This window comes from Oncorhynchus nerka, linkage group LG6 (genome assembly GCF_034236695.1).
Source record: "Oncorhynchus nerka isolate Pitt River linkage group LG6, Oner_Uvic_2.0, whole genome shotgun sequence".
Lineage (NCBI taxonomy): Eukaryota > Metazoa > Chordata > Actinopteri > Salmoniformes > Salmonidae > Oncorhynchus > Oncorhynchus nerka.
This window is the reverse complement of record NC_088401.1, coordinates 45,978,294-46,039,241: the sequence shown is the minus strand read 5'-3', so window position 1 is coordinate 46,039,241 and position 60,948 is coordinate 45,978,294. Positions and strand designations below refer to the sequence as shown.

General features: G+C 42.1%; 2 protein-coding genes and 2 long non-coding RNA genes across 11 annotated transcripts; 1 reads left to right on the top strand and 3 right to left on the bottom strand.

The window, feature by feature from the left end:
- Window positions 1–841: 841 nt before the first annotated feature.
- LOC115130478 (cell surface glycoprotein 1-like) lies at window positions 842–39,066 on the bottom strand. 5 transcript variants are annotated; one of them, XM_029661664.2, is made up of 13 exons: window positions 35,411–35,572; window positions 35,017–35,082; window positions 14,633–14,712; window positions 12,626–12,797; window positions 10,845–10,977; window positions 9,930–10,082; window positions 9,570–9,617; window positions 6,985–7,146; window positions 5,317–5,407; window positions 3,446–5,173; window positions 2,128–2,273; window positions 1,787–1,874; window positions 842–1,456 (listed from the first exon to the last, which is right to left on the bottom strand). In XM_029661664.2, exons 3-13 carry the CDS (start codon window positions 14,694–14,696, stop codon window positions 1,290–1,292), a joined length of 2,952 nt encoding a protein of 983 aa, XP_029517524.1. In that variant the 5' UTR covers window positions 14,697–14,712; window positions 35,017–35,082; window positions 35,411–35,572; the 3' UTR covers window positions 842–1,289. The 5 variants fall into 5 exon arrangements, with proteins under 5 accessions (XP_029517524.1, XP_064875648.1, XP_029517525.1 ...); XM_065019576.1 differs by lacking the exons at window positions 35,017–35,082; window positions 35,411–35,572 and adding exons at window positions 29,450–29,506; window positions 33,607–33,827; XM_029661665.2 differs by lacking the exons at window positions 35,017–35,082; window positions 35,411–35,572 and adding an exon at window positions 38,934–39,066.
- A 3,110-nt stretch (window positions 39,067–42,176) lies between these two features.
- On the bottom strand, window positions 42,177–43,638 carry LOC115130477 (lysozyme g-like). Its single transcript, XM_029661659.2, has 5 exons — window positions 43,533–43,638; window positions 43,281–43,409; window positions 42,943–43,139; window positions 42,594–42,732; window positions 42,177–42,473 (listed from the first exon to the last, which is right to left on the bottom strand). The coding sequence occupies exons 1-5, from the start codon at window positions 43,534–43,536 to the stop codon at window positions 42,340–42,342; spliced, it is 603 nt and encodes a 200-aa protein (XP_029517519.2). The 5' UTR covers window positions 43,537–43,638; the 3' UTR covers window positions 42,177–42,339.
- A 5,891-nt stretch (window positions 43,639–49,529) lies between these two features.
- LOC135572189 (uncharacterized) lies at window positions 49,530–54,824 on the bottom strand. The gene is made up of 2 exons (XR_010464096.1): window positions 54,340–54,824; window positions 49,530–50,506 (listed from the first exon to the last, which is right to left on the bottom strand). It is a non-coding gene; the product is annotated as an uncharacterized LOC135572189 (long non-coding RNA).
- LOC115130021 (uncharacterized) lies at window positions 51,526–58,937 on the top strand. Of its 4 annotated transcripts, XR_010464093.1 has the most exons (7): window positions 51,526–51,732; window positions 52,755–52,888; window positions 53,022–53,199; window positions 55,484–55,681; window positions 56,030–56,179; window positions 57,592–57,758; window positions 57,997–58,937. It is a non-coding gene; the product is annotated as an uncharacterized LOC115130021 (long non-coding RNA). The 4 variants fall into 4 exon arrangements; XR_010464094.1 differs by having other exon boundaries at window positions 52,782–52,888; window positions 56,030–57,758; XR_010464092.1 differs by having other exon boundaries at window positions 56,030–57,758.
- Window positions 58,938–60,948: the final 2,011 nt, after the last annotated feature.

Here is a 60,948-nt window from a genome sequence, read left to right as displayed (position 1 = left end):
TTGGCCTGGAAGGCAGGAACACCTTCTCAAACCCCCCTGTAGTTGTTCTGCACTAAAATCTGGCCAGCCAAACACTTCTGATGCTAAAAAAAAAAAGATCCACAGAATTTATGGACTAGGCCTTTATTACTCTGAGAAAAATACTCCTTGGTAAGGGTTTGACTGCTGCAGGAATCTTTGCATGGGAGTTTCCTGCCATCTCTCACTGGCTAGCCGCAGGGCTGTCCCTGGCCAAAACGCAACAAGCCGTCGCTGCTAGGTGCCTCCCCCCCAAAACTACTAGCTAACTATTAGCAACCTGCAGATAATTGGTTCAAAAGTTGTTTCAAGTATGCCAACGTTACCATTATTCAGCTGGTTTTCAGAGAACCCCAGATTATCTACAGAGTAAGGTTAGCTAATGTTTAACAGTTGTCCCCACTAGGGCAATGCACATTTAATTAACTGTTCAATTAAAGATTTAATTGTTTGAAAAGTGAGCAAATAAAAAAATATTTGAACCCCTTGTTAAAATATTACGTGTACTGTTCACATTCCACAAATGCTTATTTAGATTCCCATGATTTGATTCACTGGGATTGAACTGAATCCCATCTACTAAAATAAAAGTGAATCGTTCACATGAATCAGATACAAAATATTTTTGGGGGTAGAAGTGTGAAGCGGGGCATCCGTTTAACAGAAAAAATATATTCTACTGCCTAAGTATGCCTATACCTTTCATATTAAATTGATGGCTATGACCATCTTTGATGCACTATTGGCAGTAGGTACAAAGAAGAGTAACAGTTTTTATCTTAATGTTCTTAAAGAGAGATGAAAAAAAAAAAATGGAATCCCATTTGTTATTTACTACATATTTAATGTACACATGTTCAAAAGGCAATACAAAAATAAAACAAATACATGAAAGAGATTTAATAAATACAAAGAAAACTCTCCATCCATGATTATTCATCCTCCAAATCAAAGCTCAAGGCTAGGTTCAAAGTTGATACACTGGACCCTCACTCATACAAGGAATACTGTCAATAACAGTTAAGAAATTAAAACAAATATCATTCAATAATTGGTTGGTTGTACATAGATATATCATGTCAACTGAATTCAAACTTTTACTAATTTGGCCTAATTCCCAACTGACTTTCACCACAGCACGTGACTGGAGGGTTTCAGCATCTGTCCAATAAGAAACCCGAAGGTATTAGAAGTCAAAAGATATACTCTGGTTGTGCAAGTGCATTCTGATCCATCAGTGGACGGATGATTCGGTTTGAGACGGCCCGTCTTTACTGAACTATCTGGGGCATCTCGCTCCAGGCTTTGGCCTTCTTTTTGGCCAGGGCCATCCATGGCGGCTCATCCTGGGCTAGGGCTGTAGGTGCGGGGTGAGCCGGGGCTCTCTTCCCCTCCTTCTCAACCACGGCAGGCTTAGAAATCTCAAGAGAACACAACACTATGGACAACGAGCAGAGAACAACATCTTTAGTGACACAATCACTCTGTATTGTCCTAAAGACACTGTAGGTGTGATAAAAGTCCTACAACCAACAAAATGTTATCAAAACGGACTGAAATATTTTTTAAGTCTTACGTCATTGAAGATTAGGCATTCTCAGATACAGAACATTTTCAAACAGGAACATTTTATTTGCATGTTTCTTCCACATGGGGGCAGCAGTGTATCAATCACACTCAAGTCTTTTGTGAGAACAATGAAAACACTTTATAAGAAAGTGATGTGTGTGTGTGTGTGGTAGCAGAGTGGGATACTGAGGAGTCAAACCTTTTACAGGAGGTCCCGGAGGCTTGGCTTGGTCTTTGTTGACAGGACTCGTCAATGTAGGAATGGAACCTTTTCTGTTCGTCTCCCCCTGGAAATAGATGGAATTAACTGCTTCATTCATTCCAACATGTATAACAAAGTAAATGGCACTTACACAACTTCAGTCTCATATAAACTCTAGATATTGCATCAAAAGGTGGACCCTGTCGTGATAGCAGAAGAAAAGCTAACAAGAGCTAAGGACTGGATGGATGGGTTGATTGACAAGTCAACGGTTTCTCTCTGAAACAGTGGGCTTCTCGTTAAACAAAATAACACAAAACAACATGCACCATCCCTACCTTCTCGGCAGGGACCTTCTTCTCAGTAGTTTCCTCCAATGAGTTCTTTTTGAAGATTCTTTGCTTTTGTCTGGCCACTGAGATCCAGCTTGGTGATTCAGATCCCCCGCTAGATCCAACACTAGGCACTCGACCCACAGACAGATCTGAAACAGAAGAACACAGGAGAATGTCTTCAAATGGTGCGAAATATGGTAGGAGTGGCCTGGTCATTTCATTTGGCATAATCTTTTTGTTTAGAGTGGAAATGTAAGAGAGGTACGAACCAATGAAAGACAAATGCCGAAAACCAATAGCATTCAAATACAGCCAATTTGTTGATAGAAATAGTCAGTGAAGAGGGCACAACAAAGCCTATTCCCCCTCAGGAGCCTAAAAAGATTTGGCATGGGTCCTCAGATCCTCAAAATGTTCTACAGCTGCACCATCTGGTTGCATCACTGCCTGATATGGCAACTGCTCAGCCTCTGACCGAAAGGCACTACAAAGTGTAGTGCGTACGGCCCAGTACAACAATGGGGCCAAGCTTCCTGCCATCCAGGACCTCTATACCAAGCGGTGTCAGAGGGAGGCCTTAACAATTGTCAACGTCTCCAGCCACCCTAGTCAGACTGTTCTCTCGGCTACCGAACAGCAAGCGGTACCGGCGCGACCAAATCTAGGTTCAAGAGGCTTCTCAACATCTTCTACCCCCAAGCCATAAGACTCCTGAACACCTAATCAAACAGCTACCCAGACTATTTGCGCACCCCCCTCTCTTTTACACCACTGCTATTCTCCGTTGTTATCATCTATGCATAGTCACTTTAATAACTCAACCTATATGTACATATTACCTCAACTGACCGGTACCCCCCCCCGTATATAGTCTTGCTATTGTTATTTTACTGCTGCTCTTTAATTACTTGCTACTTTTATTTCTTATCCATATTTTTTTTAACTGCATTGTTGGCCAGGGGCTCATAAGTAAGCATTTCAATGTAAGGACTACACCGGTTGTATTCGGCGCATGTGACTAATAACATTTGATTTAGAGGAATCTCTCCTTGGTGTTTATAGGTCTCTTTTTAGATATCTCAATAAGTCTGTTCTCAACAGTACTCATGGACCCGTTTCATTGTGAATTGTTAGTCCAGCAGGAGTCCAAATCCCTAAAACATACATAGACTAAATGTTTTGTCATTTGAAGACTATTGAGCTCAACATTGTGAAATATATATATAAACAAGAGGTGGCATTGTGAGTGAAGGATAGGCCATATATATCACACGTCTGTAAACACTGACTGGTGTGATGGTGACTAAGACTGTTTTAGTACCTGGTGTTCTCTTGGGCTTGACGACACCGTCCAGCTCGGAGGGCTTTCTGAGCAGGGCAGATTTGCTTTGTGGCTGTGGTTCAGTGAGCGAGGACCTCTGTGGTTCTATGGGAAGTGAGTGTGCTGGGGATGAGGCGGGAGTTTCACTCTCTGATCCTAAGCGCAACATACCCACAGAGGTCTTCCTCAGCCTAACACCAAACGGATTCTCAGGGGTCCCTTCCTCCTGGGCTGCAGGAACGGCAGGTGGAGTGTCTTTTGAAGAATGTGTGGGTGCTGTGGTGCTCTGTGTTCTGCTGGGACAAGCAGGGACTTCGGCCACCACAGGGCTAAGTGGCTCCACTCTACTTGGGGGATCTGTTTTTGCTGTAACCCCCGCTTCCACAGCCCCAGGCACAGTGCCAGAGGGGGAGGTAGCAGGGGAGGGAGATGTAGAAGGGGAGGTTGGCTCGTTGGTGTCCAACTTTTGCCAGGTGGGGGAAATTGTGAACCTTGGTCTACTCTGTTCAGAGCCACAAGATGGCTTCCCATGATCCTCCGTGGCAGTTGGTCCACTACAGGGCTCCTGGGGGCTCTGCTCTGGGCCAGAAGCTGCACTGGGACTGGTTATACTGTACTGGTCAGTCGTTACTCTGGGCTCTTCCTGGTCCTGTGTGGCATGTGTAGGGGACTCAGGCTGGTCTGGGGAATCTGGAGGAAGTGTACTGCTATTTGGCAGCTGGGAGACACAGACTGGTTCCCTAACTGTTTGGTCAGGCAGCTCAGTGGGGCACTCAGGGCTCTCACAAGCTCTCTCAGTGTCTGTGTCATTGTCTGGAACCTGCTGTGCATCATCCTCCACAGAGGTTGGCGTTACATCCTCTGGCTCCAATAAGGCTGTTTGCACTGGCACCTCTGAGATTGGCTCTGTTTTTTCCACCTCCCTCCACACATCTTTCTTTTTTTCCTCTGCCTCGTCTTGGACAACCTCCTCTGCTTCCTCTATTACCGCTTTTTCCTCTAACCCTGCTGCCTCCTCCCCATCTTCTTTTTCCTCGTTTTCCATATAAACTGAAGGAATGTCCTGATCTTCTTTTGTTAAGTATTCAGGGTTGATTTCATCTTGATCCTCCTCTTCCTCCTTTGGTTTGAAATGTTCTACCACATACTCCTCCTCAGACACATAAGGCTCACCCTCCTCCTCTTGGGACTCTGCTGGGCAGTCAGGTCCATCACTGGGGAGACAGGCTCCTTCCTGTTGGGTTGGATCTGAAGGAAGGGACAGAGGCTCAGGCTCATCAGCCAGCTCATCCATCCAGCTCTCAGGGTCTAAAGCCTTCACATTCACCTCCTCGAGGGGCTCAGCCTCCAGCCCCAGGACAGACGCCAGGGGACACTTGAGGGAGCGCAGCACCTCCTGGAGTAGAGAGCCACCCTCCTCAGCCACCTCACACCCATTATGGGCCAGGAGGAAGTCATCGTAGTCTCTAGTAGTCGGCTCCAGAGAGTCCAGGGAGCCAGGCAGGGGTGCAGTCTGGGTCAGAGCCTTAGCCTGGCCTGAGAGACATTCCTCAGAATCAGACTCATTCTGTATGGAAGGGGATGAGGAAGAGACATCCAGAGCCACTTCTGGTTGGTCCCCCTGCTCATCCTCCTCCTTATCTGGGGCTGATCGCTCGGCCTGCTGGGAAACCACAGCCCCATCGGTCTGCTCCTTCTCGGCAGCAACAGCCTGCTCACATTTCACATCTAGAACACACAACTACGTCTGAGCAGAGCCACTATAGCATTATTATGACAACCATGCTTACTCAATACCATGAAACATAATCTTTCCGATATTGCATCAATATTTTGTGTAATGCTACTGTAATAAGGATAATTTATATTACCTTCCTCCTGGTCCTCCTCCACAGATTCTGGAATGACAACACTCAGTCTTTCCTCTTGGAATGACTCTCCCTCAGCCCTGCCATCAACCCTCTGAGCAACAGAAATATGGCAGAGATGAGTCATAATGTAATCTTAATGATACAGTTCATTTAAAGACAAATGATCTGTCAAGCTTCAGTCATATCGGACACATGTTTTACAAAGATCTGGTAGACTCATGAGCCATGCAAGTTGACGGCAGGCTAGCGCGTTGTGGTTGGGCTAGATGGGCTGGACACTTGGCTCATGGGATGGATTTTGATGGGGTTCTGCTCTGGTGATCAAAGGGGACTTGGGCTGGGTATGGAATAGAAGGGGGTGGGTTTGGTGTGTGTTGGCCAGGGGAGTCAGGGAGAGGGGTTGGTTGTGCTAGAAGGGGATGGGTATGTACGGTTGATGTCGGAAGTTTACATACACTTAGGTTGGAGTCATTAAAACTCATTTTTCAACCACTCCACAAAACTTGTTAACAAACTACAGTTTTGGCAAGTAGGTTAGGGAATCTACTCTGTGCATGCCAAGGCCGCAGGGGAAAAAAAAGTAGACCTCCACAAGTCTGGTTCATCCTTGGGAGCAATTTCCAAAACGCCTGAAGGTACCACGTTCATCTGTACAAACAATAGTACGCAAGTATAAACACCATGGGACCACGCAGCCGTCTTACCGCTCAGGAAGGAGACACATTGTGTAAAAGTATCTATGTCCACAGTAAAACAAGTCCTATATCGACATAATCTGAATGGCCACTCAGCAAGGAAGAAGCCACTGCTTCAAATCCGTCGTAATAAAAAGCCACGGTTTGCAAATGCTATGGGGACAAAGATCGTAGTTTTTGGAGAAATGTCCTCTGGTCTGATGAAACAAAAATATAACTTTTGGCCATAATGACCATCGTTATGTTTCGAGGAAAAATGGGGAGGGTTGCAAGCCGAAGAACACCATCCCAACCATGAAGCACGGGGGTGGCAGCATCATGTTGTTGGGGTGCTTTGCTGCAGGAGGGCCTTGTGCACTTCACAAAAATAGATGGCATCATGAGGTGCAACATCTTAAGACATCAGTCTTAAGTTAAAGCTTAGTCGCAAATGAGTCTTCCAAATGGACAATGACCACAAGCATACTCCATAAGTTGTGGCAAAATGGCTTAAGGACAACAAAGTCAAGGTATTGGAGTGGCCATCACAAAGCACAGACCTCAACCTTACAGAAAATTTGTGGGCAGAACTGAAAAAGTGTGTGAGCAAAGAGGCCTACAAATCTGACTCCATTACACCAGCTCTGCCAGGAGGAAAGGGACAAAATTCACCCAACTTATTGTGGGAAGCTTGTGGAAGGCTACCTGAAACATTTGACCCAAGTTTAAATTGTTTAAAGGCAATGTCACCAAATACTAATTGAATGCATGTAAACTTCTGAACCACTGGGAATGTGATGAAATAAATAAAAGCTAAAATAAATAATTCTCTAGTATTATTCTGACATTTCACATTCTTTAAATAGTGGTAATCCTAACTGACCTAAAACAGGGAACTTTTACTAGGATTAAATGTCAGGAATTGTGAAAAACTGAGTTCACATGTATTTGGCTAAGGTGCATGTAAACTTCTGCCTTCAACTGTACATCTTACAGTGGTGGGTTTCCTCATCTTGGAGCAGGCCTTGTGTCGGACAGCCAGGCGGTGGCGAGCTGCGGTGTTGTCCAGGCAGCCCATGGGACTGGCAGGCTGGCTGAAGTCTACAGGCAGGGGGATCAGGGGACTGACCGATCTTGAGCCCACCTCACAGGACATCTACACATGAGGGGGGAGAGAAAGAGAGAGGCCATTTTAACACAGTAAATAATATAATGATTACAACCTCTTACAATCTCTATGGTCTTCAGACATCTGTTCACATGTCACATTACTCTCTGCTGAAGCCAGGTACCAGCTAAACAGATTCAAGAATGCTGAATCAAATATAGTTTCTCCTGACACAGATTAACCATATCCTAAGATATGGGGGTGAGTTTCCTACTCAAGACAAAAGGAAAAGCTATAAGAAAATGGAGAAGAGAGAGGACTGACTGTCTGTTCAGCTGGATAAACAATGTCAGGGACGCCATTATAAAGACCTCCTAGCAGCGTTGAGCGTCAGTAATAAATGTCCCAGGCCGACCAATGTCCTGGCATTTTTCTGCCTGGCTCCCACTGACATTAGCTGAACAAATACAGGCCTCCACTCAGTGCTCTGGAATGTAGGTAGGTTTCCTCTACAGTTTCTGACAGCAATTCCACCTCAAATGGTCCACCTCGGACTTAACAGCTTGCTTTCATACTAGAAATGGATTCTTATGATAAATAGCCATTTGTCATATACAATACAGATTTTACACAAACATGGACATTTTAGCAAATAGGATTGCTGCTATTATGGGTATCAAAATGTATTTGCCCTGTGTAACCAGAGACAGGTTGTCATAAGTGAAACTACCTCTGTTTGTATTGTATCCAGCAGAGTGGATTATATATATATATACACACACAAATTTACTGAATATATACAGTAAATTAATGTATTGCGTTTGTTCTAATGCCAGAGCTCGTCTTGGCAGGGCCTCCTGACTGAGTGGTGTAATATCCCCATTTGCAGAGAAAACCAATGGAATGCATTCAGACCACACGGGAGGACCCCCACCCACCTTCCTCTCTGAGTCAAACAATACATCCTGCAGAAACAGACCAGCAGAATGAAATGCAACTTTATTACTGTCAGGTCATCATCTTCAGCTGAAGATTTGTGGTGGGATTCTCAGTGGTGCTTGCAGCTGGGAGACAAAGCAAGTGTACTGCCACCCTTTCCCATTTCAAAAGAGGTCAAACCAAAATCACGCTGCCATTTATGGCTCGAAAAACAATCTCTAGCTTGTTACAGCTCCGGGCCCAGCTGAAGGCATGACAAGCGAGGCAAAACACAAGCGCGTGACAACTATTTGGAATTTTGAGAATAAACAAGTGCATCTGTGTGTGTGCCTGCGTTATGTTTGTCATTCAGGACGAACAGTCAGAAACTATTGAAAATCACACATGGTAAGATGGTACACCAGTTCCTATGGGAACCCCCACCCCCACCCCCACCCATATCTTCCTGTCATCCCACTAGGCAGCAGTTGGAATGCTGAGTGGAGTGATTTACTCTCTGCAGGTTTTCCATTTTATTCTGACCCTTTTTTAAACTCCTGGCTAAGTGGAAAAGATAGCTCAAGAGAAAGAAAAAAAAAACAGTATACTATCATATATACAAAAACAATAGAAGCTACTATTGAACGTGCTATCAGAGGGCTGTGTAAGCCTTTTTAAGTCAATCAAATGCCAATTGTGGTTTTCCTTTTTTAGGACATTCCTTTCACAACTTCAGACGATTATTTGGGAGTCCCTTGGCAGATTCCTTTCAAATTCAATTGAGAAAAGCTTAAAAGATTCAATCAGCATTCATAGAAACTAGCCAAGTCTCTATTCATTCCACTGGTCCCATTATGTCGAGTGTGAGCGTGCCAGCTGCGATAATAACACCAACATACGTGCTGAGGCAGATACACTTCACACAGCATTATTCCACTGACTGTCTTGTTTACGTTAATGCATGAATAAGTTGCAGTAATTACATTTGATCATGAGACTTTTGCCAAATTATTCACAGACATAGAGAGGCAGAAAAGTGAAGTATCTAAGGATCCTAAATTGTGATGTGTATAACAAACCGCTGTGTACATGTATGGTGTAAATATGGCCAACAACGCATGTAGCTGCTCTGAGCCTCAGTCGCATATGGTATACATATCATTGACGTATGAAGCTCAACAATGCCTCCATCCTGACTCACTCCTATTGCTTAACACTGCATCCGACACAGAAGCTTTCATTTCTTGAAGAGTACAAGCTTCATCGGAAGACACACAGCTTTATACATCATCAAGGCAGATGTACTCCAAGACGTCAACACGTGTAATACATCTGGGGAACATTTATCCTTAAAATCAAATGACAATACAACCCAGTCATCTTGATGCATTTCTTCCACATCATACGATAGAGCCTCCTCTCTGCCGCTTTGGGCTAATGGCGCATTCCGATTGGTCACGATGGTCAAATGACAAGGAGGATCATTCAATGTGTCCACTGAATAGGAAGCACATGACTAGATTAACAAAATAGCATGGAAAGCGGGATATTACCTGGTCTTCGTCGCTGTCTGTTGCCTCCAGACTCAGGGAGCTGTTCCTCTGTACCAGTTTGGGAGGAGAGAGACAGGATGAGTGACAGCGCAGTTATAAAAGGGTGATAGACAGCAATAGATCTGTAGACATAAGCACGAGTCATCCTCACGGTAGCTTTCATGAAACATGAATGTGTGGTATGTGCAGGTATTGGATGTGACAGGTATCATGCGACTGCAGTCACATATTATAATTGTGTGGCATGTACTAGGTACTGAAGACCAGAACTAGCTATGTAGCTAATCTGGTCCAATGATTGCAAACATGAAGTTGACCCCATGAACACGATGCCAGTCCTCACTGCATAATGATGCGTACCCTGTGGGACACCCCAGCCAGGACGGCGTGCAGGGTGGAGTACTCTGGTGGGCTGCAGGGAAGGCCGTCATCCTCAGACAGAGTCCCTGCGTCATCCCCCTTCACACACAGAGACGGAGGAGAGCCTAGCCGGATGGCCTGTTTCAGCTGGAGCTGCAGGACAACATACTTATCAACCTTGATTCTGCAATGTATTAATGTAAAACTTTTACAAATATGACTCGTGTGCAGCAATAGTGTACTAAAGATTGGTTTTTCGCTTTCAGACCACATATTCAGAGAGCATGCTACCCTACCTAGTGGTTGAGAACTCGTCAAAGTAGAATGATAAGTGAAAGTGAGTTAAGCAACAATCGGTCCATTCTAGCTGAAAAACAGACTTTGCGTAGTGAAAGAACGCAGTATCACAGATAGTGTCCATTCGGTGTGTGTATCTGAATGAGCTCAGCTGCTCTCAAGGACAGTCTCAAGTCTGTCTCCTTCCAACAAAAGGTATTAGAAACCCTATCCTTCTCCAAATGGACTTATTATAGACTGAACACCACCAGCCAAACATCTGTCATCTCCTCCATTTTAGCATGTTGTTGTGCCTAGTCAACACTGTTGTGCATCAGACCGCTGTATGTATTAGCCTGCGCGTACACGCCGGCCCGTTGTGGCAGTCTGCCCAGAACACTCCAGGTAGTAAGACCTAAGGATGAGCCTTAGCTAGCTAGTCTACCCGGCTTATGAAAAGACTGGCTAATTTTATACGGACAGAGTGCCAAAGCTAATACCGATTTAAGAGAGCTGAATATCAGATACTAACACGAGCCACATTGTTTTCACTTGTTGTGGGTGTATGATATTAGACTATAGGTACAAAATCCAGAATTACAGCCAGTCCAAGTATGGAACACAGGCTTAACTACCCACCTGTAGAGACTTGACTTTTCCATGGATGTTGTCCTGAAAGGCTCCAAGATCCTCGTTTACCTCTGACAGGGGCAAATTGGAGACAAAGACACTGTCATGTGACAGAGCCTTATTTCCCATGTAGATTTTTGACCTTGCAAAAAAACAAAAAACAATTGAGTGTGAAATTTCATGTTAAAATGAAAATCAGATCATTTGGGGCCTCATTTACAAACACTACCACAAAACGTGCAGCACCTGTTCACACACAAGTTGGAATATATAAAAGAAATGTACTTGATGTGAGAACATGCTTAACTTCCCACACACCTTAGACCATATATGCACACAATTTCTGACGGTTGAAGCACTGCCTTGCCAGCAGGCAAGAAGTATTTTGTGCAAATGGGGGAAATTACATGCTTATTCATAAAATCCAAAAGACATGATGCAGTTATTTGCCGTTAGTGAGAAGAGAAAAAAAATCTATTTGATCTTTGCAATAAAAACATTTTTCCTGATTATCTTTTTCCATGATCAATGCAGAATAAGTTCCTCACATTTCTGACTGAAATGGTTTCATACTCCCGAAGTAGCTAATACAACAAATGAAGATCCAATTTAAATGAGAGTTGGGATGAATTGTAACTACTTCACAGTAGTAAATAGATAAGCTATTTTGGTTATGTTGGCTACAATAGAACGTAAAATTTAAAAAATTAAAGTTACCTACTGTAAGAACAGACAGTTCACCATACAATTTAAAATGCCTCGAGTAGGCCTAGATAATGTTGCAGAATTTGCGGGCAGTGCCGCATAGTTAGGTTGGGGGAAACAGTCAATGCAAAACATTGTTAAATAAAATGTTCAGCAAACAAATTTGCCATAAAAAAAAATTCCCCTTCAGAAATAGTCAGACCTTTGCTGAATACTACAGCGATAGTATTCTGGCAACACACCTTAAATGCTATGGCCCATTTCCAAAAGTTTCAACTCACAAATAAGGCCGTTATTGTCACCATAGAAAAAGATCACATGAGCGTTTTCCAGGTGGCAATATAATGCTTGTTCACAATGCACAATGTTTACGACAGGTCTGATTTATAACAGGAAACACACGGATGTATGGCGTGATCAATATTTTTTGATGTATGCAGTCTTTTCAGAAATGGCACACAGACATTTAGTGTGAAACTTAGAGGTTATAAATGAGGCCCCAGAGCTCTCCCCTAAGTAGCAGTCAGGCAGTGGCTGGGTCATCCATCCAATCATGTAGGAATAGATCTAATAATATTTGTAGAAAAACCCAAAGGAGCAGTAATGACAAGTCACTAGCTCTGGTAATGTCCCAAATGGAACCCTACTACCTATATGGTGCACTACTTTTGAAACGGAACACCATGGATCCTGATCAAAAGTAGTGCACTGAATGGGGAGCCATTTAGGACTCGATCCATGTCTCTGGGGAAGTTGTCTGCAGCAGGTAGCCTATGAGGCTGCATGTTTAATGAAGTAACATTCGCTAAACTCTAAAATTAGCAGACAAGACTTGATTTATTATTCAGGTGACTAAGTGGTAGGCAGAACGTTAATTCCCAGCGGTCCACTCTATTAGGACAAATATGTGCCTTTAATGTTGTAAACATACAGAGGAGAAATTGACACATTTGTTCTTTGTTAAGGATGAAATTGCTTGTATTTTCTCATTTAACTGTAAGATGTAAATATTGTGTTTATTGTTCCTGAAGGCTGTTGCCATAGTGATGACCAAAAGATACCTGTGAGAAAAATATAAATCTTACCCAGAGCCCTCGTCTTTCTCAGACCGGATGAGGAATGCTGGTTCAGGGGCATTGACATTGTCACTGGACTGGCTTGACTTCAACCCATTGTCCCCGGCAGGAGTTGCAGCCTCTTTTCTCTTCTTCTTAGCAAAAAAGTTCTTGAAGGTCTGGAACTTGGACTTCTTCTTGCCTACAATGAAGATAGATATCATGGTTAAACATCTCCAGTTTACAATGAGAGCTATTCCCTAACCATTTGTCTTTTCACTAGCAAACAAATAAGACTACCTAGCTTTTAAACGAACAACTACTCCCAAATGTGAGCTCAAGTAAAGTGAGAGTAATTTACCATGTGTTGGTCAAAAATCCACGTACCTTTGCATTACCAAGTGAGAGGGGTAGTAAAACACTTCAACAGTTATCACCCGTTTAAAATCTCAACACCTTTTTAACTAAAAACTGTCCCCAACCCCAAATCTTGAGAATAATACAAGGCAGAGATCTTAACTGTTTGTTGAGGTGCAAAATCATAATACAGCAGACACTATTTTAGATACAATATGACATTACGCCAAAATAGCAGAAGAAGATGAAACGGTGCAGCAGAAAGGCCAATTATCAAAGAGAAGGTCAAGTTAGTTGGATCCATACAAAATGTTGCCAATATTTGAGAGGGGATGACTACAACATGAACAATCCTAGGATGGAGACCTTTAGCAGCTAGGAATACAATTAAATACAATTTGATTAAAGAGCAAGCACTGCCTTGGAGAAGTGAAGGTTGGTAGTAGTGACTATATTTATATATAAAGCCACACAATCCTGTGGCTCACATGCTCTGGAAAACACTTGAGATCCAATTACAGACAAGGCCTTGAGCTGGCATCATCACACACACTTTGAATTGGGCCATTCAGTATGGCTGAAGTCAACAAATCAAGGGAAAACTCAAGTCCAGTAGGAGAGGGATTTATTACTACAGATTTATGAATGTATATACTGTAGTAGCTGAACATGTAAGCGGAGACCAAGATATTTTGTGCAGAGTTTTTTTTTTTTGACCAACAGGCCAAATTTGGGCTTAGATGGGAAGATGGGACACAAACAGTCAGACACAAGAAACTCTCCCACTAAATATTCTCATTGACCTAGTGAGCACTGCCGTACCTAACAACGAATTACCCTCCTTGAGTTGATGCTAATTCTATTACAAACTGTAACCCTTTGGAAGAGGCATGGCCAAGACCCCTCTAATTCCACGGACATATTCCACACGGGGCTTCTATCTTGACTGCAGCTTAACCCCCTCCCCCTGACTCTCAGGGTACACCACATTATCCCCTGGCACACCGCCTGGCCGGCACACCTCCAGCCATTGACAAATTATTTACTTTAATGGACTTCGCCCTCCGCTTTAGAAGTTCAATCCAATAGAGGAGATTGTCAGTGTGACCTATTGCTGAAGGGAAGGGCTAATCCACATCCCGGCTAGCCCTCCAGAGATGGGGCCGAGCCTGACCTTGCAGTCCCTGACTTCCTCGTTCCCAGAGCACACACATCACAGTAGGGTTGAAGGGTTGGCGAATGGACATTTTTACAATGTTCTTTAGGGGTGGTGAGATGCATTATATTTTACTTAATTTCCTGCCAATAAAACTGTAATAATATCGCTTTCTTAAGCTTGGCCTGATCCTCCCTGAAGGCCAATGCCTTCTGAGAGAGCTAACAGCACACAGGTCTAGAAGAAACACGAATACCTTTGCATGGATCATGTGGAGGGACTCACAATGATAATTGTATTCACTTACAATGAACCCCAAGGCTTCTCAGACATGGATCTATGCCTCTGAGGATATATGTAAACTGTGTGGACAAGGAGTCATTTTGCCATTCCCTCCCTACAGACTAGATACTGTAAATCTGATCAGATAGGAAACTGTCTGTGGTAGTGCTATTTACCAATGACAATATAATAGTGAAGATCCCCTTTAAAAGGGCTATCAAAGCCAGTTAGTGTGGGTTTACCTGTGCACTCTGTGGGGTCTGCATGATCCTGGTTGGTCATCACATCTGATGGTCCAGAGGCCATGATGCTGCAGTCACTGCTGTGAGGGAGAGACAGGCATTTACTATGGAGACAGAGGGAAAGACTTAACTATATTACAGAGGGAAGCCTTCCAGGGATTTGGGATACTAATAAATAAGACCATTGTCTATATGGACTGACTACAATAACACAGATTCAAATCAGGCACTGCATTTTATTCATCCCCATTTACTGTAACTCAGCTGTGTGAATCTCCTGCGATGGTAAGAAACATTTTCATAACCCTGCTCTCTATTTGAGAAGAGATCAGGGAGGGGCTACCAGTCTCTCTCTACCACAACGCCCTACACGTCACCGCCCTGCCGTGGCACAGGAAGAGGCTGAGATAAGCAGCCTGTGCCTGGCTGGGGCAGATTACTGGAGGGGCCTGTCTGGAGGCTGGAGATCGCTCTGGTCTGGAGCACCCAGCAGGATCGCCTCAGACGCACCACAAGGAAGTCAGAGGGTCAGTGACAGCCAGTCCCAGGCCCTGGCCCCACAGAATGACTAAACAGGATGTTGAGGCAATTTGGAATTCGACCACACGTGCAAACCTAGTTACTCCATTAATAAAGATGATTCAAATGCAATTACCTCCTCGGCATGTATGATTTCCTGCCAATTTTATTAAGGGCATGATGAGGGGTTAGAGCTTATGAGAATGGCTATGCTTTGTGCAAGTCAATATCCCTGGTTCGGGGGCAGTCTTAATAAAGGTCTTCAAATGCAATTACTTAGGAGTAACTTGTTAATTTCCACATGAACTTAAGTCTGCATGCGATGATTATAAAAACAAGGAATATCAACAGAGAGTGAACGAAAGGGAGAGAAGTTACAATACTAACACTTTCAATCACACTTAGCCGCATAGTACAAATACCCGAGGAGGTCTGAGAATAAATGGGTGGTTGACGTGCCACTGCTTTTTTTTCACTTCAATGTGCCAAAAACTTCAATAACTTAGTTTAATTTGTGAAAACTCAATTTTATGGTTATGAAGACACTGCGTTGTTTGGGTCATCTAGACTCATACCATTAATAAAAAATTTAGAATGTTCTTTAACTAAATGTGACGCGTTTTTGTGTGTGATAAAATTCAAATATAAAAATAAGCGAAACCCTTCTCTCCAATATGTAGCATGTTAACACAGATGTCTATTCGTGAGAATATTTCCCAAGTCCATCCATACTAAATTTTCTCTGAACAAATGTAGTTGATTATAAAAACCTTTATTTATTTATGTCCACCGGTGTGGCGTAATATTGTGATATTAAAACAAGCTATTATCTGGAAGCAATTGCGGTTGAAGGATCCTTGCCCAAACAGGAAGTGCAGAAGACATGACTGGAGCACATGGCATGATCTGAGGGTGAGTTTTTGATTATGAATGTATCAATATATAGGCCTTTTTCATCCTCCCACATTAGTGTCCATTTTATTTTCATTTGCTGCAACACCTTTTACATGAAAATGCTTGAAATCATTCATCTGTATGACATAATGTGAACATATTTTAGTGGGTACAGTAGTGGAATGCTAGCTAAACTCCAAGGCCCCAGATTGCATGAAACATCCTTTGGTGTGATGTTATGTCCGCTGGTGTGACACAAAAATGACACGGTCAAAAAAAAATATGAACCCAGTATGGAACAATTTCAAAGATTTTACTGAGTTACAGTTCATAAGGAAATCAGACAATTGAAATAAATTAATTAGGCCCTAATCTATGGATTTCACATGACTGGGAATACAGATATGCATTTGTTGGTCACAGATACCTTAAGAAAAAAGGTAGTGGAATGGATCAGAAAACCAGTCAGTATCTGGCATGACCACCATTTGCCTCACACAGTGCAAAAAATAAATAAAACCCAACATAATCTTGTAATAAATAATGTGGAAATTGAGCAAATTGAGATGACTAAACTGCTTGGAGTAACCCTAGATTGTAAACGGTCATGGTCAAAACATGTTGATACAACAGTATTATTATTTTTAAACAGAATTAAAAAAGGTTAACGAGTCAAGTCGGTTTAGAACAAATTCGTATTTACAATGATGGCCTACCCCGGCCAAACCCAGACAACACTGGGCCAATTGTGTGCCACCCAATCACGGCTGGATGTGATACAGCCTGGATTCAAACCAGGGCCTGTAGTAGTGACACCTCTTGCACTGAGATGCAGTGCCTTAGACCGCTGTGCCACTCGGGAGCCCAGTAGCTAAGATGGGGAGCAGTACGTCCATAATAAAGCACTACTTTGCCTTAACACCATCAACACCTTGACTACTGTCGCACCTTAACTACTGTTCAGTTGTGTGGTCAAAAAAAAAAAAAAAAATATCTAGTTAACAGAAGAAAGGAAGACAGAAGAAAAAGGAAAAGAAAAAGGACAACAAAGTGAAACCTCTAAAGAAACAAGAGACCATAATACAAGAAACAGCACTATAGAGAGATAGAACAACAACAACGCAGCCACTGCCAGCTAGCCTACTTCAGCAGTACTGTATCATTTGAATTATTTTAGTCAATAAGATTCCTGCTACGTAAGCTTAACTTTCTGAACATTCGAGACGTGTAGTCCATTTGTCATTCCAATCTCCTTTGCATTAGCGTAGCCTCTTCTGTAGCCTGTCAACTATGTGTCTGTCTATCCCTGTTCTCTCCTCTCTGCACAGACCATACAAACGCTCCACACCGCGTGGCCGCGGCCACTCTAATCTGGTGGTCCCAGCGCGCACGACCCACGTGGAGTTCCAGGTCTCCGGTAGCCTCTGGAACTGCCGATCTGCGGCCAACAAGGCAGAGTTCATCTCAGCCTATGCCTCCCTCCAGTCCCTCGACTTCTTGGCACTGACGGAAACATGGATCACCACAGATAACACTGCTACTCCTACTGCTCTCTCTTCGTCCGCCCACGTGTTCTCGCACACCCCGAGAGCTTCTGGTCAGCGGGGTGGTGGCACCGGGATCCTCATCTCTCCCAAGTGGTCATTCTCTCTTTCTCCCCTTACCCATCTGTCTATCGCCTCCTTTGAATTCCATGCTGTCACAGTTACCAGCCCTTTCAAGCTTAACATCCTTATCATTTATCGCCCTCCAGGTTCCCTCGGAGAGTTCATCAATGAGCTTGATGCCTTGATAAGCTCCTTTCCTGAGGACGGCTCACCTCTCACAGTTCTGGGCGACTTTAACCTCCCCACGTCTACCTTTGACTCATTCCTCTCTGCCTCCTTCTTTCCACTCCTCTCCTCTTTTGACCTCACCCTCTCACCTTCCCCCTCTACTCACAAGGCAGGCAATACGCTCGACCTCATCTTTACTAGATGCTGTTCTTCCACTAACCTCACTGCAACTCCCCTCCAAGTCTCCGACCACTACCTTGTATCCTTTTCCCTCTTGCTCTCATCCAACACTTCCCACACTGCCCCTACTCGGATGGTATCGCGCCGTCCCAATCTTCGCTCTCTCTCCCCGCTACTCTCTCCTCTTCCATCCTATCATCTCTTCCCTCTGCTCAAACCTTCTCCAACCTATCTCCTGATTCTGCCTCCTCAACCCTCCTCTCCTCCCTTTCTGCATCCCTTGATTCTCTATGTCCCCTATCCTCCAGGCCGGCTCGGTCCTCCCCTCCTGCTCCGTGGCTCGACGACTCATTGCGAGCTCACAGAACAGGGCTCCGGGCAGCCGAGCGGAAATGGAGGAAAACTCGCCTCCCTGCGGACCTGGCATCCTTTCACTCCCTCCTCTCTACATTTTCCTCTTCTGTCTCTGCTGCTAAAGCCACTTTCTACCACTCTAAAGTCCAAGCATCTGCCTCTAACCCTAGGAAGCTCTTTGCCACCTTCTCCTCCCTCCTGAATCCTCCTCCCCCTCCCCCTCCTCCCTCTCTGCAGATGACTTCGTCAACCATTTTGAAAAGAAGGTCGACGACATCCGATCCTCGTTTGCTAAGTCAAACGACACCGCTGGTTCTGCTCACACTGCCCTACCCTGTGCTCTGACCTCTTTCTCCCCTCTCTCTCCAGATGAAATCTCGCGTCTTGTGACGGCCGGCCGCCCAACAACCTGCCCGCTTGACCCTATTCCCTCCTCTCTTCTCCAGACCATTTCCGGAGACCTTCTCCATTACCTCACCTTGCTCATCAACTCATCCATGACCACTGGCTACGTCCCTTCTGTCTTCAAGAGAGCGAGAGTTGCACCCCTTCTGAAAAAACCTACACTCGATCCCTCCGATGTCAACAACTACAGACCAGTATCCCTTCTTTCTTTTCTCTCCAAAACTCTTGAACGTGCCGTCCTTGGCCAGCTCTCCCGCTATCTCTCTCAGAATGACCTTCTTGATCCAAATCAGTCAGGTTTCAAGACTAGTCATTCAACTGAGACTGCTCTTCTCTGTATCACGGAGGCCCTCCGCACTGCTAAAGCTAACTCTCTCTCCTCTGCTCTCATCCTTCTAGACCTATCGGCTGCCTTCGATACTGTGAACCATCAGATCCTCCTCTCCACCCTCTCCGAGTTGGGCATCTCCGGCGCGGCCCACGCTTGGATTGCGTCCTACCTGACAGGTCGCTCCTACCAGGTGGCGTGGCGAGAATCTGTCTCCTCACCACGCGCTCTCACCACTGGCGTCCCCCAGGGCTCTGTTCTAGGCCCTCTCCTATTCTCGCTATACACCAAGTCACTTGGCTCTGTCATAACCTCACATGGTCTCTCCTATCATTGCTATGCAGACGATACACAATTAATCTTCTCCTTTCCCCCTTCTGATGACCAGGTGGCGAATCGCATCTCTGCATGTCTGGCAGACATATCAGTGTGGATGACGGATCACCACCTCAAGCTGAACCTCGGCAAGACGGAGCTGCTCTTCCTCCCGGGGAAGGACTGCCCGTTCCATGATCTCGCCATCACGGTTGACAACTCCATTGTGTCCTCCTCCCAGAGCGCTAAGAACCTTGGCGTGATCCTGGACAACACCCTGTCGTTCTCAACTAACATCAAGGCGGTGGCCCGTTCTTGTAGGTTCATGCTCTACAACATCCGCAGAGTACGACCCTGCCTCACACAGGAAGCGGCGCAGGTCCTAATCCAGGCACTTGTCATCTCCCGTCTGGATTACTGCAACTCGCTGTTGGCTGGGCTCCCTGCCTGTGCCATTAAACCCCTACAACTCATCCAGAACGCCGCAGCCCGTCTGGTGTTCAACCTTCCCAAGTTCTCTCACGTCACCCCGCTCCTCCGCTCTCTCCACTGGCTTCCAGTTGAAGCTCGCATCCGCTACAAGACTATGGTGCTTGCCTACGGAGCTGTGAGGGGAACGGCACCTCAGTACCTCCAGGCTCTGATCAGGCCCTACACCCAAACAAGGGCTCTGCGTTCATCCACCTCTGGCCTGCTCGCCTCCCTACCACTGAGGAAGTACAGTTCCCGCGCAGCCCAGTCAAAACTGTTCGCTGCTCTGGCCCCCCAATGGTGGAACAAACTCCCTCACGACGCCAGGACAGCGGAGTCAATCACCACCTTCCGGAGACACCTGAAACCCCACCTCTTTCAGGAATACCTAGGATAGGATAAAGTAATCCTTCTCACCCCCCCCCTTAAAAGATTTAGATGCACTATTGTAAAGTGGCTGTTCCACTGGATGTCTTAAGGTGAACGCACCAATTTGTAAGTCGCTCTGGATAAGAGCGTCTGCTAAATGACTTAAATGTAAATGTAAATGTGGTCAGGTGCCACAAAAAAAGGACTTAGGAAAATTGCAATTGGCTCAGAACAGGGCAGCACAGCCAGCCCTTTGATGTAAACAGAGAGCTAGTATTAATAATATCCATGTCAATCCATCCTGGCTCAAAGTGGAGGAGAGATGAACTTCATCACTACTTGTATTTATGAGAGGTATTGACATGAATGCACCAAGCTGTCCGTTTGAACTACTGGCACACAGATTGAACACCCATGCATACCCTACAAGACATGTCACAAGAGGTCTCTTCACAGTCCAAGTCCAGAACAGACTATGGGAGGCACACAGTACTACATAGAGCCATAACTACATGGAACTCTATTTCACATCAAGTAACTGATGCAAGCAGTAAACTTAGATTTTAAAAAACAGAAAAAAAAACAACAAAAAAAAACAGTAGGGACTGTGAAGCAAGAAACATAGGCACATGCACACACACATATTTAGTACTGTAGATGTGTGGTAGTAGGGGCCTAAAGGGCACACAGTGTGCTGTGACATCTGTGAATCTATTGTAAATGTAAAAAAAATAGATACAAAAAAAATCGAATAAAAAGTTGTATAAACTGCCTTAATTTTGCCGGACCCGAGGAAGAGTAATGGGGATCCATAATAAATACATCTCCTTCGCATAGAGTTGAGCAGGCTGCTAATTGTGGCCTGTGGAATGTTGTCCCACTTCTCTTCAATGGCGGTGCGAAGTTGCTGGATATTGGCAGGAACTGGAACACGCTGCTGTACCCGTAGAGCCAGAGCATCCCAAACATGTCTGGTGAGTATGGAAGAACTGGGACATTTTCAGTTTCCAAGAATTGTGTACAGATCCTTGCGTGAATTATCATGCTGAAACGTGAGGTGATGGTGGGAGATGAAATGGGCCTCAGGATCGTCACGGTATCTCTGTGCATTCAAATTGCCATCGTTAGTTTCCCCAGTTTCTGTGTTGTGGGTTTGTAAGTATATGCATTTCAGGAAATGGCTTCCTGGATTCCAAAGCAGCTGATTGGTCAGCCCATCACTAATTGGAGCTCTGACCCCACCCTCTTGTCAGGGGATACAGCTGTCCTCAATTACCAACTCCTTCTGCAGCTTGAAAAGCCAGTGTTTATTAGGGGCGCCAGGTGGTGCTAAGAAAAGTAACCAGTGGGTAAGCAGGTAAGGTAGGAGAGGGGGAACTTTCTTTGCTTCTGTCCAGCGCCTTTTCCTTCACAAGGTGGAAGAATAAATTCCCTGTAAATGGTACATATTCTCTGCCTCGGTCATCCTTACCCGCACACCTTTTTTCACTCCACGGAGAGTTGTAGCAGGGTGTTGCGTTCCCTCCAAGAGGCATACGTAACAGCCATCAATAAAATGCATGTGTTGTCCGTAGCCTATGCCTACCCATACCATAACCCCACCACCATGGGGCACTTCGGTCACAACATTGACAAACCGCTCACCCACACGATGCCATACACGTGGTCTGTGGCTGTGAGGCCGGTGGGAGGTACTGTCCACACTCAACTTGAGAAATCTGTGGCAAAATAAATAGCATCTTTTAGGGTGGCCTTTTGCACCCAGCACAAGGTGCACCTGTGTAATTACCATGCTATGTTTAAATCAGCTTTTTAATATGCCACACCTGTCAGGTGGGCAGATTATTTTGGCAAAGGAGAAACGCTCACTAACGGGGATGCAAACAAATTTGTGCATAAAATTGGAGAGAAGCTTTGTACATATGGAAAGTTTCTGGGATCTTTAATTTCAGTTCATGCAACATGGGCCCAACATTTTACATGTTGCGTCAATATTTTTGTTCAGTACAAATCAAGATCCTGGGTACTTTGTTAGATAAGAGGCAAAAAGAAAACAAGTCTGTCTGCTTAAGACAAGATGTGGAGTGCAGAAAAAACAGGATACAGGGAGAGAAACGCTGAGAAAAGAGGATGTCCAGAGACGCAGAAAGTAAACAGAAAATATGAAAAAAAGCTTGATATTAACATAGTCCTAATCAGCGGTGAAAGTAAGTCGGGAACGGTCCGGTAGGAACGCTATCATTCCCGCATGTCAGTCAGATGAAAATTGACTGAACAAACTCATGTGGTGTGGTTCAATGATAAAACAAATTGCCATTGCAGAGATGAGTGGCCGAGACCGAAACGCGCACGGACAGCAGTATATGCATCAATTCAGGTTACAAGACTTGGGTAGGCCTAATGAATGATAAATCAACAAATGTCATTCATAACACTTTTTGGTGTTTTGTAAGTAATGTCTTTTTGCATTTATCAAATGGCACTGTATGGATGCCGTAATTATTTTAGAATTGAGTAGCCTAATAGTTGGAATAGTAACTGAAGTCTGGACACTGAATGTAGGCCTTACATGTAGGCTATTATGCCATTAACCGCTGCAGAATTAAGTGTTCCTCACAGTACAATTATAGACCAAATGTTAGTCTCAAACAGGTGTGGAGAAATTTTTTCTTTCAGCATCTTGAGAGAATGCGAATGTGCGCATAAGGACCTTTTGTGTAGAATAAACATGTAATTTCATTTTCAACCACAAATTAATTTATATATATATATATATCACACACTAGACAAACTGAAATACTATCAGAAACATGTTGGATCTATTTCCACAGCTTTTAATTTCCTTAAAACCGGTCAAACTCATTTGGAAATCTCCCTGGTCACCAAATGTCCTTGCTCTGTGAAAGAAGCAGAAATACAGACAACTTTACCGATGTCCACTAGATTGTTGATGATGCATTGATCAATCTATCGATTTCTGACATTCTGGTGAGCAAGGCTTTATTTAGTATTCTAGACAAGCATCAAGTAATGACAGAAGAGAACATATAATTATAGCCAAGTTGATTAGCCTACTATATGTCAATAATGATCAGAAAAATATCTTGTGCATTCAGAAAGTAGTCAGACGCCTTCACTTTTTCCACATTGTTACAGCCATATTCTAAAATGGATTAAACCGTTTTCCCCCCGTCAAATCTACACACAATACCCTAATTAGGGTTATCGCATTTACATAAGTATTCAGATCCTTTACTCAGTACTTTGTTGAAGTACTTGGCAGCGACTACAGCCTCGAGTCTTCTTGGGTATTACACTACAAGCTTGGCACACCTGTATTTGGAGAGTTTCTCCCATTCTTCTCAGCAGATACTTTCAAACTGTCAGGTGGAATGGGGAGCATCGCTGCACAGCCATTTTCAGGTCTCTCCAGAGATATTCGATCAGGTTCAAGTCCAGGCTTTGGCTAGGCCATGCAAGAACATTCAGACTTGTTCCGAAGCCCCCCTGCAATGTCTTGACTGTGTGCGTAAGGTTATTGTCCTGTTGAAAGGTGAACCTTCAACCCAGTCTGAGGTCCTAACCTGCTCCAGAACGCTTTGCGTCAAGGATCTCCCTGTACTCTGCTCCATTCATCTCTCGATCCTGACTAGTCTCACAGTCCCTGCCACTGAAAAACATGCCCACAGCATGACGCTACCCCCACCATAGGGATGGTATTGGCCAGGTGATGAGCGGTGCCTGGTTTCCTCCAGACGTGACGCTTGGCATTCAGGCCAAAGAGTTCAATCTTGGTTTCATCAGACCAGAGAATCTTGTTTCTGATGGTCTAAGAGTACTTTAGGTACCTTTTGGCAATCCACAATCCTGTCTCGGAGCTCTATGGACAATTCCTTCAACCTCATGATTTGGTTTCTGATCTGACATGCACTGTCAACTGTGGGACCTTAGACCGGTGTGTGCGTATGCGCGCCTTTCCAAATCATGTCCAATCAATTGAATTTACCACAGGTTAACTCCAATGAAGTTGTAGAAACATCAAGAATTAAGCAATGGAAACAGGATGCACTGGAGCGCAATTTCGTGGTCGCATAACTAAGGGTCTGAATACTTATTTACATAAGGTTTGTTTTATATTTTTAAAACATTTGAAAACAAATCTAAACCAGTTTTCCCTTCGTTATGGGATAGTGTGTGTAGATTGAGGGATTTTTTTTTATTGAATCCATTTTAGAATAAGGCTGTAATGTAATAAAATGTAATACTTTCCAAATGGATTGTAAATTGGGCTTAAAATCATTTTATTTCTGCAACGGGCGACTTTGCGTCGTCCCTGAGTAATGTGCACAGGTAGCCTACAGTACAGCCTTTTGAAGTAATTGTTTGACGATCAGGTAACATGACTGGTTGTGTTAATGCAACTTTATGCCAGTACATTTTAAAGGTTAAGACAAATCTTACTATTAGGCCCATAGACAGCCTATTACATCATTAGGGATTATTTGTATAATTCTATGATTATGCCCATAAAATTATTAAAAATTGTGCGCACACATAGGTCCCCATAATGGGAAGATATTAAATCTTTCACCCCTGATCCTAATTGAGTATTAGGCCTACTTTTGAGAATGTAATTTTATTTTATAGATATCTAAAGCAGAAATCCAGGGGGGAAATTGAACGATTTAGAATGAAGTCTTTGCGACCATCACAAAGAAAAGCTTTGGGAGAAATGGAGAAAGAGGTATAGAGAAAAGAGAAGTTTAGAACTATTTAACTCACTTCAGTAAAATGTTATTTTAAGATGAATAAATTCAAGAATAACATTTTAAAAAGCATTAGCATGATTTACATGTTCACTTAAGCATTGTTAACAGGTGATTGAACAACAGAAATTGTTTCACTTCATACCTATTTTTATTAAACTAGCCAAGTCAGTTAAGAACACATTCTTATTTACAATTAACGGCCTACCCCGGCTGACGCTGGCTGGATGTGATGCAGCATGGATTCGAACCAGGCACTGCAGTGACGCCTCTTGGCACAGATGCAGTGCCTTAAGACCGCTGGCCACTCGGGAGCCCAAGTGAGTGTTAACATTTTACAGCACAAAGTTGCTTAATATTGTTATTTTTGTGTGTGTTTTATTTGAAGTATTTCATGTTCTACAACAGTTTGTATTTCACAAAATATACTCTTTTTTTTTTAAAACAAAAATCTGACTGATTCTTTTCTTTCATCCTGTGTTAAGACATGTCCTTTGGTGTGACATTAGAAATTGTATAATTATATATTTTCCCTGCATGGAAAAACATAAATCATAATGGAACATGTGTCAAGTGATCTCAGCATGCCCCATGAGCAGATTTGTAAAGTCTGTCCAAATTAAAATGTAACCTCCCCTAATTCTAAATTTGATACATTTTGCAAGCACCACCAACACAGTGAATGGGAAATTGATTCAAAGGGAACTCCCTTTGCTGAATGTGTAATCCTAAAGTAAAGCTGCGTTTGGTTAATTACCCATGTCAAGTTCTATGTATGAAATGGGTCATATCATTAAGTACCAGAGGCCACTCTGGAAGTTGAGCAAATTCAAAAAAAGGTTAGTTGAGATATACTTTTAATAATGATTTCATAGGATCCCCATTAGCGACAGCTAGTCTTACTGGGGTTCGACACATAACGAAAGACCTTATAGACAAAGGGCTTTACAATTTAAAACATGTAGCGTGCGTATGCACTGTATATATATCTGATAAGAGGCAGTTGGAAAGTACTCAGACCTTCACTTTTTCCACACTCTTACGTTAGCCTTATTCTAAAATTTAGGAACATTTATAATTTTATATATTTTCCTCACTCTACACAATGCCCCATAAAGACTAAGCTTAAACAGATTTCCAAATTTCTTAAAAATAAAGAGATACCTTACTTAGCAAAGAGTCTGACTACTTAATACCTACGAGACTCAAAATGGAGCTCGGGTGCATCTGGTTTCCATTGATCATCCTTGAGCGGTTTCTACAACTTGGTTGGAGTCCACTTGTGGCACATTCAAGTGATTGGACATGATTTGGAAAGGCAATGCATGTCAGAGCAAAAACCAAGGTTGAAGGAATAGTGGTCTCCATCATTCTTAAAATGGAAGAAGTTTGGAATCACCAAGACTCTTCCTAGAGCTGGCCAAACTGAGCAAATCGGGGGAGAAGGGCCTTGGTCAGGGAGGTGACCAAGAACCTGATGGTCACTCTGACAAAGCACCAGAGTTTCTGTGAAGATGGGAGAACCTTCCAGAAGGACATCAATCTCTGCAGCACTTTATGGTAGAGCGGCCAGACGGAAGCCACTCCTCAGTAAGAAGGCACATGACAGCCCGCATGGAGTTCGCCAAAAGTTACCTAAAGACTCAGAGCATGAGAAAGATTCTCTGGTCTGATGAAACCAAGATTGAACTGGCCTGAATGCAAAGCGTCACATCTGGAGGAAACCTGGCACCATCACTTCGGTGAAGCATGGTGGTGGCAGCATCATGCTGTGGGGATGTTTTTCAGTGGCAGGAACTGGGAGACTAGTCAGGATCGAGGCAAAGATGAACGGAGCAAAGTACAAAGAGATCCTTGATGAAAACCTGCCCCAGAGCGCTCAGGACCTCAGACTAGGGGCGAAGGTTCATTCTTCCAACAGGACAACAACCAAGCACAAAGCCAATACAACGCAGGAGTGGCTTCCGGACAAGTTTCTGAATGTCTTTGAGTGGCCCAGCCAGAATATCTCTGGAGAGACCTGAAAATAGCTGTGCAGCAACAGTCCCCATCCAACCTGACAAAGCTTGAGAGGATCTGCAGAGAAGAATGGGAGAAACTCCCCAAATACAGGTGTGCCAAGCTTTTAATGTTATACCCAAGACTTGAGGCTGTAATCGCTGTTTCAAAGTACTAAGGGTTTCAATACCCATGTAAAGGGTTAATACTTACGTAAATGTGATATTTTTAATAGTTGCTATAATGTCTAAACCTGTTTTTGCTTCTTCATTATGGGATATTGTGTACAGTAGATTGATGAGGGAAAAAAACTATTTAATCAATTTTAGAATAAGGCTGTAACATAACAAAAAACGTGGAAAAAGTCAAGTGGTCTGAATACTTTCCAAATGCACTGTACATGTCAGTACATACACACAAAAAGTAGGTCACATTGATGCGCTACATGAGATGGGAGTTCCAGTCAATCATGGCTCTGTATTAATACTGTACGTTTCTTTGGATTCGTTCTGAACCCGGGACTGCGAAAAGACCCTTGGTGGCATGTCTGGTGTGTAAATTGACTACGCAAACAATTTGGAATTTCCAACACATTTCTTATAATAAACAAGTGATGCTAAGAGTTGTGGAACGACTGAAATGCATATTATTGATATTAGCCCTCTGATTACAATAAAGAATAAAACGTGCCGTTCGGTTCTAGGCCAGCTGCAGCTTAACTAGGTTCATCTTTGCAGCACTTGACCATATGACTGGATAAAAATTAAGATAAAAACTAGAGCCTGCAGGACTTGCTTTGTGGAGTCAAAAAAGCATAACATCTCTTTATCACGGACAGACCTCACCCCATCTTTACAACCATTGAATCAATATGTTTTGACCATGACAGTTTACAATCTAAGGTAACGTTAAGTAATTTAGTCTCCTCAACGGTTACACCTTTTATTACCAGATTCAGCTGGGGTCTGGAACTTAGGGAATGATTTGTACCAAATACAATGCTCTTAGTTTTAGTGATGTTCAGGACCAGTTTATAACTGGCCACCCATTCTAAAACTGACTGCAATGTTTTGTTTAGGCTTGCAGTGAATTCACTAGCTGTGGTTGATGACTCGTATAGTGTTGCATAATCAGCTGTTAGAACCAGTAAAGGCCACTTTACCATTCTTGGGAAGTGGAAGGACTTTGGCTTCCCTCCAGGCCAGAGGACAAACACTATAGGAGTGGCTATAAAGTCAGCTACCATCCTTTGTAGCTTTCCATCCAAGTTGTCAATGCCAGGTTTCTCATTATTGATCGATAACAATAATTTGTCCACCTATCCCATACAAAATTCTACCTTTAAAATTGCATCTCTTTCATTATTTGTTTTATGCACAAACAAGTACTCCAAGGTTTCCCCCATCATTCTTCATGTCATTGATCTTGGCTTCATACAGTTTCTTCTTCTTTGTTGTTTACTCACAATTTCTCAATTTGACCAACAAATATTTTTAACAGTCACAACAAAATCTTTTGTATGATCTCTTATACGCCATTTTAGGCCCAGCTTTTGGAAACCTGGCTTTCCTGGATATTAATGTTGAATTTAAACAATTATCAGCATCTACACATACTGCATATTTGAGAAAATACTATAAGGAGTATATTGACTCAAAGATGTCTGTATCATGTACGGTTCACAGATCATAGGGCCTTACGGTATATGTATATGTCTAAAAAGTGCCTAAAATGGCTTCATTCGTCATGACTGGTGATAGAAATGTAAAAAGCATGTCAAACATCCTTCCTCCCAATGAAGTTTATATGTAAGAATTGCCTGAACAATCGGAGATACCAAAAATATTTTCCGCTCGGTGTGGGTGTGGAATCGGCCAGTTGAAAAATTCCACAGCGTTCGTCAGGCGACAAAAGCAGCACAGTCATTGACTTTAACACATGAGAGCAGAGAGAGGCAGAGAGAAATCTGATCTAATGAGCCTGACTTCTGGACAACAGCCACCTTTACCATTACTCTCCCATCTGATACTGCCTATTCATTTCCTCTGTCATACTCTGAGGAAATGTTCCAATCGCTGCTTCACAGATGAATAAAGCTTCAAAAGATAGAGGCATTATTACCTAGGTGGACAATGTGACTGACAAAAACCACCAACACAAAGAGACGTACATTTACAACACAACCACCACCCACAGTTGATTTAGACTACATGATAAATTAGATTGGTCTAGTCTATACAGGTCCATACAGTCCAAAGGGAATCATAATAGTTGTACTTATGAACAACTGCATTCTGGGCGGAATATGCCACCTGGGGTTGTCACAGTTAGCCTATGGATCATAACCTCCCAAGGTTTGACCACGTGACCAACCCATCACAAACTAATCAATGGGGCAGCATGGTTCAGAGGTAGCAGGTTTCAACTGGGCTAACGGACTGACCTTGGACTGCCTCCAATACTGGCCAGCAGCGATGACGTCCGTCGTTTCATGGTTTAACTTTTCAGGGGGAGTTGAAAAGGAGGAGAGAGAGTTGGTGGAAAGGAGCAGCAGTAAATGATAGAAACAAGACTGTTAGATAAACAAGCCATTACTTAGAAGATGAAAAAGCATTTGAACACAGGCAGTTATGGGGAATTTAAACAGAGGAGTCTGCCAATTCCATATAGGGACACAGCCAGGTTTGATTATTGTTTTTGTACTGGAGCTTGTCTATTTCAAAGTCAGATGTGAGGAGTCACCTATGTTACGCAATCAAGGATTAGAGGATAGCAACTAGCAAGGTTTATGAGACAGACAACACATCGATTACAACTTTCACACACACTCTTCAGCAGAGTCAGTAGAGAGCCATCTGGTTTTCGCATCGACTAAATCCACATTTGCTGTCCTGAACATATTGTGCGATTGAAGCCTTATAGTGTCCTTTGAAACTGTTTTCTAGTCAACATCCAGGATACTTCTAATATTTGTGGAATAGGAAGTAAAGTCCAATGCAGCAGTTCTCTATCAAATCATTCCTGGGTAACAATTAAGTATCTTACTGTGATTGTTTTCAATAAATAAATTTAAAAAAAAAAAAAAGGTAAAATATCTTAGCAAAGAGCAATTTCTCAAGCAAGAGTTTTGCTACGACTGTCTGGGAGTGGTCTGAGTGGAGAAGGCACAACTGAAAATGAGCTGTTATTGGTTTAGGACTTATTGGTCTATTAACTAATTTACCGGCGATGTCGCCAGGCTGGCCAAAACAGGCAGACATTTCAGGCAGTCTATTCAAACAGAAACACACACACATTAGGAGGGGCTTTCCCACTGTGCACACACTGGTTGAATGAACATTGTTTCCACGTAATTTCAATGAAATTATGCCGAGCCAAAGCGGAATAGACATTGTGCACAGGGTTATCATAATTTCACAGTACTTCTCGAAACCTCAGTGTGGAAATATTATATATAAAACACAGGAAATTCATGTTTGACTACACTGGAACTGCAACAAACCTAACGCAATGGCAAATCTTAGCGCACCGCAACTAAAATAAAATACTAGGCTCCCGTAAATTGTATTGCATTTGTCACTCTCTCAATAAGCAAGATATAGCCTAGGCCTACCGTTGACGTGGTGTTACATGACTGAATAATTTGAATATGTTAGGCGGAGCGGTCTTTGGTAACCGGACAAGAGAAGCTCTTTGGAAATGGGGTTGGATACAAGATGAATGGAGTACTCACTGCAGGTAGGCCTTTTGTGAATTGTAAATAATGCAGAAGCATGACGGCAAAACCTCACGAGTAGACCTTTTATAGATTACTTTTCCGTCACTGTGGAATTGCCCCGGCATCTCAGATTTCTCACTTAAAATGTATGTACACTGAATATTTGACAAAAAAAACAAAACAAAAAAACATTTACTGGAAGAACTGTGCCGATGTAAAGTTTGGTGACAGAATTTCGGTAAAATCTCACTCAGTTTATATGCTCCAAATTAAGATTCAAAGATGTCAGCTTTGACATGCCACAGTGAGTTTGAAAAAAAAAAATCTATTTTGGTTATTGAACTACAGGAAGTGGATTTACACATGGTATCGTACTACACAAATGTATAATTATGGATATGAATGTCATTCTCTTCATGGTGATGCATCCCAAAATGAGGTACACTAAGGTAGAAATATGCAATATTCTTTGCATATTCAGGTATTATTCCACAAATTGGCTATTATTTTAATGCACGCCTTCAAACTTGGGATGGTCTAGACCAAATCAACACAATGATTGTTCCTATTTGTCAAAACTTGAACAGATTTCTGAAATAAAACAGATTTTTTGCAAAAATCCTGGTGATTTTAGTCTTTGACCAAAAACAAGTCCCATTTTTATTATGCAAAAAACTTTGGGTGGGGCAAAACAATCACTCGGGGCTGGTTTGGACCTGTAATATAGAGTTATCCGTCTGTGGAACCAGTGCCAACCATCAACTGGGTTAAAGAATTGATTACATTATCTTAAATTAGGGATGGGCTACAACACATTTCCACAGTTATTTTGAACACAAAAATCCCCTGAAACTGCAAGGCCTTCATGCCTATTTTTTATTAAAGGTAAAAATAAGATACTCCATGTGAATATAGTTACTGAACGGTAGTGCCAAGCAATGACACTGGGCGTTTTGTTTGGTAGTTTATACTTTACTTTCAACTGGTGAGAAAGTTCTCTGGCAGTCTAAATTATACACAGCCTGTGGAGTACTGAGGACAGATATAGATTGTGTGCAAGTAAAGTTAGTGGTGTGTGTACTAGGCCAGTAGCGCAACATAAAATGTTCATACTGAATGCAATGCGGGCAAACGGATCCCAATCATTTTCCTAGTGTCCATTTTCAGCCCTGGGCAGGAAACCATCTATTCCACAGAACTGAACTGTGTTTGTATCATGTCAAGAGGGCCACAACAACCAAACAGGATATCCAATAAAACATAGTAAGAGAAGTACAGTAACCAGGACATTCCAAACAAGGCTACTGCAGGGCAAAGCTGCCTGGAAGGAAGAACTACTATAGTATTTCCAATGGGTGGAATTTTAGGATATCATGAAAGGAAGTGTTGTCTATTTTATTGAGGTTGAACCAAACTTTATTTGCTATGTTGAGTGAACAGTATTCAAAAATGGGTGGAGCCCCCATACAAGGCTGTATTTCTAAAGTGGTTGGTCAGCTCGTCACAGCACAGTTCTTCTTTACCAAAGTAATTTCAGCTGTTGAGTAAAACCTCACATACCTTAATGTTTGTCTAGAACCAGAGGCACAAAACCATGGAATTCTCTTTACTTCCGGTACTAAACTAAAAAGGAGTGACCAAGTCGGACTACGAAATGGGTATCATGAATTTACAAGTTGCATCAAGGGTGCATTCACACAATTAGACGCCTGCCAACAAAAGGGTTAGCCTACACATCTGCCCCAAAAACAAGGCGTTCGGCAAGAAAGACATTGTGTGTGCACAAGCATTAATCTAGTTAATCCAACAGGGAGAGAAAAAAAAACATTAGGTGATAGCACAGTTCAAAACAGCCCTTCTTACTGACTTGGGAGTATTAGCATTAAACCAGATCCATCTGGAAATGGTAAGAAGGCGTCAACTGTCCAGAGAAGACTGCGTAAAAGAGCACCATGTGAAAGAGTGCAGGTGTCCCACACATCTTAGCCGAGTTGTTTACTTTAGGATGGTATGTTGTGTACTCTACTGTGCTTGGTATCCATACTGTATATGGTCTCCATTTCTAAGTCAGTTTGTGTACAAGATGTCACCTGAAAGCCAGTACTTAGCCAGACTGCTGCTAAGGGGAACTTAGTTGGGACAGCTGACACCATGAAATGGGTGTTTGGGATGTGGGGTTGGAAGGATGTGAATAAACCGCGGCAGTCAGTTACTCACTCTGGGGGAGAATAACTGATCCCTTTCAGGCAGAGTTACTGTTAAGTGAGTCAGTTCACAAGGTTAACAAAAGGGCTGCCTGGCTCTCACATTTTTTTTCAATGACCTAAGCAAGTGGTCAATAAAGCTTTTATTGTCTTAAAATGTCATGAGACCGAAGGATAAAGGGTTTCCACTAGATTCTACAGCCACAAAGTCAAAACTGGCTATATCATGAAAACAAAAATTAGCTTTTTGGTCTGAATTTAAGGTTAGGCATACGGTTAGCAGTGTGGCTAAGTTTAGGGATAAAAATACAATTTTAAGAAGACACATTTTACAAATAGGCAGGGTTTAAGACTTTGTGGATGTAGAAGCCATTGACAACTAGGATAAAGGGAGAGATCGTTCTCTGACACTGCAAACAAACAGCCCATATACAGATTATTCACAATCCAGTCCACGCTAGTTTCAAATGAACCATTTATTCATATGCTAGGACTTGCAAAACCAATGCAGGCCTACTGTGTCCTAATATTAGGATTAGTAAAATAATTATAGCCCTCATCTAAGACACATGTACAACCAATGATTATGTTCCATTCAGACAAATGCTCTGGCGATCGATATGTTTGATATCCTGCCAGGGTCTGATATATCTAACCAGAAAAGCAGAGCACACTTACTTCTTCCCCCGCAAACAGCCGTAAAATCCAGCCATGGTTTCTAGATGGGAATGCTCAAGCAAAATAAATGGCAGCAGATTCGCTCTTTAGTACATCCTTTACCAGCTTGACTGAGTGCTGGCACGTGGAAGTCCCTGTGCATGCTCCAACTGCAATGTTGAAGGCCACCAGTCCACTACACAAACACCCGCCTTCTTAATGCACATGAATTAAGACAGAAACAGCAGCTGGTGGCAAGACAAAGATAAAGACACAGTGCTATCTTTGAGTGGAGGCTGCCTGCCCTCCCAGTGACTAGCCTACAGTGGGAGGACATGAGTGTGAACTAACAGCCCGCCCCACACTGCTCTTGCCACCCCCATCCACCTCCCACTCCCTCCCCGTTACATAGCTTAATCCCGAGCGGCAGCCTGCAGATATTGTCTCAATCAGGCAGCTTACTTCCAGCCGATCTGACCCGTGTCTCTGATAATTAGCTAGGGGCGTCATGGGGATTGTCCTGGCTGGGAACTCATTCATCCCCCACCAGAAAAACAAAAATACCCCAACAAACAGTGCCACCTTGCCATTGAGCCGGAGTCAACAGGTGTCTAAATCTCAACCTCTAGGTTCAACCTTTGCCAGTCATGTTGGGATGTCAAGTCATATGACTAAGGATGACGAAGTAGAAAATCAATATGGGCTATTAATGAACAGGTTTGATAATAGGCCTAATTCTCAGATAAGTATGTTATTACAGAATGCCAACATGCAAAACAATACAAATGTGAATTGAACAACTGCACAAAGTCAGGGAGCCTGAAAGTTAACTAAATAAACATCCCTATGTGAGAGCCGGGAAAGGATTTGGTAAAGCTTGATCAGCATTCAACCATACAAAATGGCCAGATCTGCTCGGAACAAACCAAGTGGCCCATTTTCCTGGGAATAAAGAATGAATTCATGTAAACAATCAACTCAAACTTTTAATTAACTCCATACCTTGGAGGCTCCTTTTCAAAATGAAACATTTCCCTCGACCTAAAAGTGTAAACACATTAGAAGACTGTGGCCACAGACAGTGATCACAGCACTTCTACCCAAATAACTTTTACTCCACTAACCGGCATGTCAAAGGATTAGGAGGGGGTGGGGGAGGGGGGTATGATTATCAGTCTGTTAAAGACACTTTCCGGAGATTTGAAAGCTACCTCATTTTTTAAACCTCCCTTTTTGCACTCGACGTGTAAATCAAAAGCTCATACATGCATAAACGATCTACAGTCCTCTCCCAGTGGACAAATGCACCGACTCCTTACATTCTATCCTGCCATCATTTAGTGTATGAGACCTACACGCTCGTTCCTGACGTGTTATGAATTATGAACACGCTCTCTGGAGCAAGTGGGATGAGTGGCTGCATGCGCTTACCATTACAAGAGCAAAAAATACATTGAATGCGTCGATCAAATCCATGCATCAGATGTTACAAAACATCTGAAATGAGAAGTTAGATATTAAAACCTCGGTAGTAGCTGCATTTCTCTTTCAATGCATTTCTCTACAAACTAGAAAACGTTGTACATCATAGCCACACAAATACACTAGAAAATACATGTCTGATCATAAACACTGTGCCGAAAACCCTTAGCTCCTAAATGGTGCCGCTGGTGAATTTTGGAATATACAGTACTTCACAATAGGCAAAAAAAAAAAAAAATTTACCAGGCGTGGGTCCATCTATTTATGCCGATCGCCATTCACAACAACACACATATTAAAGCAAACTTTTACCCACTTTTTAGACAAGAACATATCGGCCTACCTTTCTGTTGTGTCAACCATCCAAATAAAATAATTTAACGTGTCCACCTTTTGTACTTATACACGTTCACGCAGATATTCCATGATGTGGGGTAATAATCCAACACTGCCGTTGATTGTCTGCGATCATCATTCATCACGTAAGCAAATGCTATATTTAACCAATGAATGACTTTCAAGGAGTAGGACATTTGACTCTAATATATATAGGTAACTGCCAAAATAAAGGAAACACGTGTGTAAATGAGAGCAGGTGCTTCCACACGGGTGTTGTTCCTGAGTTAATTAAGCAATTAACATCCCATCGTGCTTAGGGTCATGTATAAAATTCCCAGTTTCCCATTATGTTGGCTACCATGGCTAGAAGAGACCGCTGTCATTTTGAAAGAGGGGTCTGAAAGGAGCTCACGTGTGGGTTTTAATTTGTTTTTTCTTGTGAGGATCGGAACATTTGACCAACTGTGGCAATCTTTAGTCCCCACAATGTCAAACGCTATTTGTAGGTGGTTTGAAACTGTTCTGGAGGCCCAACAGCCTATTATGACGCTTTATGTTGGTGTTTCCTTTATTTTGGCAGTTACCTGTAAAGTAGGCCTATAACTTTTCCATTGTATAAAATTACATTATCACAATCGCTTGCTTGCCGAACTAGCCACAACCGAACATTAGGAAAATGTTGATTGTCAAGTGGAATGATGTACAATGAGGTTGCAAAGTTAAAGTGGGAGGCGGGATCAGATCGTCACAGCATTGTCAAATGGGGTTGCGGGGTGAGCAAAGAGACAGTGTGCTGCAGGGGGCTCGAGAGCAGTTTCGCCACGACGTTGTATACAATTTATAGGGTCTCTTTTTCTTTCTTGGGCGCTACTTTCGGGAGTACTGGCTAAAAAGTATTACAAAACTTCCAGAAAACCTATTTGAAAAAAAAAAGAAAAGGGTCCAATGATCTCAATATCAAACTATTTCTGGTTAACAATTAAGTACATTACTGTGATTGTTTTAAATTAAAATGGTCAAAAATAAAACAAAAACAGCTTCTTAGCAAACAGTTCTTTTGCTAGGACTGTCAGGGAGTGGTCTGAAGAGTCGTGTTTTTGAGTGCACTGGGCCTTTTAAGATGTCTACTGTACACCAATTGCAATCACAAGCAGCTTTCATCTTAGTATTCAAACATCCAGACAGACTACATCAGAGTAGAATCTCACGCATGAGAAATCTACATTCATACAAACTATGTGGACTCATTTGAAAAACACATCTATCATATATCCCTCTGGTTTTTAAAAATAGGAATGTCGGTCAGTTTTCCTCCTTGAATTTTTTTGGGGGTATTTCCTGAAACATTTTTTTTTCACTGGCCCTACAGAATCTCTTGCTTGCTTGGCTCATAACGGAGAAAGTATAGAAACCCCTGATAATGAGAGTATGTACATTGGAGTTAATTTATGAGAACTTGCAAAACAAATGTAAGGAGTGCTCAGTGCTTGAAAACACACCGATTGTCATGAACTTTGTGGTTCACCAAAATACTGTAGGGTAAAAGAACATGCTGTTTTCAACTCTAGATAGTTACTTATATAAACCTGAATTCTGACGAGTTAAATCTGTGCCCATGATTGAGCAAGAGGCCCCTTTTCCCCTGTTCTCTCGAATCCCTCAACAGTTTGCTCTGACTCAAGTTTCTTTAGTCAACTCCTGCAGAGCTCTGTTTCTTTTCTTTACAAAGCGCTTGGAATTCCTGCTCACATCTGGAACACATCTTCTGCGAGCAGTGAGCTCTCTGGCCCAAACTCTAATTAAGGCCATGTATGCAGAACTGTAAATAACCCAAAAATTATACCCCAGAGCTGAGCTAGGGAGCACCCCTAGCTGGGTGCGAGGGTGAGGCTGAATGTGTCACAGATAGACAGGGATGTGTATACAGCAAAAACAACACAGTCCTCCTCTCTGCCTGCCTTTGGTTATCTTCTCATGGTGCTGGAAACCTTTCAGGGCTGACCCTTGAAATGACCCACTCTGTTCTCACACTCTCCACATGAAAAGGGATCCTGCTGGGTTTTACTGCTTGATAAAACTGCTAAAGGGCCCTCTAGTCTGCCATTTACCTACAGTTGGGACCATTTTCATAAGGCATTTCATAAGGCATTTCTTACACTACAAATCATTTGCTGCAGAGTATGTGTGGGTGGTGAGGGCATGCGAGAATAAATCTATCTGAATGATTTAATTGCATGGTGATAATCAAATAATTGTGACTTTAACTTTTTAAGTGTTTTGCTCTTCACCGTATCCTCATTTCCCAGTTGGCCCATTTAAAACATGTAATTAGTGCTATGACTCAATCTGGTTCATCCTACTGGTCAGCTGTGTGTGGTTTACAAGGCTAAGGACAACTGTGACCACTATACTAACCACTGTTAGACTTTGTGACATTATGCTTGGATATAATGCTATGCATTATTGTAATTTTTTTTAAAACACTCATGGTAAAGAACAATTCAGATTAAACTTGTTGTACAATAACCTGCTATAATAATCCAAAGGGCACAGCAAGACTAAATTTGAGCACGTTTATCCTTTGATGTCACTATATAATTCCATCATAAAGAGATATACAATGGTATATTTCTTCAAGATTTGCAGATATTTGTAATAACAAAACTGGACTGGACACACCATGCATCATCAGATGACTTTTTAAAAGCGCTAGGATGGAATTTCAATGTATTTGCCATAAGAGTGCCACCCAGTTCTGCTGACATGCCTATAGGTACAGTATTTAGGTATTCTATAGGTATAGATATTTTCTTTATAAAGAAAAACTGTAGGTTGGAGCTCATGCATTTGGTGCCTGGAACATCTGCAGACAGATTTGACAATTTCCTTTGTTTTTACTCCACACATTGGCTCAAGTCAACCCCTTTCTACGTTGCACCAAACCAGGGATATAAAGTATATCGATTTATGTGCATCAAATAAGGAATTATGTAAAGTTATTGATGCATATAGCATACCAGATAGCTGCTGGGAATAAGCAACTGATGTGGACAAAATATTGACTATCTTAACCACAGCCTATTAAAAAAGTGTAAACACAATCACTATTATCCTTCTGTGTTGTCAAAGAGGAGAAGACAATTATAGCCTGCAGGCCATTGAAAATCGGACTAAATGTTTAAGAAAGCAATAGCTAATTGTCTTTAAACACTAAATATAAGTAAAATATATGTGTAACCAAAATCAATTCAAGAAGAGGATGTCACATTATGCTAAAGATAACACATCGGATTATGTGGGAGTTCCTTCAAGTGAGAGGTATAATTCAACAACGTCGTATCCGTAATAAAGAAGAGCAGTTTAAGGTAACATCTTCCAAGAAAAGTTGGAGGCCACCACCATCTGAATTCAACATTTTTTTTGCTAACCCTAAAAGCAACATAGAAAAAGCTACTGGTGCGAACCATTTGGAATCTTATCAAACAATATGTCTATGTAAGTTCGTCATGAAAGAAAGTGATACTTACAAACTGAGTTAGGCGCTATATTTTAAAGTATGCAGACATCCATCAATGAAGTCAAAAATACGTCGGTGATTTGTGGTGATTAGATCTCGCCCATTGAAGTTTCGTGTCTTTCTTCAACTAGCCTTCAGAAGCACTAGAGTACCGCGCATGCTTTCTCTGCGAGGAAGTAACACAATTGTGTTCACCAGTTGACTCACTGAGACGTTGCTCTCAAAGATCTATAGATAAAGATCAACTTTAAATCCAAGCTAACATTGATGGTGTATTTTTAGCAACTCCATTTAGGTATGCTTTGCTTTATATGCTCAGTGTATGGTGTAGGATACTTTGATCCCTCTGAAAAATAAACCACCTGATTGGATACAATATTGCTGTCCTTGACCAAAACCCCTAAAATAATGAAACCAATTTTACAACTACAGTAGTCGGATCAATGATACACCATTGGCTTTGTGTTATAGCTCAATTCCATTGTAATTTCTGTAACATCATGTATCTTTCAAAACGATTTTCTGGTCAAATACCTTAATTTTATGTCCATAGATTAAAGTCAAATCTTTTTGGGGGGAAATTTGAGAATTGAGGGGGAAATCTGTGGGCAGCAATGCTCTCTAGTGGTAGCTTTTTTTTAACGTATTAGAACAGGTATTCACAAACTGGCGTACTCAATGCCGTCTGGGGTACGCCAGATGAAAATGTGAAAAATAGAAAAACATTTTTTCTTCACATTTTCAAACAGGCCATTTATATTTTCTAACGTTGCTATACATTTGGGATAGGTTTTGTTCTCGCCTGGGTAGCCTCGTTTCACTACCAAAAATAAAATAAAACCATCTAGTGTTCATCGTAATAATAACATAGTATAAAATACTGGTAATTAGCCTAGTCAAATAATGAACATCCAATCACATTAACCGTTACTCTCTCATGGGAATTCCACTAATGGTCAGTATGTAGCCAAACGTAGCTGCTGCTTATTCCGTTTGCTCGAAAATGGATAAATGGTAAAAAGAAAAAAAAGTAAGACCCGCGTCCATAGATACACATACCAGCTCTACTGCTACTACCAGCAGTACTACACTTGCACCTGCCGACGACACAAGTTGTTCTGCTTCCACAAGCACATCAGATGCTAGCATCAGTAATTCTACATTTGTTGTTAGCCCAGCTAGTATGGACACTGACAGATGTGAATCTGATGCAGGCGAAGAGCTTACTGCCCCCTTACCCGGGAAAGCACTGAACAGCAAACAGGGACGCTGGACCATCGAAGAGGCACAAATATGATGAGAACTACATTGGGAGTAGTGCCTTTCCTCAGCCACAGTGTGTTATATGTGCAAAAGTACTATCTCACAACTCGATTAAACCTTCACAATTGCGCAGACATTTAGAAACAAAACATGCCAATTTGAAAAATAGGCCACAAGAGTTTTTAAAGCGAGTATTAAGATGACTTTTGAGTAGTAAGACATGTATAAAAGCAACATATACAATTAATTAGAAGGGTCTAGAAGCGTCTTATATGGTGAGCTACCGAGTGACTAGGACAGGCAAGCCCCATACTATTGTGGAGGACTTCATTCTTCCTGCTATCGCGGATATGGCTGGGACAATGCTGGGGGAAAAGGCCAAAAAACGAGACAATGCCTTCATCAAACAACACTTTCACGAAGCATTGGTGACATGGTTTTGTAACAATTACTGCTTCACATACAAGCAAGTTAATTATATGCATTACAGCTGGATGAGTCAACAGGTGTGATGGGCCTGGCACAGCTCCTGGGCTGGCTCCTGGTATATGTCCGTTACGTTTATGGGGGGGGGTCAATTAAGGAAGACATCCTCTTCTGGAAACCAGGACAACAGGAGAGGATATTTTTAAAGTACTGGACAGCTTTGTGACATCAAATGGACTTTGGTGGTCAAGATGTGTTGGTATCTGTACTGATGGTGCAAATGCCATGACAGGAAGAAATAGTGGAGTGGTAATGCGCGTGCAAGCAGTTGCTCCCGACGCCACTTGGGTACACTGCATCATGCACTGAGAGGCTCTTGCTGCCAAGGGAATGCCTAACAGCTTGAAAGACATTTTGGACATTATGTAACGCTTTTACAAAATACAGAAGTGTGCTGGTTATCAAGGGGCAAAGTATTGACACGTTTTTTTTTTTTAATTGAGAGATGAGCTTACTTGTCTGACCGCTTGCATGATGACGAGTTTCTCACACGACTGGCCTATCTGGGTGATGTTTTTTCTCGCCTGAGTGGTCTGAATCTACGATTACAGGGTCTCTCCGCAATTATATTCAATGTGCGGGAAAAAATTGAGGTCTACATTAACAAGGACAAAACACAGGTCTTTCCATCATTGTATGATTTTTTTTGTGTGCAAAGGAACTCAAGCTTACGGAATGTGTCAAATGTGATATAGCGTAGCACCTGAGTGAGTTGGGTGCGCAATTAAGCCGGTACTTTCCCGAAACAGTTGACACAAACAACTGGATTCGTTATCCCTTTCATTCCCTGCCGCCAGTCCACTTACCGATATCTGAACAAGAGAGCCTCATCGAAATTGCAACAAGCGGTTCTGTGAAAATTGAATTTAATCAAAAGCCACTGCCAGATTATCAGAGTATCCTGCCTTGGCAAATCGCGCTGTTAAGACACTGATGACCTTTGCAACCACGTACCTATGTGAGAGTGGATTCTCGGCCCTCACTAGCATGAAAACGAAATACAGGCAGACTGTGGGTGGAAAATTATTTAAGACTGAGACTCTCTCCAATACAACCCAACATTGCAGAGTTATATGCATCCTTTCAAGCACACCCTTCTCATTAACCTGTGGTTAGTTATTTACCATTTTGGATTAATAATTAAGGGTTTATATGTAAGATGGTTAAATAAAGTGCAAAATTATTGATTATTATTATTATATTATTATTTGTGGCCTGGTCCTATAAGAGCTCTTTGTCACTTTCCACGATCCGGGTTGTGCCAAAAACTCACACTCTCATTCATATGTTTAATAAATGTATCATACAAGTGTGTGTGTGTGGCAGGCTTACAATGATGGCAAAAAACAACATTTGAGAGTGCGCTGACCCTGGTGCTAGAGGGGGTACACAGCTGGAGGTTGAATGTTTGAAGGGGTACTGAACTATAAAAAGTTTGGGAACCACTGCATTAGAGGATGTTTGCTTAAAATATAAACAATAATGTTGACCAGTGACCACACAATGACATTTCATTTCATGTATTTAGAAAATAGAATGTATTTCACTGCTTTGATTTATTCAGAAAATAGAAGACATTTTATTGCTTTGATTTATTCCAAAACACGTACTGAATATTTTCACCATAGGTAGAATCAAAGACTGGAGTAATATAATGAAGAGAGTCTTCAATAACCCTGTCTTTTGAACCATTGAGATCTGGCAACAACATCATTGGAATAGTCACCCCCAGTGGTGCCCACGTCCATTCGCTCATAGGTGCGGACATTTTTGTCCCCAGCATTGTAGGCTGAAATTCCCCCTGAAAAGATGTACAATATGTTTTTGCCATGGTATCCATGCATTTGCATACATAACAAACATGTAACTCCTCGCCTTCTATCAAACTACAGAGTAAAAAGGTGGGTGAGCAATACGTCACCTTTCAGCTGGTGCTCCTTGGGCCACGCAGGGAATTTAGCCTGGATCCTTCGGATAAACTCATTGAGAATCTCACTGCCTTGACTGATATGCTCCTCACTGTCCCATGTCCCCACTATCTTGTGGTAGCGCTTGTCAACCTATGAAAAGAAAATATTTAGAAATAAATCACACCACTTCTATTGCATTATAAAAATAGCCTATAGTACAATCTAAAAGAGGAAGGGGAAGATGCTATTAAACTTCTCAGATTTCAACAGAAATCACCTTGGTAAGTTCTGCTTCCTCTTTCTCACACACAATCAACGATACATGTACACAAATCTTGTGCCAACTAACTGCCAACCAACCTGCATGAGCCCAAAGCCATTTCCATGATCTCCCCAGCCATGGTCCAGCACTGCCCCAGCCCGGGACTCTCTGGAGATGATGCCAGCGATGATAGCTGGGTCCAGGCCATGCTTCTGCCCCACCCTGGTGATGAGCTTCTTGTACTTGTTCATCCTCACCAGGTCATGCTCAGCCAGTTTATGAGAGGCATCCACCCCTTTAGAGGATTAGGATTGATAGTCAAATAAATATAAAATCTTAACTTTGCATGTAATTTCTTTCCTATCAAATGATATAGAGTCGATGGATGTATTACTATTGATTATTGGAAGGTTCTGAATACCGGTCACTCACATACCTTGGACAGTTAGCTTGTCTTGTCTAGCGGTTATCTCTGAGGCCCCACTGGTGTCAACCTTTGTAATGTCTCCAAAACAAGAGGCTAAAGTCAAGAATGTAATGAATCCACCAATTCCAACTCCAACTCCTATCCGAATTAGACAAATACAGATACCATAGGTTACTTTAGCTGGTGCCCTTCTAAAATAATCTATGTGAAATAAATATAGTTTTATGATTACAAATGATCATACAGTTGAACAGAGCTCACCCATGTTGATGTCTTTCGCTTGGTGATTTCCTGTAAATGAAAGTTCCTCAGACGTATCTATTGCACGTGACAGTTGTGGTTGAGCAATGTGGGGACTGACGCGGAAAGTGCAGAAAAAATATCAGCTCCCCGAGAAAAAGAAGCACGAGGTTGAATTTCTCAACTTTCTAAAGTTTTCCCTGTTTCCCTTTACTGTGGCAATTGTGATCGAATCAATGCAGTATTATCCACTTTCAATGCAACATTCCTGAAACAAAACGAACTATGCAAGAGATGTTGTTGTAGGCAGAAGACATCGGAATACAGTATGATTATATTGCGCACGACTCAGCCCATACTCTACACAGACCAGTGCAACATAACTATAACCAATCAGAACTGCAGTAGACTTATATGGATCTGTGTCATTTACTTTGAACTGGACTGTGTTTAGAGATGAGGTTGTGAGTAGATGCGCTTGTTTTGAGATCATAGCAAGAGCTGCATGTAGCCATGTGTGCACATTTTGTTCATACCCTTTGCTGGTTAGTGAGTTATTAGCCCAGTTATAGATAATTTGTAGTCAGAAAAAGAGGAGTTCAGAAAAAGAGGAGTGATTGCTTCATACAAGAGTATAAAATGTCTACATTTGTAGACATCTTAGAAAAGCAAGTCGGGTAAAGAGCTTTTTTTTTAAAGGGGCAGTGTTGTGTTTTGACACAGGCTTGAATAAGCTAAGTAGCCAATAGGCAGAGGATACCATAATTTCTCTGATTCTCCTAATAATGGCATGGGAATAATAATGCATTTTATTTTGTAAAGTGTTTTCTTGCATCAAACAACACAATAACTTTTCAGTCACCTCCTTGTCTGAAGGACAAGTGGATAAACAGGTTCATGTCAAGGCCTTTTTTTCAAACATGTCATGTAATGTAGGCCTATATTGAACACCACACATTGACTGCTGTAGGCTGAATGATAGAGCAGCTATTTCCATGTTAGAATGTTATGGAATGCATTTTCTACATTTTTTTTTTTATGGTAGGCCACACTGGCACTGTAGGACTACATTATGATCAAATAGCTACAGTAGTCTACTTGGCCACAGTTAAAACTGTATTTTAAAGCGGGTACAGAATTTTCACAGTGTTCAAGTTTGCACTCAGCAGACCTGACATTTGCTCAGTGCTGAAGAAAATTAGAGGGAACATTGGTTGTGAGGTTGCTGCCGGGAAATGGATGGAGGGTAGCCAACTGCATTTGACATAAATAGGAGAAGCAAACGCAATGGATGAGTTGTAGATGTGTGTGACACTGAGTTCTTAGTGCATTCGGAAGTATTCAGACCCCTTCACTTTTTCTACATTTTCTTACATTACAGCCTTATTCTAAAAAAGGATTAAATATGTTTTCCCCCTCATAAATCTACACACAATAAACCATAATGACAAAGCAACAACTATTTTTTAGCTGCTCAGCTATTTTCAGGTCTCTCTAGAGATGTTCGATCGGGTTCAAGTCCAGGCTCTCACTGGGCCACTCAAGGATATTCAGAGGCTTGTCCTGAAGCCACTCCTGCATTGTCTTGGCTGTGTGCTTACGGTCGTGGTCCTGTTGGGAGGTGAACCTTCGCCCCAGTCTGAGGCCCTGAGCGCTCTGGAGCAGGTTTTTATCAAGGTTCTCTCTGTACTTTGCTCCATTCATCTTTCCCTTTATTCTGACTAGTCTCCCAGTCTCTGTCGCTGAAATACATCCCCACAACATGATGCTGCCATGACCATGCTTCACCGTAGGGATGGTTTTGGCCAGGTGATGAGCGGTGCCCGGTTTCCACCAGACGTGACGCTTGGCATTCAGGCCAAAGGGTTCAATCTTGGTTTCATCAGACCATAGAATCTTGTTTCTCATGGTCTGACAGTCCTTTAGGTGTCTTTTGGCAATCTCCAAGTGGGTTGTCATGTGCCTTTTACTGAGGAGTGGCTTCCATTTGGCCACCATAAAGGCCTGATTGGTAGAGTGCTGCAGAGATTGTTGTCCTTCTGGACGTTTCTCCTATCTCCACAGAGGAACTCTGGAGCTCTGTCAGAGTGACCATTGGGTTCTTGGTCACCTCCCTGACCAAAGCCTTTCTCCTCCGATTGCTCAGTTTGACAAGGCGGCCAGCTCTAGGAAGAGGCTTAGTGGTTTACAACTTCTCCACTGTGTTCTCGGGGACTTTTAATGCTGCATACATTTGTTGGTACCCTTCCCCAGATCTGTGCCTTGACACTGTCTCAGTGCTCTATGGACAATTCCTTCAACCTCATGACTTGGTTTTTCTTCTGACATGCACTGTCAACTTTGGGACCTTAGAAAGACAGTTGTGTGCCTTTCCAAATTACTTCAATTTAATTTGTCAGTGTATTGTGATGTTGAATCAACGTGGAAAATACGATGGATTTGAAAAAAGCCATCAACCAGTACGGTTTTCATCTAATTTCAACCAACATTGTAAACTTTGAAATGAGGGAAAAACTTCAAACTTAAATACAGTTTTTAAACATGACTAACAGGTTGTTCCATCAATCTAATTTCAACATAATCATCAGAACTGTGTATATGTTGAAATTGCGTTAAATTCCACATAGAAACTAAAATAATATTTTTCATCCTATATTCAATAAACATAGTTTTCTATGTGTTCACAGTTTTCCGTGTGTTCTTCATACACACAGAACACTGTTGAGTGTGAAAAACCCAGCAGTGTTGAGCGTGAAAAACCCAGCAGTGTTGCAATTCTTGACACAAACCGGTGCGCCTGTCACCTACTACCATTCCACATTCAAAGGCATTTCAATCTTTTGTTTTGGTCATTCACCCTCTGAATGGCATTACAGTACATACACAATCCAAGTCTCAATTGTCTCAAGGCTTAAGAATACTTATTTAACCTGTTTCATCCCCTTCAGCTACACTGATTGAAGTGGATTTAACAAGTGACAATCAATAAGGGATCATAGCTTTTTCCTGAATTCATCTGGTCTATCTGTCATGGAAGGCACAGGTGTTCCTAATGTTTTGTACCCTACTTTAATGTAGCATTAAGACTTCCCTTCACTGGAACTAAGGGGCCTAGCCCGAACCATGAAAAACAACCTAAGACCATTATTCCTCCTCCACCAAAATTTACAGTTGGCACTATGCATTCGGGCAGGTAGCGTCCTCCTGACATCCGCCAAACACAGATTTGTCCATTCCCACTGCTCCAGAGTCCAATGGTGGCAAGCTTTACACCGCTCCAGCCGATGCTTAGCATTGCGCATGGTGATCTGTAGGCTTGTGTGCGACTGCTCGGCCATGGAAACCCATTTCATGAAGCTCCCTGCAAATAGTTATTGTGCTGACGTTGCTTCCAGAGGCAGTTTTGAACTCGGTAGTGAGTGTTGCAACTGAGGACAGACGATTTTTCTACGCTACGTGTGGAAAAATACGCTACGTGTGGAAAAATACGCTACGTGTATCTTTATAATTGAGGGATGAGGACAAACTTTGACCCTGCTTTTCTGTTAGACAAAGTGCACAGTTGGTTGCCAGACTGATCCCCTGCTCATGAATGGATGCCGTGACCTACCAAAAGGAGCAAAGATGGGTGTCATAACATGTCCAGTAATGTGATTGCAATGATTTATCGACCTCCAAAAATAATTTAATTCACTGATCACTTGCTATTTTCACAGCTTGTCAAGCATAGAATATAGTGTGTCATGCGACACAAGTACCTTTGTGAGTCCTCACGCTTCCACCAGGCTAATCATAACCACCATTTGTAATGTAATCAGTGTTCTCTCTGTGTGTGTGTGTGTGTGTGTGTGTGTGTGTGTGTGTGTGTGTGTGTGTGTGTGTGTGTGTGTGCGTGCGTGCGTGCGTGCGTGCGTGCGTGTGTGTGTGTGTGCGTCCATCCGTGTGTCCGTCCGTGCGTCCCACCACCCGCCTGTCTGTCCGTCCGACCGACCAGTATCTTTGATGAGCGGCCAGGAGCTTATCTACGCTGCTATACCCATCAATTTGACTATGTCAAAGGACTCAGGTTAATTCTGACCTGTTCAAACTTCAACATAGTATATGTTTGTGTGTTAGATATCACCTATCCCTAACTGCCATGCTTGCAAATATGCAGAGTGGATCTCAGTAATGTATTGGATTTGCCCCAAACATACCCCTTTTTATTCAGGACAAAAAGGCCAAAGGCCATTTTATTTGCAAACAGGCTTCCTTCTTTTCACTGTCAATTAGGTTTGTATTGTGGAGTAACTACAATGTTGTTGATCCATCCTCAGTTTTCTCATATCACAGCCATTAAACTCTGTTTGAAAGTCACCATTTCCCTCATGGTAAAATCCCTGAGTTTGTTCCTTCCTCTCTGGCAACTGAGTTAGGAAGGACACCTGTATCTTTGTAGTGACTGGGTGTATTGATACACCATCCAAAGTGTAATTAATAACAAAGGGATATTCAATATTTTGGGCGGCAGGTAGGCTAGTGGTTAGAGTGTTGGGCCAGTAACCAAAAGGTTGCTGGATCAAATCCCCAAGGTAAGAATCTGTTATTCTTCTCCTGAACAAGGCAGTTAACCCACTGTTCCCCGGTAGGCTGTCATTGTAAGTAAGAATTTGTTCTTAACTGATTTGCCGAGATAAAAAAAATATATACGCTTTTTTTGTATATATATTTTTTACCCAAACACCAACAGGTGACCTTTTGAAAGCATTGGAAAACCTCCCTGGTCTTTGTAGTTGAATCTGTGTTTGAAATCCACTCCCACCTTACAGATAATTATACTGTATGTGTGGGATACAGAGATGAGGTAGTTATAAAAAAAACAATGTTAAACACTATTATTGCACACAGAGAGACTCCATGCCACTTATTATGTGACTTATTAAGCACATTTTTACTCCTGAACTTATTTAGGCTTGCCATAACAAAGGGTTTGAATACTTATTGTCTCAAGACATTTCAACTTTTCATTTTTAATTATTTGTAAAAAAAAATAAAACATAATTCCACTCTGACATTATGGGGTTTGTTTGAATTTTTAAATTTTTTAATTTCACGTTTACTTAACTAGGCCAGTCAGTTATGAACAAATTATTATTTACAATGACGGCCTACTCCGGCCAAACCCAAGATGCTGGGCCAATTGTGCGTCACCCTATGGAACTCCCAATCACAGCTGGATGTGATACAGCGTGTATTGTGTGTATAACAGTGACAAAAAAGCTAAATTTAATAAATTTTTAATCCAGGCTTTAGCACAACAAAATGTAGGAAAAGTCAAGGGTTGTGAATACTTTCTGAAGACATTGTAGAGCCATGTCATTGTGGAATGCTCTGCCATCATAGGTTACCCAGGCAAAAAGCGAGTTTAGCTTTAAAAAAAACATATAAAAAACATATTGCATCACAGTACCTCTCATCTTTCTAAATATTTAATTGAACTGTACTGTGTATAAGAATATGAATACAGTACCTTCTGAAAGTATTCACACCCTTTGACCTTTTCCACATTTTGTTGTATTACAGTAAAACTATTTTGCAAATGCGTAACATATAATACGAATTGTAATTCGTAACATATGCAAATTGTAATTCGTAACATATCATACAAAATGGGTAACGGACAACCACAGATTAATACATATCATACTAAATGGAATTTCTTGGGTTTACGTACAGAATAATACGAAATGCTCTGAGAGCAGGTTGTTTTACATGGAAATGACCTTAATTGATCTTTGGCGGTGGTAGCTAATATATTTGTTTGCTCATCTGTCACTGACAAACATTTAGCATGCAATAATGTAGCCTAAATCAAGTGTATTATTTTGCTCTTGATTCGCTTAGTAGCCTTATTTAAATATAAGCTATCCACCATTGAGTTGTGAGAGCGCATTCTGTTTTATCCCCTAATATAACTTAGCCTACTTCAATATAATCAATCATTCATTCATGTCATTACGAGTCATTCATGCCTTTAAGTACAATCAAGCATTTTATTCTGAAATTAAATAACAAATGGAATCTTGAATAATTAAACAATAAATAAAGAACTATATTTTCTTCCAAACAAGTATTTGAATAATCACTCAAAACCGCCGTGTTTTGAATGCATGTTTGATTAGGAAAATATTTGGATCAGTTAGTTTACAAGGTCCAGCAAGGCAAATTAGCAGGGCAGTCATAGGTTGTATTTTGGTAGGATGTATCGGTGTTAACAGATGCTATTGGAATATGAGCTTCTCCTGGTGCTGACTGCGTGGTCTTGTGGATCATTATTCTCCTGAGAGCACTCCACTCCAGCCTATTCATATTGCTAATTGAAATATTTCAGGCAAACGAACAAGAAATCAAAGGAAATGGATATATATTTGGGAATGCGGCCGAAAGGTTTTTGGATCTCCTGGGCCCAGTTTTTCAAATGTTAGCTATCCGAATTTTGGCTTTTGGATAGGATTAAATGTATAGAAATATAATATAATTTAATCCTATCCGATGGCCGAAATCTGGATAGATAATTTTGGAATACTTTCTAAAGATGTTCTTCCCTCTAAATCAAATCAAAATCAAATAAAATCAAATGTATTTATATAGCCCTTTGTACATCAGCTGATATCTCAAAGTGCTGTACAGAAACCCAGCCTAAAACCCCAAACAGCAAGCAATGCAGGTGTAGAAGCACGGTGGCTAGGAAAAACTCCCTAGAATGGCCAAAACCTAGGAATAAACCTAGAGAGAAACCAGGCTATGTGGGGTGGCCAGTCCTCTTCTGGCTGTGCCGGGTGGGGATTATAACAGAACATGGCCAAGATGTTCAAATGTTCATAAATGACCAGCATGGTCCAATAATAATAAGGCAGAACAGTTGAAACTGGAGCAGCAGCACGGCCAGGTGGACTGGGGACAGCAAGGAGTCATCATGTCAGGTAGTCCTGAGGAATGGTCCTAGGGCTCAGGTCCTCCGAGAGAGAGAAAGAAAGAGAGAATTAGAGAGAGCACACTTAAATTCACACAGGACACCGAATAGGACAGGAGAAGTACTCCAGATATAACAAACTGACCCTAGCCCCCCGACACATAAACTACTGCAGCATAAATACTGGAGGCTGAGACAGGAGGGGTCAGGAGACACTGTGGCCCCATCCGACGACACCCCCGGACAGGGCCAAACAGGAAGGATATAACCCCACCCACTTTGCCAAAGCACAGCCCCCACACCACTAGAGGGATATCTTCAACCACCAACTTACCACAGAGCCTAAGTAGACATTTTAATCTGACTAAAGGTGTACATTGATATTGGTTTGTATTTTTTTCCCTATTTCCCCCATTTTTTTTTCTCCATTTAGCAAAACTGCTGATATTTGTAGGACTGACTGACTGACTGGGAGTTCATGGTTGATCAAGGCTGGGATGTGGGTGTGAGGATGGCAGAAATTAGGTAGAAAGGGAGACGTGGTCAATTTTCAAGAAGGGTGTTAGAGAAGTACGATGATGGTCTACCGAAGGTGTCGTATGCTGAGGCAGTGAAGAAAGTAGAGCATGATGGGTCAAGGGTGAGGATCCATGTGAGTAATAGATCTGTGCTAGTACAGAGGGATAGGCCAACAAATGATATACACTTCAGTAAGGTTGGCTTCTTAGCATTAATAGCAATGGTTATCAACTGTACTGCAGAAATGAAATGTAAAATCACAGAAAATACATGTTGTGGTGCCAGCTGCAGAGAAGTACTTGGGTATTTGAGATTTCACTTCAGAAGAGTTTACAGGGTATGTTGAGTGGCAGTGTCCCGTCCTCCCTGGAGTAGGATCGGATAGGGTCAAAGAGGTGGTGGGTTTTTTAATGTGTAGGTTTAGTTGGCAGGGTAATTTTATTTTTCCCCTTTTTGTATCAGTGTAATGGATTTACACTCCAGTCCAGTTGGTGGCAGTAATGCACCTTTTTGGTTTTCAACTGCCATTTAAAAACCATGAACAGTTTCTTTTTCAAGCAGACACGCTGCTATGTTTAGACAGATAGACACCTTGAATACTTGTCGCGTGTTTTTATGCAGTTTATTTCCATGAAATAACATTCTAGACCATGCACAAGCTACATTAGCTTATGTTGTCTTTGTCTGTCCAGAAATGTATTTGCGTCTTGAGTTGTTGTATCATTTTCTTCTGTCAAGTTGGTGCAAGAAGTAAGTAATTTCACAAGTTTTTCTAACCCAACATTAACCTAGTAGATACATTTAAAAAAATACTTATTATAGTGTACAAACGTATTGCCCAATTCTTGCTCAGTAACACACTGTTGCAATGTTTTTGTGTTGTAGCTATAATGTAGCTATGTTGCTCAATGTCTGGTGTGTGTTAAGCGTCTTACTACGTTTCTACTTCGGTGAGGTTTAACGGCGGTTAGCATCCAATATGTTGCATTACCGCACCTAACTGAAATGTAGTGGTAGTGTCCCGGTCCTCCCAGGCCTCTGCCTGGAGTAGGATCGGATAGTGCCAAAGGGGTGGTGGGTTTTTTAATGAGTGTAGGTTTAGTTGGCAGGGTCATTTAAAAAAAATCCATTACACTTTTCGATAGAAAGGGGGAAACGGGATGTTTTATTTATTTTTTAATTACCCTCCCAACTAACCCTACACTCATTAAAATCAACCACCAACGACCTGAGAGGACGGGACACTACCACTCAACACACCCTGTAACTCTTCTGAACTTTTCTACCCCCAAGTACTACTTTGCAGCTGCCACCACAACATCTATGTCCTGTGACTTGATAACCATTGCTATGACGCTAGGAAGCCTGGTCATAACCATGGCCATCAATGCAAGGCACAGGCTCCAAGCTCCTCACAACACCTTCTACCCCTTCCATTTCACCCACAGGAACTCGAACTGGCGTCAGGCTCACTGTGTTTGAACTTGGCACCAATCTTCCTTGACATACCCTCTCCCTTGTTATTGCTAGCTTCACCAGATACAAACCCATCCTCTGCCTGCCTCAGTCTTTTCAACCTCTTCTCTCTTTCCCTGCAATCCTCCTCCCTTAACCAATTACCCAACTCCTTCTGAAAATATTCAACTTTTCCAAGTCTAAATCTCTTTTTAGCCTCCTCGAAGGACACGTTGAGCCCTGTACTCCATCCACTTCCTACATTTGTAGCTGATTATGGTGGGGCAACATTGTAACACTCATTTGTTTTCCTTTAGACTGACAAAATGTTAATTTCATCATAGCTGATGATATGAGACCAACATTAGGATACTACGGGGATCCTGTTGTGAAACAGGACATTGATCATCTTGCCTCTAAACGCAATGTCTTTCTCAACGCATATGCCCAGGTAGGCCTACAGCAGATACGTGATTTAGTTATGTAGCCCAAGCCAACTTAAGTTAGCAATCAGTTGTAATTGTATAATTGAATCTATTTTCTTCTTCACCTTTTTTTCTTTCTTTCTGTCATTCAATTTGTAGCAAGCAGTGTGTGCACCAAGTCGGACCTCCTTACTAACAAGTCATAGACCTGACACAACCAAGTTATATGACTTTATCTCCCACTGGAGAGTCAATGCAGGGATCTACACAACTCTCCCTCAGTGCTTCAAGTCAAAGGGCTACACCACTATGCCAGTGGTGAAGGTCTTTCATCCAGGTAAATATCCTAGCCATTTTTCTAGACCTACTTAATGTTTTTAGTGGTTGGTGAATTTATTTTATCAGTCTACTTTGAAAAATGTGTTAACAATTCTCTGGTTTTCTGCACTTTGTTTAATATCCACTGTTTTCAGTTTTTTTCAAATATCTCCCTGCTTATTTGGTGCAGGATCTCATGTGAGAGCTTTCAAATTGCTAGAGGCTGTTTCAGTTGCCTTGTTAATACTTGTCCTCCTGAGTCATTGTGTTGTGCTACTCTCACTGTCTTATGTGCTTGTGTTGAAGGCATAGCCAGCCGCCAATCACTCAGATGATTACCCATACAGCTGGTCTGTACCTCCTTATCATCCTCCCTCTTTCAAATATGATAATAGGAAGGTCAGTGTTTGCCTTGACTGCTGCCGTGTCTCCCTAGTCTACAGATGCTCTGGTCATGTATGACTTAAATGAATCTCTGTATATTTAATGGGTACTATTCAGTATAGTGATTGGATTCAATTCAGTATACAAACAGTCATTTAAAGCTGGAATCCTTAAAGGTGAAACTGCCACGTCCGTTTGCGATATTACAACAAAGAAGTTATTGCAAACAGTAGTTAATTGTGTAGATACTCCTCTAAGAAAACCAGGGTTTCCATTAGCCGGTACTAGCCGGGTTTTGGGCAATATTTTTAATATTTTGTATGTATTGTTGAAAAGCTGATAAATAAAATTGCTGCCAGTCAATTGTCCACCGGGAGAGGAAAAAGCCCATTGCGAAATGCTTTTAAGCCTATTAATTGATGTAAATACCAGTGGATGTAAATACATGTGACTGGTCATGCGTATCGGTCTATAGGTTAATTTGCATAATTTGGTGGAACTAAATTGGCGCATGTGTACAGTATATTCGTTTATGTCTCTTATCACGAGTACAGCATACACATACAGAGCCTTTGAGTGGAATATCTTTCAGACAGAGCAAGAGCTGCTGCTACAGCATCTCAAACAGCAAATGCATAGACAACAGAAGGCAGGCTTCATCAGCGCATCACACACACCACTTTGCAATGAGCTGGAGGCAGCATGCATTTTGAAAACATATACTTAATTGTTTGAAACCTGAACATTTTACTGCATATTATGAGGCATATCTTACCTTGCTTTAAAGAAGCCTAGCCAAAATCAGACTATCAGTGGAGGCAATTATTTTATATCAACTTTATTTCATTGTCCAGTAGCCAAAGGCACAATCCGTGTCATATTAGCAACCCATGCTAGTTGTTGCATCATCTCTGTCACATGAAACCGCAGGCACGTGCGGTGTGCTTTTAACAACACTTTGCCCTGCTAATTGCATTATGGTACTAACATTCACGTGAAGCCTACTGCCTTGTGTGTATTGCTGAACTTTATAATGTGAATAATAGTTTATCAACATTTTTAAATGAATGTTCTGATCTGTTGCGTAAGACTCTTTTCTTTTAAACTTTTTTTTGTTTATGTAGCCTAGGCCTGGTTGTATGAATTTGGGATCTATCATCCCACAGCGGTCCCAGAGTTTGTTCGGAATAGGCTTTCTTTCTCGACAAGCGCACCAATAGTATAGGTAAACTTTTCTACTATGGGAGCTAGTGATTTTGCTGTTCGTTAGTCTTGTTAGCTGAGGAAAAGTAAATGTGGACAGTTCTAACATCTTCAAAGTGCACATCAGAATTTGTTAACAAGGACCACAAATCGTTGCATCTTCCATTTGCATGTTCTGTTAATATGAATTACCTTAATCTAAATGTGATTTATGTCATTCTTCGCACTGTGGGTAGAGGCCCTAATCAGGTTACTCACCCAATGCCCTTGGGTCCGGTACATTTTTCAAATGTCTGCTGAATTAAAATTCTGCTGGTCAAATGTCCGGTGCCACATTTTCCAAATGGAATCCCTATAGTGGATACCGTAAAACAGCGAAGCACTTTTTTTCCCTCGGACATCATTGCACAGCAATAGAACAGCAGAATATGGACTGCATTTTTTAAAAATATTTTATTTTATTTACCACATTGCGCAAGGCTTGTCATCACTTTTTCAACAAAAACAACATTGGAAGGGTGGACAGTGGCGCTGTTTCTTCCTACTGCGGATTCCATCTTTAAGATATAATGGCTAAAGATGCTTCTGCCTGCCTGTTTTGAGCCATCTCGCTGTGTAATACTCAAAACTGCTTATCGTAAGATGTTTTTTCTGTGCATTTTCACATTCATACATGTAAAATGTTGTTTAGCTAAAGAAAATGTTGGTTTGTTTAGGTTTGCAAGGGCATTGATGGCCAACTGCATGTCAACCTGCTGTGCTCGGTGAATGTGTCAGAACCCCCTCTGGGGACACTACCATACATGGAGAGCACAGAGGCTGTCAGACTGCTCAAGTCCACAAGGGATTCTGGGAAGCACTTATTTCTCGCTGTTGGATTCCACAAACCTCACATTCCTTTCAGAATCCCACAGGTACCGCACCTGCAGCTGCCCTTATTTTCAGACATTGACTTTTTAACTGTGCAATCAGATGGCATTAATGAGCAAGTATGATTCCCCCAATAGAATGATCAGGCTCTCCAACCCTGTCCCTGCAGCGCTACCGTCCTATAGTTTTTTGCTCCAACACTATTCAAGCGCACCTGATTCTAATAAATGGCTGATGATAAGCTGAATCTGGTTAGTTACAACTGGGGTTGGGGTGAACCTACAGGAGGGTATCTCTCCAGAAACAGGGTTGGAGAGCCCTAATGTAGATGGTATGATTTGTTAACTGATGAAAGGCTTTGCCAATTGCCTAACAAACTTTGTGTGTATTAGGAGTTCTTGAAGCACTATCCCTGGATAAGATGACCCTGATGTTCCTAAAGGCCTCCCCAGCATGACCTACAATCCCTGGACTGACATTAGGAAGATGTTCAAGCTCTGAATGTCAGCTTCCCATATGAACCAATACCAAAGGAATTCCAGGTTGATTATACATGTACACTCTTTGGGAAAAAAAGTGCTATCTAGAACCTAAAAGGGTTCTTCGGCTGTCCCCAAAGGAGAACCCTTTGAAGAGCCGTTTTTGGTTTCATACCACATACTATTAATATTTGTGTTAGTGATTCAGCATCAGAAGTTATGTCAAGACACTCTCTCATTATAGAATATATATTGTTTATTATAAATCCAGAGTTAAAAATCTGTGTTTCGGTCAGAGACCTTCATCAGACAATGTTTGTGACTCAGCTCTAGATTCGACAGCACTATTATGTTTCTGTGATGTACCTGGACTCCCAAGTGGGCATGTTGTCAAATACTCTGGATGATCTGGGCCTGGCTAAAGACAATGATGTGCTCTTTACTTCAGACCATTGGAAAAGTAATTTGGCCATATAGCCCAGTCCTAAACTGGGCTGGGTTCAGTATGAAAAAATGGTGTGCAGTGTTCAGTTAAATATAAACGTTGCTGTTCTGAATGACAAGTTGAAAAACGGGGAGGAGTTGGGTCGTGGGTTGGTATGACGATTCAAAATACACCGCTGCCCTTTAAATACGTCACTCATTGCTCCAAGCCGCACCCCACCACACACACCAAACGGAGCAAACGTACATCAAAATTTGTTTAAAAAACGTGGGGGAACATGTCATTCAGTACAAACCGTCACGCAATGTACCAAACGTTTAATCAAACTGAACGAACCCCTAGTGTCTGTAATGGTTTGTTAATGGCAGTGCTTGAGGTACTCTTTAGCCACTAGATGGGGGTGTGAGAACATCAAAATTCTGCTTTCACCTTCCTGAGTTGACAAAGATTTACTTCACCAGCTTGGATCCATTCATAGCATATATCAGTCCCTCCAGGATTCTATGATCATGTTTTTTAATTTTTTTTATCAACAATTCCCTCCATAATATGCGAGGGCTTGCAAATTTGAACAATCACTGCACTTCTGCATTAAAAAAAAGTCAAAACATCGCATAAAACTGACCCATCACCACAGTTTATAAAGAGGGCATGCAATTTCAACCAATCACCTCTAATTTACCACATAATATGGTTCAATCAAGCCACACGTCAACAAATGTTTTCCCTCGTCAGCGCATTTCTACAACAAATTGGACAAAATCATTGCATATTACCGTGCAAAATGTCAGAATTTTTGCCTACAAATATCACAAAAAATCCCTGCCGAAATCCTGGAGGGACTGATATGTTGTCTTGACTATGAACTGTAGGTTGATTTACAGGAGCATCGTATGTCAAATGAGTTATTGTTACATGTTTTTTATTCCATGCCTGTATGTTGCATACCATGGCCAATAATACATTTTATGTTGTCCGATTGCTTATTTTACAAAAATGACAATGTAATTATGATTCCTTTCTCTTAAAGGATGGTCACTTGGGTAGCATGGGGAATGGGCCAAATACAGCAACTTTGACGTGGCCACTCGCCTTCCCCTAATGTTCTACGTACCAGGTGTGACTGCAGTCCGCCAGGGGATGAGATCTTTCCCTACATAGATGTGTTTGGTCCAGCACAGCATCACTTTACACAAGGTATTCAGTCATATAGTTAGTAACTAGTTTTAATTCCTTGTGTGTACTTCTCTTATACTTTATTATATAATTAGCACTGATCTTGCAAGGTGTGACAGAGGAAAGCAGTATGCTGGAAACCTATCCAGTCTTTTTTTTCCCTATCAGACATTGGTACAGTGAAGGAAAGGAAGCCATTGAGTAATTTGAGACTTTAATATTCCTCTGACTCCTTCCTGTGACAATCATTCTCCCACAGGACAGATGGTGCAAGAGAAGTTTGTTCTCTACTATGTGACATTGTTATTCCCAGTTCTGTTGATGGATTGTGACTATCTTACTCTCACTGGAGGAATGTGAGTGAGCTGCTAGATGTCTTCCCCACAGTGTCTTACCTGGCTGGGCTGAAGCCCCCACACCCCTGTCTTGACAACTCCTTCGACGTGGAGCTCTGTACCCTAGGGAGACAACCTGGCCTACTCCTTCAAGCACCTAGACTACAGCAAGGACTGCAGCCAGTATCCCAAGGCCTGCAGACACCCCCCCCAGGAGAACTCTGACAAGCCTAACCTGAAGGAATTCTAGGTGATGGGCTACTCTGCCCTCCTGGGACTACCGCTTCACCCTGTGGGTGGGTTTCGACCCTGCTAGCTTCCAGACTGACCTGGTGGTCCACGCTGTGGAACTGTACCTCATGGAGAGAGACCCAGGCCAGGACCACAACCTGTACTCTGCAAGCTGGGCCAGGACCATCATCAGCTGAACACCCTTCCCTCAAACACCACCTCTACGTCACTGCAGAGATTAAATCTAAAGGGATGTCATGATAATGCCTTGTTTCGATAATGAACTATTTAGAAGGGAAGATCTGAATTGTTGCTATATTCAGAAAGGACTCAACATTTAATGAATATATTGAATGTCCCACAGTTACAATAAGGGCACTTAATGTTGTTTGTAGTTAACCGTTAAGATATTAGTTGCTGCTATTATGGTTAACCTGTAGTATCTACAGTACATGGGTTTTTAGGCACACACATTGTCTTAGCGTGTGCCTAAGATAAAAAGTGAAAAGGTGTCTGTGGGAGTTAGTGTGCTAAATTTGATTGAATCACAGATGAGACCAATAGGGTTAGTTTTGCAAGCATAAAGATTTTCTACAGTAATAAAACAACTTAAGGTTACTTACGTAACCCCAAATTCTGATAATGAGTGAGATGTATCACATGTGGGATTCGCCAGGATCAACTATTCTCTCCAAATAACCTATCGGAAGCATCTGTTGGAGACCGACAGACAAGTAGAGTGGCAAATAAGGTGAGCCCTTCATCTCATTTTTTAAATTGTATTTAGCCTTTATTTAACTAGGCAAGTCAGTTAAGAACAACAATACATCATACAAAGCAGCCACAACTGTCAGGAGTGTCGTTGATTGAGTCTTTGAATGTAGAGATTGAGATAAAACTGTCCAGTTTGAGTGTTTTGTTGCAGCTCGTTCCAGTCGCTAGCTGCAGCAAACTGAAAAGAGGAGCTACCCAGGGATGTGCGTGCTTTGGGGACCTTTAAAAGAATGTGACTGGCAGAATGGGTGTTGTATGTGGAGGATGAAGGCTGCAGTAGATCTCAGATAGGGGGGGGGTGAGGCCTAAGGATTTTGTAAATAAGTATCAACCAGTGGGTCTTGCGACGGGTATACAGAGCTGACCAGTTTACAGTGGAGTATAGAGTGCAGTGATGTCCTATAAGGAGCCTTGGTGGAAAATCTGATGGCCGAATGGTAAAGAACATCTAGCCGCTTGAGAGCACCCTTACCTGCCGATCTATAAATTACTTCTCCGTAATCTAGCATGGGTAGGATGGTCATCTGAATCACAGTTTGTTTGGCAGCTGGTGTGAAAGAGGAGCGATTACGAAAGAGGAAGCCTAGTCTAGATTTAACTTTAGCCTGCAGCTTTGATATGTGCTGAGAGAAGGACAGTGCACCGCCTAGCCATACTCCCAAGTACTTGTATGAGGTTACTACCTCAAGCTCTAAACCCTCAGAGGTAGTAATCACACCAGTGGAGAGAGGGGCATTTTTCTTACCAAACCACATTACTTTTGTTTTGGAGGTGTTCGGAACAAGGTTAAGGGTAGAGAAAGATTGTTGGACACCAAGAAAGCTTTGTTGTAGAGCATTTAACAAAAAATCTGGAGGGGCCAGCTGAGTATAAGACTATCATCTGTATATAAATGGATGCGAGAGCTTCCTACTGCCTCAGCAATGTTGTTGATGTAAATTGAGAGGAGTGTGGGGCCTAGGATCGAGCCTTGGGGTACTCTCTTGGTGACAGGCAGTGGCTGAGACAGCAGATCTTCTGACTTTATACACTGCACTCTTTGAGAGCGGTAGTTAGCAAACCAGCCCAAAGACCCCTCGGAGACCAATACTTCTTAGCTGGTCCACAAGAATGGAATGGTCTACCGTATCAAAAGCTTTGGCCTAGTCAATATTAATAGCAGCACAACATTGCTTAGAATCAAGTGCAATGGTGACATCATTGAGGAGCTTTAAGGTTGCAGTGACACATCCATAACCTGAGCGGAAACCAGATTGCACACCCAAAGAGAATACTATAGACATTAAGAAAGCCAGTCATTTGATTATTGACAAGTTTTTACAACACTTTTGATAAACAAGGCAAAATAGAAATAGGCCTTTAACAGTTAGGATCAGCTTGATCTCCCCCTTTTAAATAAAGGATAAGGAGCCACTCTGGTTATTATCAAGCATGCTTGTCTTCCTTGCGCTCTTCCTCACAGGGAAATACGGTGATAGATCTGTATCACGTGAGAAATGGCCGACTCCCATATCGCAAACATGGTCTCTGAAGCCAGGGTAGTCACAACATCAGCAACCCTCAGAGGCTCCGAAACAGAGGGAGTACGCACCAAGAAGGTGCATAAACAACCCGTCGGGAAAAACCTCATAACTGAGGGGAAGCCCAATTTGTGCCTCACAAAATCTAAGTTTAATGTGATATGTCCCAAAAACTCTACCCAAGAGGTACACTCCTCTGTAGGAGAGGGACCTTTCAGGCCCCTACGAATGCTATCACCCACGCCAGTATGAATAAATATAATAGTCCTCATGATCCGGCAGGATATCGTCTAAGATAGAAGGGTCCATTGGTTTCCCAATGAATGAAGAGCATCATAACTTTGCCTGAGC

Excerpts from the sequence above, each read along its gene's own strand:
- LOC115130478 (XM_065019576.1), bottom strand. The coding sequence starts at position 29,499 with ATGAAACGACGGACGTCATCGCTGCTGGCCAGTATTGGAGGCAGTCCA. Across the intron at positions 10,083-10,844 it reads GAAAAGTCAAGTCTCTACAG|CTCCAGCTGAAACAGGCCAT; the intron begins GTGGGTAGTTAA and ends GTTGTCCTGCAG. Across the intron at positions 2,274-3,445 it reads CAAGCCCAAGAGAACACCAG|ATCTGTCTGTGGGTCGAGTG; the intron begins GTACTAAAACAG and ends CTTCTGTTTCAG.
- LOC115130477 (XM_029661659.2), bottom strand. Across the intron at positions 43,140-43,280 it reads AGACAAGCTAACTGTCCAAG|GGGTGGATGCCTCTCATAAA; the intron begins GTATGTGAGTGA and ends AATCCTCTAAAG. Across the intron at positions 42,733-42,942 it reads ATGGCTTTGGGCTCATGCAG|GTTGACAAGCGCTACCACAA; the intron begins GTTGGTTGGCAG and ends TTCTTTTCATAG.